At 37.4% G+C, this 72,089-nt stretch overlaps 5 protein-coding genes across 5 annotated transcripts; 2 read left to right on the top strand and 3 right to left on the bottom strand.

Annotated features, from left to right (window-relative positions):
- Positions 1 to 2,216: 2,216 nt before the first annotated feature.
- LOC126699348 (pectinesterase inhibitor 4-like) lies at positions 2,217 to 4,670 on the top strand. The gene is made up of 2 exons (XM_050397099.1): positions 2,217 to 2,701; positions 4,433 to 4,670. Exons 1-2 carry the CDS (start codon positions 2,217 to 2,219, stop codon positions 4,548 to 4,550), a joined length of 603 nt encoding a protein of 200 aa, XP_050253056.1. The 3' UTR covers positions 4,551 to 4,670.
- Positions 4,671 to 7,986: 3,316 nt separating this feature from the next.
- LOC126700818 (zinc finger BED domain-containing protein RICESLEEPER 2-like) lies at positions 7,987 to 8,940 on the bottom strand. The gene is made up of 2 exons (XM_050399002.1): positions 8,579 to 8,940; positions 7,987 to 8,488 (listed from the first exon to the last, which is right to left on the bottom strand). The coding sequence occupies exons 1-2, from the start codon at positions 8,938 to 8,940 to the stop codon at positions 7,987 to 7,989; spliced, it is 864 nt and encodes a 287-aa protein (XP_050254959.1).
- Positions 8,941 to 27,239: 18,299 nt separating this feature from the next.
- LOC126699263 (pectinesterase inhibitor 4) lies at positions 27,240 to 28,119 on the top strand. The gene has a single exon (XM_050396995.1). It carries the CDS (start codon positions 27,250 to 27,252, stop codon positions 27,865 to 27,867), a length of 618 nt encoding a protein of 205 aa, XP_050252952.1. The 5' UTR covers positions 27,240 to 27,249; the 3' UTR covers positions 27,868 to 28,119.
- A 20,755-nt stretch (positions 28,120 to 48,874) lies between these two features.
- On the bottom strand, positions 48,875 to 49,761 carry LOC126699205 (21 kDa protein-like). The gene has a single exon (XM_050396881.1). The coding sequence runs from the start codon at positions 49,671 to 49,673 to the stop codon at positions 49,080 to 49,082; it is 594 nt and encodes a 197-aa protein (XP_050252838.1). The 5' UTR covers positions 49,674 to 49,761; the 3' UTR covers positions 48,875 to 49,079.
- Positions 49,762 to 68,235: 18,474 nt separating this feature from the next.
- LOC126699824 (pentatricopeptide repeat-containing protein At4g25270, chloroplastic) lies at positions 68,236 to 70,481 on the bottom strand. Its single transcript, XM_050397800.1, has one exon. The coding sequence runs from the start codon at positions 70,438 to 70,440 to the stop codon at positions 68,782 to 68,784; it is 1,659 nt and encodes a 552-aa protein (XP_050253757.1). The 5' UTR covers positions 70,441 to 70,481; the 3' UTR covers positions 68,236 to 68,781.
- Positions 70,482 to 72,089: the final 1,608 nt, after the last annotated feature.

The following is a 72,089-nucleotide window of genomic DNA, read 5'->3' as shown; positions in this document are numbered from 1 at the left end:
TTTTTCTTTTTTGTCTTTTTTTTGCACAGAGTTTTTTTATTATATACCAATCACAAATTTCAGGTTAAAAGTTATAAAATGTTGTGTCCTTGAACACTGCCACTTTATAGGCTTAAGAATTGTATGTAGTTAGGAGTGGATTTTTTTTTTTTTTTTTTGCTAGTAGTGAGTTGGTATTTTTTTTTTTTTTTTTTTTAATTTTAGTGAGGTGAAAATAAGTTGGATTTGACTATGAACTGCAACAAAAACTAAGTAGTAAAATTTTATAAAGTTGTACTTAGGAAAATAAATTAACTTAGTATATAAATTATTAAACCAGAACAAACGACACACTAATGTTTTTGAACTAATTTGTATCATTATTTTGTTTATCATAGAAAAATGGGGGCCGCCATTTCAGAGCATAATTCTATGAATTTTATAGTGAGTTTCCAACGAAAAATGTGGAAGACAAAAGCTGTTTTAAATCTTTAAATTTTGTTATATATTCGAGGTTGAAGATCTCATCTAATAATATTAAAACTTATGGATCCTTGAATTATAGTTTTACGCTAAAATTTGTATCCATAGTTTTATATAGGTGAGTGAATCCCCTAATGGCTACAAAAGACGAATAGTAGGTCCAAAAAGTTCAGTCAATGACTCAAATGTATTCAATTCCTTGTATCATGTGGGTTTTAGTTAATTCAGCTGGCAAATTCTCTAATGATTGAATAAGAGATTTAAGGTTCAATCTCTGCCTATATCAAAAACTAATTAGTGTCTTTATTTGATAATAAAAAACTATTATTAAAAACAGAAACCAATTAGTGTCTTTGTTTGATGATAAAAAACTATCATTAAAAACAAACGTCATAGGTTAAAACTCTCACTCTGTCAAAAAAGAAAAAAAATAAATAAATAAATCCTTATCCTAGCTCAGAAATGTGGCAATTGTCATTTTAAGTGATAGATGAACCTGACTCTTTTTTGAGAGAAAAGTGATAAATAAACCTAAACTGACATACCTGCTGTATTTATTTCTCAAGATCTCCCACACGACACTAATAACCTAATGGGCCACGAGATCATTCTCGCAATTAATGTGAGAACTGTTGTTTTCTTATCAAGCAAATTGAGTTTTTTTTTTTTTTTTTTTTTGTTTGTTTTGTTGGGGGGGGGGGGGGATTGAGAGACTATTTTTTTGCATGCTTGGCCTTTAGAACCTCAGTAAAATTTAATAGAAAATTCAAAATTCTATTAGGCACATTTTTTTTTTTTTGGTTAAATTTGATGGAAATCTTAATAACGTGAAGATTAATTAAATTTATGATGAGACTATTTTTTTTTTTAATCTATATAATAAGACCAATTATTCGTGTAAGATAAGTGAATACACATTTATTGAAATTGTTACTAACTTTCTATCCTTTGGCCCATGAAATAAAATAAAAACTCCTAATGGCCCTCTTTATATTGGGTTTGTGCCCATCTTTGCATCAACTAATTGATTGATGGAAAATGAAGCCTCCAACTTGGCACTAAAATTGTGTTTTCTTTTAGTGTTAAACTCGGACGTATCACAAGTGGTTCTTACAACGAGAGAAAAAACAAATGAAATAAGAAGAATCATAGTTAGCTCCGGCTAACTGATATCTCTGACTCTTAGGATATGTAAAAGATTCAATATGCTTTTCTTTACCTTTTTTTATTTTTTTATTTTTTTTATTTTAAGTGATCCAATCTACAATCAAAGAGTCTAAATCAAGATCATGTGCAATCTCTCTCAACTTTGCATGGCGTACAGTTCCTCCTTCCAATTTTTCTGAATTATATATTTATGATTTTTAAAAAATATTTTTTTTTATTATTCTTTACTTCTGTTGACAGGTGCGTGTATATATCCATTAAAAATGAATCTAATGAGTCTCGTTATATTGTAAAGTAATAAAAGCAAATAAATACATATATTTTTATGCGACTCACCTCAAATAAGTGGATCAATTACAATTAAAAAAAAAATTTAACCTTAACTAATTAATGCACTAAAACACTTGTGAATTGGACCCTTTTTATTATTTACTATAATTTTCAATTATTTTTGGGGGTGCTACTGCTACAAGAATCGGGACTTTCAAAAAGAGTTGCAAAGTATAAAAGTAACCCCAGCTAATAACAACAACTTGCCTATATATTAGGATCTTCTCCACACATATCAATGCACTAAAGAGAGAAATATGGAAGACTATACAACTTCATATCATGCTCTCACAATTCTTCTAACTCTTCTATTCCTCTCAAACTTTCATACATCCTTAGCCTCAACTAGTTCCACCACCACCGAAAAATACAAAACCTATATCAAAACCGCTTGCAATTCAACCACATACCCAAAAGAATGCAACAATGCCCTCTTACCCTTCGCTTCCAAAATAAAAGCAAACCCTCAAAAGCTTTGCAACACTGGCCTCTCTATATCCATAAAAGCCGCAAAAAACTGTTCCTCAACGATATCAAAGCTATCCAAGAACAAGGGTTTCACGCATAGTGAAGTGGCAATCATTAAGGATTGCATAGAGAACATCAAGGACTCCATTGACGAGCTCAAACATTCTTTGAACGAAATGGGTCATCTTGGAAGATCTAATGTGAAGGCTCAGATTTATGATATAAAGACTTGGGTCAGTGCTGCTTTAACAAATGAAAATACATGCACGGATGGGTTTTGTTAAATATTAGTTAGTAATATTAGTAACGTGATGTGTTATACCATGTTGTGTATGCTAGAGTGGATGCGGAAGAGAAAGCATAGAGGAGGAACACTGAGAACACAAGGGTTACGTGGTTCAGCCTTACGACTTACATCCACGGAGGAATCCCTTAAGGGCTATATCTTTATTATATGAGAGTGTAGTACAATAACCTCCTATGTTACAATGAACCCTAACATGAGTATATATAGGCAACTAAACCCTAGACTAATAGGCTTCTAGTACAAGTAGGAGACTTGACTTGCACACAAAGTAGAATTAGGCTCGGGCCTATTACATTGGGCTAATATGAACAATATATATCTCTAACACCCTCCCTCAAACTCAAGGCGGAACCTCGATGAAGGCTTGAGGTTGGATAAGCATTAGAAGATCACTTGGAGATGCCATGAATAATGCCTTTGAAGAAACCACAATGAAGAATGTGCCAATTGACCAATTTCGGAGCTTCAAATGAAGAAACGGAGGCCAAAATCGGAATCTATGTGAAAAACTGAGCAAGATAGACCCTTTTGGAAATTTTGACTTTTGATCAAAGGCCAACGCAAAAAGTCAAAGTCAACTGGTCCAGAGTCAAAGTCAACAGTCAAAGTGCTCACGGGTCAGATCCGGGTGGTCCGGGTCAGGTCGGTCCGGTCAACGGTCAGCTAGGTGATGTGGTGCTGACGAGACGACACTGCTGACGTGGCTGATGACGTGTCACTGACGTGGACTAGGGCTGACGTGGACGTGCTTGCGTGGCTGCTGACGTGGATTAATGACGTCATCATATGACGTCAGATAACATCAGCAGCATTGTCGGCGCATGGCAGAAGCATGCACTGTTCACCGGCGCGTGAAGGAGCAACTAGAAACCCTGGTGGCGCGTACAGCTTCGTATGACTGCCAGATTCCCAGGCCAAGTAGATCGGTGGACGAGGAGGCCTTCATGGTGGCGCGTGTACCAAGAAGACGATCTGAAAGTGATGAATCTGAGACGGCGCGTGGGAATTTTCCGGAGGCTTCTGCGGCGCGTGGAGGCGCGTGGCAATGCTTTGGGTGACCGGATTTCTGGGTTTTGGTCGCAAGAGATCTTGGAACACGTCTGTGGTTGGTTTCGTCAGGCGAGGCTTGGATTTGCGCAGATCTGATAAGTTAAGTCACGGTTTGCTTGAGTTTGTGGATCTTGGACACAGCAGTGAGCCGTGGCGGCTGCGAGATGCTGTGGAATCTAGATCCAGCTGACAAGCATGTGTGACTTATGATGGTGGTGTGCACGTGAGAATCTTCTTTGTTGTGTAGAGATATTTGTTTGATGCCAAGAATGAAGTTTGGCTCTGATACCATGTTAAATATTAGTTAGTAATATTAGCAACGTGATGTGTTATACCATGTTGTGTATGCTAGAGTGGATGCGGAAGAGGAAGCATAGAGGAGGAACACTGAGAACACAAGGGTTACGTGGTTCAGCCTTACGACCTATATCCACGGAGGAATCCCTTAAGGGCTACATCTTTATTATATGAGAGTATAGTACAATAACCTCCTATGTTACAATGAACCCTAACATGAGTATATATAGGCGACTAAACCCTAGACTAATAGGCTTCTAATACAAGTAGGAGACTTGACTTGCACACAAAGTAGAATTAGGCTTGGGCCTATTACATTGGGCTAATATGAACAATATATATCTCTAACAGGTTTGATGGTATGAGTGTTAGCAAGACTGTGAAGAACACAATCAGGAAGAGTATTCTTAGTGTTGCTACGCCAACTAGCAATGCTTTGTCTCTTATTAATAGTTTACACTCCTACTAATTAAACTTCAACCGGCCTTATTGGCTTGTCCTTTCCCTCTATTATTTGGCTTTTGTCTTCTTTCATTTCGGCTATTGTGTTCTGTATATGAATATATATCATCGGTTGTGCTTTATTAAATATTTTCATTTGCTATTTTGTTGTTGACCATCTCCCATTTGAGATAAAACTATATATTTACTTTCCTCCTGCCTACATTATTGATCATATTTAGAAACAATGGCGGAGCTACAGCCAAGCTGCAGGCCCCCAAAATTTTAAAAAATTTCTTTTATTTTATGTATAATTATTAAAAACTTTAAAATTTTAACTATAAAAATAAGAGTTGACCCCCCAAATATTTGAGTTAGTGAGTATGCTCTTAAAAAAATTTTAAAAAAAAATCAATTGATTAGTAGTTAAAAAAGACAAGATAGTTTTTGTTTTCTCAATTTCATTTTTTGTATATGTATAATATCTGTGGTGCTTTACCAAATAAAAAAATAAAAAATAATAATATCTGTGGTGGGCCTTTTTGTGATTCTAGGCTGAACTACCTCCTGCTGTACTGAGCCCAAGTGTTTTAGATAAGAGAGTTGAGACCGGTCCAATTACAACTCACCTTGGTTTGACTTGTGCACAAATTATGCCACATTTGCCAAAACTTTGGTCACATGCTCATGGCAGGCGAAACTGTTACAGAAGGGTTATGGTAGATACATACAGTATGACAATAATAATTAAAGGCAATACACTTTCTTTTAGACAAAATGAAACTGTTGCAAGAGAGTTATGGCAGATAAATACATAAAACAATGATAAAAGAAATACGTTTACTATCAGGCAAAGCAAATAAGAGATCCTTAATTAAAATAAGGAAAAGAACATTATAGGTGAAATTGCAAAGACAAGAGAAGAAACAATAGCAATAAGAGATGAAATCAAAGAAGGAAAAGATTAGTCTGCCGTGTTTAGTTGTGTTACGAGACTAAGGCCAAGGAGGGAACCACTTCCTCAACGTGGGTAACCTCGCAAGAGGATCCTACTGTAGAAATTATCCACTTTAAGGGAATGAGCCTGAATGGCTTGTGTCCAAATGAATTTTTTATCCTTACAGAGGGTAGGCTTTTAGAGGGAGAGAAGGAAATAGCCTATTGGTACATGCCTGCTATTCTACACTCTCTCTTTCTCTTCTTGATACTCTGTTTCTTTCACTTGGTTTTTACTACTCTAATTCTTTTCATTTCTTTTCTTTCTTTCTTAGTGCTTACTCGTGTAGTGCAATGGTGGTGCTGTGATTCTCTCTTAGTGGTTACTACTATTGCGATAATGATACTGTGCACGGCAAGGACCCTTTATATAATGCTTGCCGTGATTGGTTTTTACCATTTTAGCCTTTAACTACTTTTGTCTGGATTATGGTGTCCTTTCCGACCGCCTATTGGTTTGTCAACTGCCTAGCCACCACCACTTACTTGTGCTGGCTATGCTACTCCTCATTACTAGACAAAAAAGACTATTTTGTTTACTTGTTCACCGTGGCATTCTTATCCATCACAGTGTGGGTATTCTCTCTTGCTATCCCTCATGGCATGCACCTAGTGATTCCAACTCATCTTTCCTTCTTTTGGGTGGTATGTCATCTCAGCAGAACATCTCCCGTAAAAGAGTCTGGGCGGGAACCCCAGAGTAAACTTTCCCTTCTCCCCACCACCAAACCATACCCTCTCTTACCTCTGACCCATGTAGGAATGGCAATGGGCCAGGTTCGAGTCGGGTTTTTGCATACCCAGACCCGACCCGCAGGCCAAGACCCGCAACTCGGACCCGGCCCGATTATTAATTGGGTTTTTTTTTCCGAGGCCCAGACCCGCCCCGCCGGGCCCCGTTTAGCCACTTGGGCCCAAATCTGGCCCAACCAATTTTATTTATTTATTTTAAGCTCATTAAGATTTTTTTCCAGATTCAAACCCATTCAAGGCATTATTAGACAGCCAATTCAAGCCCATTCAAGCCCATTAAGATTTTTGGCATTTTTTGTATTAAGATTTTTGGCATATGCAGCCAAATCAATCCAGATCATATGCCGCCAAATCAATCCAAATCATAGGTTAATCATAAATCAATAAATCACATGTTAATTATACATCTATAAAGCAATTAATCATAACTAAAATCACCAACTAAACATAAAAATAAAATAAATCCAAAAAGTCCAAGAACTAAGTATCACAAGTCCAACAAGTTCAAGAAATTAAAAAGTTACAAAACAAATCCCACAAGTCTAAGAAATTAAAAAGGCTAAGAAATTACAAAATGTCTTATCCTCCAAAAACCAACAAATTAAAAAGGCTAAGAAATTACAAAAGGCTAAAAAGGCTTAGAATAATTACAAACCAACAAATTAATCCAACAAGTTTAAGAAATTAAAACGGCTACTAAATTAATACAAAATGTCTAATCATCCACAATTGTGACACAACTCCCATCCTCTTCATTAGGCTCCCCATCATTAAGAATTGATTGAAGTGTACAATCTCCAGACATAGTTGAAGAACCTACAACAACAATGAATTAAAGAATGGAATAAACTTCATCAAATTGTAACTAGCAAATATAAAAATACAATTTTGATTTTATAAATAGAAATTAAACAATTGCTAACCGTTGATTTCACTCCATAACCAATTCTGAGCACACATCATTGCCTCTATAGTCTTGGGATGTAGCCTACTACGGTGTGGACTTAAAAGTCTCCCACTAGTGCTAAAGGCAAATTCTGAAGCAACAGTTGTGACAGGAATGACTAAAATATCTCTTGCAATCCTTTGTAAAGTAGGATACTTGAGACCATTATTTTTCCACCATCCCAAAATATCAAAATCTTCACTCCTCTTCAACACTCATCAATGAAATGATCAAATTCCATTCTAGCACTCTCATGTTTCTTTGAACTACTTGAACTATTGTTCACAAACAAATCAAAAGATGACATTGCCCCACTCAACCTAAACTTCATTTGTGCCACAGGGCTTGAAGTACTTGCAGGAATATGAGAACTTCCTTCATTATCTACAGAGGACTCATTTATATCTCCATACTCATCAAGCAAATCATAACAAAGATTCTTAATTTTTTCAATCTCCAAATCAGAATTATCACCATAAATGTTAGGATAATAAAATTCTAACAACTTCATCTTATATCTTGGATCTAAGATAGCAGCAATAGTCATAACAACACTAACATTAGCCCAATAAGAATTAAATTTAGTAAGCATGCTTTTTGCCATCGTACTTATCATCTCATTTGAAGACAAACTTCATTTATTCAATGCAATTTTCAACTCACACACCAAATTAAAATACATATTAGTTGTGGGGTACTTACAACCAGAGAAAAACTCAATCACACTATGAAACAACTCCAACCTCCCACAAATATCTTTGGCTAACTCTCAATCATAATCATATGGTAAACAAGTATAAGATATTTCACGTTTAGCCAAACGTGAGAAAACATCTTTATAAATCAATGCAGTAGAAATCATTAAGTAAGTTGAATTCCAACGAGTTTTACAATTTAAGACTAACTCTTTGGTGCATTGAACACGCAATTGAGGTGCATTTTCTTCAAATTTCTGCCTCCTTTTTGGTGATTCAGTCCAATAAATCACACTATCACGAATCCTTTCAATACCATCATCAATAAGAGACAACCCATCTTGAACAATGAAATTCAAAATATGTGCAGCACGCCTCATATGCAACATAGACCCACCCAACATAAGAGAACTAGTATCAAGCTTATTCAAGAGAAGTCTTATCATGGCATCATTAGTACTACAATTATCAATAGTTATTATGGACAACTTCCTATCAATGTTCCACTCTAAAAAACAATCAACAAGGACTTCAGCAAGGACATCTTTCGTGTGTGGAGAAAGAACATAAACAAACCTGGAAAAATAATATGAATAATTATAACATAACTCAATAAACATTCTAAATGTAAAGTTTTTAACATTCAATTTATAGATAAAAAATTACCTTAAAACCCGACTTTGCAACGTCCAAGTATGATTAATAAAATGAGGGGTAATGACCATAAACCCTCTCTTTTTGTTACTTGAAGTCCACATATCAGTTGTAATTAGCATCCTACTTTCATTCTTGTCCATCATCTTCAAAGCTTTCTCCCTCTCATTATCATAGATTTTAAGAATGTCACTCTTCAAAGTATTTCTTGTGACAAGTTTAAACATAGGTTGAAGATCAGCCACAAATTCTTTAAACCCAATATGGTCAACCATTGAAAGGGGATATTCATGTAGGATGACCATACGAGCAAGCTTATTCCTCACTCTAACTTGATCAAATTGGTAAGTATTCAAACTCATAGTTCCATCCATCTTATTTTGTTGTTTAATTAAGACTTGTTGTTGCATATCCTTTATATCTTTAAACTTAATCCATGGATATCTTGCTAAATGATTACGCAAATGAGTTTTACCTTGGCTAGACTCACCCAAGTAAAGTTTGTTACAATGATGACATTGGGCTTTAATTTTTCCATCAACTTTCTTCCTTGTAGAATGAGACCAAACATCTGAGGTAGTCTTTCTTTTTCTACTTGTATCTAGGTCCTCATTTGTAGGCTCTTGCTCTCCCTCTGTCCCTTCTTGTTCCTCTACCTCTAAGTCTTCTCCCACTAAGTCCACTGTCGGGGATTTCAGATTCCTAATTGGTTTAGAAGTTTGGGAGTTAGAATCAAAACAAATTATCACAAATTTATTATTACACATACTCATTGATTAATAGGCACAAATTCATAATTACACAAATTCTATCAATGCAATCATAATTAAACATGATTAACTACAAATTCAAACACTTACTCGTTGTTTAATGGTGATCCTGAGGGTGAGCTGCCAGGCGACAATAGCGAGGGTGATCGTGAAAATGGCGAAGGAGACCGCATAGTCGGCAAAGGACAACATCCGGTTCTCAAGGGAGAGCCACTTGGCAAGGAAGAACCAGATTTGTTTATGTCTGTGTTTGTGTCTTCCATCTCCGTTTTAGGATCTGCATTCCCAACAAACACAAAAAACAAACAATTTCTTCCATTAAACAAACTATGCAGAAATGAAGAAGACACCAAAGTTATCACATAAAATAAGCGTAATGATCAAAAATAATTTAAGGTTATAGCTTGTTTCCTTGAAGATTATATGCATTAAGAAATAGGTATTATATACTCTGTCCCATGTTTATTAGTTCCATGTTAACAAAATCATTTCTTAAGAAAAGAAATCAATCTATCTATAGGAGTTTAAGATGCATTTACCAACTGTCCCAGTTACTTTTTTTTTTTTTTTTTTTTGATACATGTTATACTAGAAAACAATATATTGAAAAAGAAAACAATCAATAAATGAGAAACTAATAAATCTATAATAAGGATTTACTTTTCACCAAAGCAGTATGATAGACATTAAAGTGTCATATAAGCTTTTTCTCAACCAAAAAAAAAAAAAGTATTATATAAGTTAAAAATTTCCTCGTTATGGAAAAATGTTGTGTGCACAACAACAATTGTTACTTTTATTTGGGGATTACTCTGTGTGTGACGTATGTGTGAGTCAAGACCAACAAGCACACAATAGGTGCAAGAAAAAAAAGATAAAGAACTTTGTGGTATGCCCGTTAGAACTAGTCAATATGAGATTAATATTAAACTAATAAACAAATAAAAAATAACATATTAAGCCTACAAAATTATAAACCAAACTGAAACATCAAAGAAGACCCAAAAAAGAAACTTCAACATAGTCCTTAACTGAACCCCAGGATAACAAGAATCAATCTTAAATTTCAATGACCACAAACAAACTAGAATCTATAGTGAAACAACAAATACACCTCAAAAAAACCCAATCAATCAATCAATCAATCCATGACTCCACTGGTACAAAACAAAGCATCCTATTTTTGTACACTTAACCTATGAATTTACATAAAATAAGAGACCCAGAAAGCAACAACAACAACAAAAAAGGAAAATGAAAGAAGAAGACGATGAGAGCACAAACCAGATGGGTTTTCCAAGGAGATCAGAACATAGCAAAATAAGCTAAGGGAGAGAGAGTGAGGGAGTGTCGGTCAACAACAACAACAACAACAACAAAAAAAAAAAAAAAAGAAGGAAAATGAAAGAAGAAGACGGTGAGAGCACAAACCTGATGGGTCTTCCAAGGAGATCAGAACAGAGCAAAATGAGCAGAGGGAGAGGGAGTAAGGGAGTGTCGATCAACAACAACAACAAACAAACAAACAAAAACGAAGAAGACGGTGAGAGCACAAACCTAATGGAGATCAGAACAGAGCAAAATGAGTTGAGGGAGAGGGAGTGCAGGAGTGTTGGTCAACAACAACAACAAAAAATGAAAGAAGAAGACGGTGAGAGCACAAACCTGATGGAGATGAGTTAAGGGAGAGGGAGTGTCAGTCGGAGTGAAGGAGTGAGGGAGTGTCGGTCAGAGTGAGGGAGTGAGGGAGGCTGAAGAAAATTGAAATGAGGGATTACCAGATTAGAGTTAGATTATAGGTTTATATATAGAGAGAGGGTATTTTTGTAATTTAGGGTACCGGGTTTTTAAATGGGCCGGGTCTCGGGTTTTTTTGATAAAACCCGAACTCGACCCGGACCCGCTTCGGGTTTTTTTTTTAAACCCATAGCCGACCCTATTCCTAATCGGATTGGGTAAAACTCGGCCCATTAGGGTCGGGTCGGGCCAAGTTGGGTACCCGCGGGTCGGGCAAAAATTGCCATCCCTAGACCCATGACCCACCACTCCTGTATTAGCTGGGTATAGGTTAGTAGTGTTTGGGCCTTGCACGTGCTGCACTTCCCTATATGTCAAAAGCTTGTTCGCTGGTCATGCGTTTGCCATGGTCTGGAGGTTCATCTATACATTCTACCGCTCATCTTTAACCTCTTATGGCATGAAATGTTTTTTGATTTTCCACTCTTTATTGGCTTGCTCCTTTTAGAGGGTGGGCCTTGCTTGATTGTGGGTTTTTTCCTCTCTTTAGCCCATTCTTTGCTCCTTTCGTAATCTTGTTGTCATTCCTGCCATACCATTTTTCTATTCTTGCCGTGATGTTATTTAACTCATGCTTGCTAGGCCTCTTTTTGGCCTATTGCATGTTCTTCACTTAATTGGTTAAAATAACCCAGCATGATCATTACATTTATACTCATGCTACTTTGGGCTTTCTTGACCCATTACATTGCTTGTGGGCTCCTTTGGCCCATATCTTTCTCCTTGGGCATCCTTGGCCCATTTGCTTTCCTTGAGCATCCTCGGCCCATTTTCTAATTTTGCATTCCCATGAGCTTTTACTAACTATTTTAGGCTTCTTTGGCCCAATTACTTTATCTTCATCCTTGGGGCTCAAGGGCTTTCCATCAACCCCTTACCTTCTTACTTCATTACTTCGGGCCTGTTGTGGCCCATTCTTACTTTTCTACATCACATAATGCCTATAGGTTTACTACTTCTTTCTCTGGGCTCCTTTAGGCCCATTTGCTTTGCTCAAGGCCCATTTATTTACTTTATGGCCCTATGATCAATTATTCCTGCCATTCCGGTTTAATGGTTTTTCTATCAATCCACTAACTCTTTTTTGCCCATATTGTTGGGCTTCTTCCTGCTATTGGGCTTCCAAAATGAGCATCAACAATATCAAACTAAATAACTTGTATATAACTATTGGAGTTTAAAAGATGATAAATTCTCATAAAAATTCTCTTGAATATACATATATCAAAGTTGATATTTTTGTATACAATATATTTATAAATTATGACATATATGCTCTAGTATTAAAATATTAAAGTTTATGTATGTGTGTTTATGCATGTATGATCGTTTGTTTTGACCCTTGTCTAATATATTAGTATCACAATTTGGCCCCACAAACAAAAAAAAAAACAAAAAAAATTCCCCAACTCCACTCCTATTTAGAAAAACTAATCTCTTAAGTGAACTATTTACTATCCTTCTTAACTAAAAATCTAATAAGAAGTAGGTGAAGAAGAAGGTGAATAGTCTCAAATGCTAATAAGAATGAAACCCATATACTTGTTCTCCCTCATTTTTTATTCCTCGGGAACATAAAGTTCTATTTTATGGGTAATATTAAAGACGTAATATTTTTTACAATTGTAATTAACATGACATGTGATTTGAAGCAAAACACTTACCTAAATTAATCACTGACATCATTTTTATTATGTACTGATAAGGGTGTTCTCGTTGAAAAGAGTCAAAGTATGACACACAAGGAAGCCGACGGCTCCTCTGAGTTCGTCGGCTTCCCATAAGCGGACGGGACCCAAAACGACACCACAAAAAGACGACAGCCTCGTGATACCCGACAGTCGTCTCTATGAAGTCAACGGGAAGTTTCAAATAAAGCAAGAGACCGACGAGGTGAGAAAGCTGACGAGTCTAGCGTGGCTTGTCTTGGTCTCCACGAATATCTATGCAAGGAAATACCTTGCATCATACGATTAACCCTAATCAAGGGAATCTCTACAAGGAAAGGATCCCGCAAAATGTGTGTAATAAAGAGGATCTTCCTTACAAGGAAAGACCTTCTTCGCCAAGAAACGAATGTCAGCTCTACGCTAGTATAAACCCCCCAAAGCCCTCACAAATCAAGGTACGCATAATTCTCCCAGCTCTAGCACTCTAGAATTGTAGAAATTCTCTCTACCTTAACCTTTAGAGGGTATTTGGCCTGTACCACACTAGTACTCTCTGCAAGGTCTTCTTTATTTCTATTTCACAGGTTTTGTCTAGAGCATGTGAGGACTATGCGGTTCACTGACGATTTTTAGCTTCATCAGTTGACGCCATCTATGGGAAGGAAAACGATAACAGCCATATTACAACTTTCCAAACAAAGAGTTGTATGGTACTCACTCGCTCGATGGCAACCAACAACAATAACGGAGATGAACCACACACTACTACCCTTGAAAGATAGGTACAGACCCTAGCCACGGCTGTGGAATGCCTTACTAAGTAAAACCATAACCTGGAGGAACAGCTACGCTAAAGGGATGTTGGGCCCAACAGTCACGAAGAGGAGTAAGAGGGCACCAACGTCGAAAGGAGGGACTGAGAAGGACTAGAAGGTAGCAATGCTCCGAGCAAACAAGAGCAACAAGATACCAACCGCCTATCCATCGCAAATACGACACCACCACATATGGTCGCAGAGATGCAGATGATAAAGGAGATGACGGACTTTATGATGAACGCCCTCAAGAGGTGAGTGTCAAACGACCTTGAGGAGCTGGTCCACCGAGCAGACTCGCCATTTACAGCACCCGTCACTTTGTGCCCCTTTCCTACAAAGTTCCGTATGCCATAGATAGAGGCCTATAACGGGTCAAAGGATCCCTTGGACTACTTAAAGTCGTTCAAAACCCTCATGCACTTACAAGGTGTTCCGGACAAGATTATATGCTGAGCCTTCCTAACTACATTGAAAGGTCTCGCTAGGATATGGTTCAGTAGATTGACACCCAACTCCATCAATACCTTCAAAACAGCTAAGTGCGCAATTTGCATCGCACTTCATAAGGGGCACAAGTACAAGAAATCCACTGCATGCCTGATAAGCATCAAGCAGCGAGAAGACGAGATGCTGAAATCCTACATAACACGTTTCAACAAAGAAGATCTTTCGATAAATGAAGCTAATGACAAGATACTTGTTGCTGCATTCACCAACAGTCTGCGGAAGGGGACGTTTTTGTTCTCCTTATATAAGAACGACCCAAAAACCATGTCAAGTGTGTTTTATCGATGTACTAAGTATATGAATATAGAAGACGTGCTACTAGCCCGAAAAGAGAAACCCAAGAAGAGAGAAAGGCACAAAGATGCACGGCAAGAAAAGGGACTGAAGATGATTAAAATCGAAGACTGACGGGAGGATAGGCGCTCCAAACCCCCCACTGGAAGGTTCACCAACTTCACCCCGTTAACTGCCCCGATTGATCAAGTACTGATGCAAATCAAGGATAATACGACCTTAACGTGGCCTGGCAAGTTAAAGAGAGATCCTAGCAAGAGGTCCAGAGACATGTATTGTCATTTTCATCGAGATCACAATCACGACATGTCCGAATGTTATGAATTGAAGCAACAGATTAAAGCCCTAATCAGACAAGGGAAACTAAAACGGTTCGTCAACAAGGAAAGGGCAGACCCACCACAAAAGCAGACTACAAGAAGGGATAACGAGTGCCCCAGACCACCCCTAGGAGACATAAGGATGATTGTAGGAGGCACCACAGCTTCCTATTCATCCAGAAAGGCATGTAAGACTTACCTAAGGATAGTTCAGAGCGTCCAACTGACGGGTTTCATTCCAAAGATGGCACGGGTTAACAACCCTATAATTAGGTTCTCGGAGGAAGATGCTTGACGTTTCCACCACCCACACGACAATGCACTTGTTGTTAGCATACAAGTAGGGGATTACAACACTCACCGGGTCCTAGTTGATAATGGAAGCTCTACTGATATCCTCTATTACCCAGCATTCCAGTAGATGAGGATCGAGAGAGAACAACTCATACCGACCAATGCACCGCTCGTCGGGTTTGGAGGAACGAGAGTATACCCCGTCGATGCGGTCACATTGCCCGTGACGGATGGTGATTACCCTCAACAAATTACTAAGTATGTACATTCCTTGTCGTCGACTATTCGTCTACTTACAATGCCATACTAGACCGTCCTACCCTCAATTCGTGGAAGGTTGTAGCTTCAACCTATCACCTGATGATCAAGTTCCCCACTAAGTATGGAGTAGGGGAGGTACGCGGAGATCAAGTGGCAGCACGCGAGTGCTATATAGCGATGTTAGAAATGGATGACCACTTGCACGGACAATTGCAGAGCCCGTTGAGGGGTTGGAGGAGATATTTCTCGATAACTCCAGACCTGAACAAACGACTAGGATTAGCACCCTTGCCAATCTGCCAGTCTGTCAAGCACTCATAACATTCTTGAGAGAGAACCAGGATGTCTTGCCTGGAGCCACGAAGACATACCCAAGATTAACCCTTCAATCATGGTTCACAAGTTGAATGTATCACCCTCTTTTCCCCCTATCTCTCAGATTAAGCATGTAACGACCTAATGAAAAGTGTTAGCCACATCTACGCTATACCTTAAAAGGACTAGTCGCAATTGAGGCTCCTTACAGTTGTTAATAAAGCTCAATTCAACCCAGTAAATACCCGATGTGAGACTCATCACACACCTATACACATCACATAATTAATCAAATTGGGGCATCACAATCTCCCCCACTTAAATCCTTAACGTCTTCGTTAGGAACCACATTGTGGGGTAGTGTCACTGAGCCCACACAGGATTACCGGGTCGGCTCTGATACCATATTTAACAACCCAAGGAAAAGCACTAGCCACATCTGCACTATACCTCAAAATGACTAGTCGCAATTGAGGCTCCTTGCAGTTGTTAATAAAGCCCAGTTCAACCTAGTAAATACCTGATGTGGGACTCATCACACATCCACACACATCACACAATCAATCAAATTGGGGCATCACAAAGCAAGTGTTTGCCCAAGAATGAGACAAGGCTATACCAGAAGAAGTCCGCAAATTGTAGAATGCAGAATTCATTAGGGAGGTATACTATCTCGACTGGCTGGCCAATATAGTGATGGTCAAAAAAGCCAACGGAAAGTGGAGAATGTGTGTAGACTTCACAGACTTAAATAAGGCGTGCTCCAAATATAGCTACCTACTCTCGCAGATCGACGTCCTGGTAGACTCGATAGCAAGACACCAGTTGTTGAGTTTCGTAGATGCATTTTCTAGTTACAACCAGATCAAGATGGACGAGGTTGATCAGGAGAAGACTTTGTTTGTCACCAACCAAGGCATCTTCTGCTATAAAGTGATGTCATTCTGCCTCAAGAATGGGGGGTGCAACGTACTAGAGGCTCATGAACAAAATGTTTGCACATCAAATTGGGAAAAATGTCCAAGTTTATGTGGGTGACATGCTAGTGAAAAGCTGAAGGGAAGATAACCTCAAGGAGACCTTTGATACCCTCCATTCTTACAACATGAAGCTCAATTCGAGCAAATGTGCATTCGAGGTGACAGTTGAAAAATTCCTAGGGTTCATGGTGTCTCAGAGAGGTATTGAAGTCAACCTAGACAAGATCTGGGCCATAATGGAGATGGCACTACCAAGGAACATAAAAAAAGTATAAAGCCTCAATGGCAAGGTAGTTGCATTAAACAGGTTCGTGTTAAGGGCAACGGACAAGTGCCTATCTTCTAGTGGACGGCCGAATGTCAGTAAGTTTTCGAGGATCTAAAAGCATACCTTTCTTCCCCACTATTGCTAAGTCCCTCCAAACAGGGTACAGAAGCCCGTATACTACACTAGCCGAGCACTCTGAGGCACAGAGGAGAGGTACCCACCAATGGAGAAGCTCGCCTTCGCTTTAGTTATTGTAGCTTGTAAGCTCAAGCCATACTTTTAGACCCACACTGTGGTCATTCTGATAAACAAACCTCTACGAAGAGCAATGAGTAATCCTAAAGCCACTAGATGGATGGCATTATGGGCAATTGAGTTGAGCGAATTCAACGTGCAATACTGCCCGCGTACTGCCATGAAGGGACAAGCAGTCGTTAACTTTATTACGAAATTCAACAATATGGAAGGCCAAGGGGCAGAAGAGCATCCTCATTGGAGTATCCACACAAACGGATCGTCTAATAGGTAGGCTAACGAAGCAGATATAGTACTCTGCTCACCAGAAGGGGACGAGATCAAGTGCATGGTTCGTCTCGACTTCCCTACGACCAACAATGAAGCTGAGTACAAGGCTCTAGTGGCAAGACTGGATCTCGTCAAAGGAGCAAGGGCCATAAGTGTGGTTATGTATTGTGACTCTCAAGTGGTCACAAGTCAGGTGAACGGTGACTACAAGTGCAAAGGCAAAAAGATGAAGAAATACCTGGAGCAAGTAAGGAAGCAGGTGGGCGACCTTCAGGCCAAGTTTGTTCAAATCCCAAGGGAAGAGAACGAGCAAGCCGACTGCCTTGCCAAAGCTGCATCAGCAGAACACATGCTTATCCCCGATAAGCTACTTTCTTTTATTCAGCTTTCACCTTTGATAGATGGCATCGATGTGTAGGAATTAGACTCGGGAAGCAATTAGACCACACCGATAGTTTCTTACTTAAAAGACGACACATTACTTGACAGTAAGGAGGCTGCAAGGAAGTTGAAGGTTCAGTCAACACGATTCGTCCTAATAAAGGATGTCTTGTATAAAAAAGGCTTCTCCTGCTCGTACCTAAGATGCTTAAGCCTTGAGGAAGCAGATTATGTCATGAGAGAAGTCCATGAAGGGATCTGCAGGAACCATTCAGGGGTTACAATCACTGGTGCACAAGCTGATTCGGGTAGGATATTATTGGCTTACCATGCAGAAGGATGACCAAGCCTATGTCAAAGCATGCAAGAAATGTCAAAGGTTCAACAACGTCATTGGACAGCCAACAAAAGAGCTCACTCCGATGACAGCCTCGTGGCCTTTTGCTCAATGGGGGTTGGACATCATGGACCTACTCCCAATAGCAATAAGACAACTAAAGTTCCTAGTGGTTGGCATAGATTACTTTATCAAATGAGTGGAAGCTGAAACCCTGGCCACCATCACGAAGACAGACGTACGAAGCTTCATTTGGAGAAACATCATCTGCAGGTACGGGATCCCTAGAGTCTTGGTCTCAGATAATGGAAAGCAATTCGACAACAACTCATTCAGGAATTTTTGCTCACAGTTGGGGATCAAGAATCACTACTCCTCACCTACCCACCCTTAGGCCAACGAACAAGTTAAGGTCACGAACCGATCCTTACTCAAAATCATTAACTCGAGAGGGCAAAGGGTATACGACCAGAAAAGTTGCCAAGCGTACTATGGGAGTACAGGACAACGACATAAACAACTACCGGAGAAACGCTGTTTCAACTAGCATACAGGAGTGAAGCCGTTATTCCAGCTGAGGTCGGACTCATAAGCTACAGAGTGGAGAACCATGATGAGAGTAGGAACGGTGAAACCATATGCCTACAGCTTGACCTAGTAGATAAGGTCAGAGTAACAGCTAAAAAAAGGTTAGCACGATACCAGAACCTCATGGCCAAGCACTACAACACTAGAGTCAAACACAGAGATTTCCAAGTTGGAGACCTCATCTTGAGGAAGGTGACGAGCGCCACAAGAGATCCCTTCGAGGGAAAGCAAAGGAAAGGCACCTATCATCTGGAGACACTTGACAAATAGAAGTTGCATCATTTGTGGAACACCAAGCACCTAAAGAAATACTACCAGTAGACGAGAGTATGCGGACCACTCCTTATTTCTAGTTTATTTCATTCTAGTTGTTTTTATTATCTAAAGTACTTTTTAGCCTAAAGGCAACTTTTTACTTTTTTCAAGAACAATTTTTCTTATGCACGTGTTTATCATAATAAGAGGAGTTATTCAAAAATATCATGCGCATATATACATTTCTACAAAACCACATCTACGCCAAATCCTTAAGCGAATGAATGCCCCATAAGGACGCATTAAAATTTATACAAGTTCAAGAATGGACGGGTGCATCTAGCGGATGCGTTGTAACTTGTTTAAGTCCATTAGTGGACGGATACATCCCAAGGGATGCCTTAAAATTTATACAAGTCCTTAAGTGGATAGGTTCATCTCAAAGGATGCTTTGAAATTTTAAAGTCAATTAGTAGATGGATACATCCCAAGGGATGCCTTAAAATTTATACGAGTCCTTAAGTGGACGGGTTCATCTCAAGGGATGTTTTGAAATTTCTAAGTCCATAAGTGGACGGGTTCATCCCAAGGGATGCCTTAAAATTTATACAAGTCCTTAAGTAGACGGGTTCATCTCAAGGGATGCTTTGAAATTTCTAAGTCCATAAGTGGACGGGTTCATCTCAAGGGATGCTTTGAAATTTCTAAGTCCTTAAGTGGACGAGTTCATCCTAAGGGATGCCTTGAAATTACTAGGTCCTTAGGTGGATGGACTCATCCCAAGGATACCTTAAAATTACTAAATCCAAGTGGACGGGTACATCCAAATAGACGGGTTCATCCCAAGGATACCTTCAAAAACCCAAGTGGACAGGTACACCCAAGTGGACGATTTCATCCCGAGGATACCTTGAAATTCACTAAGTCCTCAAGGGGACGGGTACACCTAAATGGATGGGTTCATCTCAAAAATTCACTAAGTCCTCAAGAGGATGGGTGCATCCTAGCATGTATGCTAGTCCCAAGGTGGACAGACAAACATATGTCTCAAAACTAGGAATCAACACATGGCAAAAGCATACTCAAAACAGCAAGACCAAAAGCGACGGATGTAATAACAATATATTAAATAAAGGAAAACGTTTACAATAAAGCCCAAAAACAAGAGGGCATTTTCTATTGTTTGAAAGTAAGACGGGGTACATAAAAAATTAGAAATTGAAAAAAGATAAGTAGGAGTAGCATCCAAGGCAAACAGGTTCTCAACGTTCTGGGTAGAAGGGTCTTCAGCAGATAGGACCAAAGGAGTGATAGGGCCATCAGGAATGGGTTAAGCAAGAGCCACACCGTCGCCTTTCGAATCTTGCTTCTCTACATGAGTGGAATCATCGGACTCTTCGTCGACGGTGTCGCCACCCCTCGAAGTCGTTGGCACAAGATCATCAAGAGTGACCTTAGATAGGTCAAGGTCTGGGTAGACGGATCTAACTTGTTTTAAGTAGTGCTTGAAACTGATACCATAATAGACACCGCATGCATCAATAAAGGGCTGGGAATCCTTGAACTCTGCCACGGCGTCGGCCTTCGCCTTCTCCATCTATTCACAAAGAGAGGCCAATTCTGTTGCCAAATTAGTCTTTGCCTTCTCCACTTCCTCGAACCGATGGGTCTCTTCTGCAAGAGCTTTAGTCTTAGTCGTCAGCTCTTAGTTAAGGGTATGGACGACCTCCGAGTATTGAGCTCACTCCTTATTTTCAATCTCCTCGGGCTTGCGAAACCATCAGATCACCTCCTCACTGGCAACGCACCTGTCTTGAAGTGCCTTCATACACACCAATGCCTAAGATCAAAACAACCGTTAGTAAAAGAATGGACAAATAATGCAGGAACATAGTTTGAGAAAAGAAAACATACCCTAGACTGATCAAAGAGACCCAACGCCCCTAAATCCTTAGTCGTCTGTCCAACACAAGGGTCCAGATCCATCTCCTTGATGATTGATTCAACCATCTTGACAGCATGCTCCTTGTGCGTAAGCAAAAGACAGATGGCTCCTAAAGTGACGGGACCCTTCCCTGTCATCAACCCTTTGCCAACTCCATGGCTGGGTTTAGAAGGCAACGGCAGCTTTGGTTGCTTGTCACCAACAGGGGTGCCTGGCCCTTTCTTATGCGAACAATCATCCTTCCCCTCATTCTTCCACTTCGACGTCCCCTTAACAACAAACTTGGAGGCAGATGTCGAGGCCCCCTCTTTCTGTTGCTACTGCTTGCGAGCTACAGCTGACAGCCTCACCAAAGCTCTCTGCCTCCCTGCTTCCATTTCTGCCAAAGATAAAGGACAAACATTAGAAGAATAGACATTAGTAAAAATAGGCAACAGGAAGTGCGCAAGAAAGTAAAAACTTACGCCGATGGAAGTAAGCATTCAATTTGAGAGCTACCGGGGTTGGTTCAAGACCACCACGGTAGGCGTAGAGTGTATCTAGAGTGACGAGGTCCTTCCATTTCCTTTGGCCGAAAGGAATCTCTAGCACCTGATGGATGAAAGCCTCTTTCTCGTCGGTTATTTGTGGACGAACGCTAGCTAAAAGAAGAGAGAAATAGACGACGATTAATACATAGCAAATAAATAAATAAAGGGTAAAAAGCAGACGGTACCATACCTAAATCCTTTACAATACCCCAAGTATTGTCAAAACTATGGGGCATGCTATCCCACTCCTCCTGTCTGCACATCCAATCCGTCCCTTGGATAAAGAAATACTTATTCTTCCAATTCCTATTTGAATCAGGCATGTCCGACACTAGCTTGAGCAACACCTTCCTCGCTAGAAAGTGGTAGATCCCCTAGGACGAAGAGATGTGCTGAGGTCTATAGCAATATAAGAACTCGTCAAGAGTAAGCTGACGGTTCCCATCGCTGAGACAACCCCAAAGTACTTCAGCTTTTATAAATATTCTCCAAGCATTAGGAGATATTTGGATGACAGATAAGCCTAGATAGTTGACCAACTGACGATGTAATTCCATCAGTGGCAATCTAAATCCCACTGCGAACATGGTGTAGTACATGCCGACGTCCACGGTCTTCCCATAATAGCATTGTTCAAACTTTCTGGGCAGACGAATTGGGATGTTCTCAAGGATTTGGTAACAGTCACAAAGCTTATTGAATACCTTGGAGGACATCGTCGGATAAAAATCAATGACGGTCCATATCATAGGAAGGATGAAGGGACAGCCGCCACCGTCCTCTTGACTCCCTGGATCTCCTCCTTCAAAAGGTGTTCCCTCATCATCCTCATCATCCTCGCCATCCTCCTTATCCTCTCAATCCTCTTCATCCCTTTCTCCCTCGTCATATTCATCCCCCTCAACATCTCCCTTGTCCTCTTCCTTATTTTCATCACTCAAAGACTAGGTGGACGGCTCCCTATCTACGAACGGAGCAAAATCTTCCCCAGGCTCACGCCCTAACGGAAAGACCTCATTGTAGCCCGCACCCTCACGGACTGACAATGATAGTTCACTCATCGCTTCCCTATCTGACATCTATCCACCTACAAGCGACAGAGGTATTTTTCTAAGAACCTATCTTGATGGGTCTCAAAACATAAAAAGGGGGACAGATTGCAAATATATAAATAAAAGCAAAGAGGGGAGAACTTCCACAAGAAAAGAAAAAAAAAAAAAAAAAAAAAAAAAAAAAAAAAAAAAAAACAGACGAACTGAAAGCAACAGTCGCTTTGAAGATTGACAGTGGCAAAGTGACGGGTAGTTTGGACAACAGAATGACAGCTATTTCTCTCAAGGCTCCCAAAGATGAAATAAGGAGAAATGGGAGGAGGTAAAGGACTATTTATAGGACGAAGAAGCACAAGAAACTAAGCGACACTTTTGATAAAAAAAAGGCCAACCGACTAGCGCCACATGTCTTCTAGCATTTAATGAAGGCTGCTCAAAGGCAATTAATGACACCCTTTTTTCAAAAAAAATAATAATATAAGGAAATTACAGTTAATAATTGCATTCTATGACCTGTCAATTGAAACCGATGGAGTCATAGAGTAGGGGGCAACTGATAAGGGTGTTCTCATTGAAGAGAGTCAAAGTATGACACACAAGGAAGCCGACGGCTCCTCTGAGTTCGTCGACTTCCCATAAGCGGACGAGACCCAAAATGACACCATAGAAAGACAACGGCCCCGTAATACCCGACGGTCGTCTCTATGAAGCCGACCGGAAGTTTCAGACGAAGCAAGAAACTGACGAGGTGAGAAGGTCGACAGGTCCAGCGTGGCTTGTCTTGGTCTCCACGAATATCTATGCAAGGAAATACCTTGCATCACACGATTAACCCTAATCAAAGGAATCTCTTCAAGGAAAGGATCCCACAAAATGCGTGCATTACTGAGGATCTTCCCTACAAGGAAAGACCTTCTCTGCCAAGAAATGAATGTTAGCTCTACACTACTATAAAATCCCAAAACCCTCACAAATCAAGGTACATGTAATTCTCCCAGTTCTAGCACCCTAGAGTTGTAGAAATTCTCTCTACCTAAACCTTCGAAGGGTATTTGGTTGGTACCACACCAGTGCTCTCTGCAAGGTTTTCTTTATTTCTGTTTCACAGGTTTTGTCTAGAGCACGTGAGGACTATGCGGCTCACTGATGATTTTTGGCTTCATCATGTACTAGCCACAAAATTCCAAGTCAATAGTTATGAGAAATTTTGTGTCTTTTGTCACTTTATAGTATTGTCACTTTATAGGCTTTTTAGTTTTATACGAAGTATGTTGTATGCGATTAGGAGTGGGGTTTTTTTGCTTTGTGAGTTTGGCATATTTTATTTTAGGGGGCGCAAATAAGTTAAATTTGAATATAAACTGTAACAAAAACTAAGCAGTAAAATTTTATAAAGCTGTACTTGGGAAAATAGATTAACTTAGCCTTCTTAAAAAAAAAAATTTAACTTAGTTATAAATTACTAAACCGTAACAAACGACACCCTAATTTTTGAACTAATTTGTGTGATTTTTTTTTACCATATAAAAATGGGGGCCGCCATTTCAGAGTATAATTCTATGAATTTTATAATGAGTTTCCAATCAAAGAGTGGAAGACAAAAGCTGTTTAAATCTAAAAATTTTGTTATAGGTTCGAGGTTGAAGATCTAATCTAATACTATTAAAACTTAGGGAACCTTGAATTATAGTTTTATACCAAAAATTGTATTCATAGTTTTTGATATAGGTAAATCCCCTAGTGGTAATGGCTACAAAAGACAAATAATAGCTCCAAAAAAATCAGTCAATGTATTCAACCTTGCATCCTCCCTCGGAATGTGGCAATTGTCATTTTTAAGTGATAAATAAACCCAACTGACATACCTTCTGTATTTATTTCTCAAGATCTCCCACACGATACTAATAACCTAATGATTTTTTATTAAAATTTGATGGAATCCTAATGGCATGGGAAAGTGTTTGCCAATAGTTAAAGGGAGAAATGATTTTTATTTTTTATTTTAGGGGTATATTATGAAGAGTCTTGTAACTCAACTAGTTGGCTCTCGCTAGTATTTTCAATTGAGATATTTAAAGTTCAAATGTCCCCTTACTCAATTATCAAATTATCAAAAAAAAAAAAAAAGAAAAAAAAAAGGGAAATTGTAACTGCACCATAATTATGGAAAGAAGGATATCTATGCTTTAAAATATTAGCATCTTGATTCTTAAGTGTATCATCTTGAGCTAATTCTTAAGTTTAAAAGTATGCCGGGCAAGCCATCAATTCCAATTGAAAAAAAAAGGGTTATATTGCATACTTATTTTAATGTATAAGAATGATTTTAAAACAAATGTTAAAGGTTAAGAATTAAATATGCAATTTAACCCAAAAAAAAATAACACTAACAATATCATCACTTAGAAGATTTTAAGATCATCTTTACTTGCTATCCTACCGCTACATTTCACAGCTTTTGACATGACCTGTTGTGCTTAATGCATGATAAAAGTAGCATTAATGATTGATCCAAATGAAGTGATATTACTCTAATCATAATAGATCATGTCAACAAATAAAAAGAATGGGAAATTACACTCTACTACCCTAAACTATATCCCTAATTATATTTTGCACCCTAAACTTCTCGAATGCATGTTTTGCACCATAAACTATAACTCATGTTACACTTTACATCCTGATGTTGAGTTTTCTGTTAACTTTGATGGAAAAATATGGTACCATGAGGAAAGACCTAATTGCCCCTTTTCTCAATGCTTTTTTTTTTTTAAAAGGTAAATTATATTTTACCACCCTAAACTATATTTCTGATTACACTTTGCAACCTAAATTTTGAATTTCCATCTTAGTTAACAAAAAACTTAACGTCGGGGTGCAAAATGTAAAAAAATTCATAGTTTAGGGTGCAAAACATGTATTCAAAAAGCTTAGGGTGCAAAATGTAATATAAGGTATAGTTTATGGTGGTAAAGTGTAATTTTTCCTTAAAAAATGGTAAATTGCAAATTACACCCCTAAAGTTTAAGGTTGTTTGAATTTTACACTTTGAAGTTTCAGAATTAGAATTTTACCCCCTGAAGTTTAGGGGTGTTTGGATTTTACACCGTAATGTTTTAGAATTTGGATTTTACCCCCTAAATTTTAGGAGTGTTTGGATTTTACTCCCTAAACATTGCGGTTGTTTGAATTTTACACCCTAAAGTTTCAGAATTTAGGGGTGTAAAATCTAAACACTCTCAAACTTTAAGAGTTAAAATCCAAATTCTGAAACGTCAAAGTGTAAAATTCAAATACCCCCAAACTTTATGGGGTAAATTCCAAATTTTAAAATTTTAGGGTGTAAAATCCAAATACTCCCAAACTTTAGAGATGTAATTTACAATTTACCCTAAAAAAATAATGTTCATAACATTACTATGTACACATAAATGATGGAAAGGATACTATAAAATTTTACTACACAAGAATCTAACTACACAAGCATGCAGACTAATGTGTTACTCATCACAAAATAATAATTAAGACATTTGTTTATTATTTGTTGAAGTACACCAATTACATTTATTGCAATTTCAATTTGCAAATATTTTACAGTAAAATTTGTGTCTCTAACACTTTCTTTACCACACTAAAAAAAAATCTTTATTACAAATGTTAATTGCCACAAAAGTTTATAAACGTATGTAAAATTATTGAATACTCCGGGAGTACCATAAATGCGTACTCTCTCCTCTCACATGAATTGTGGGTCTCACTTTAAATTTAATTAGTGGGACCCACAATTATATGAGAGGGAGAGTATGCATTTATGGTAATCCGGAAATGGTAATTCTTACATGCTCCGGGAACAATACTCCCTCCTCTCACATAAGGGGTTGGCCCATGGTAGGGCCCACGTGTGAGGCCCACCCCTCATGTAAGAGAAGGGAGCATTGCTACCGAAGCACCTTAGTTTTTTCTGTAAATACTTCGACAAGATAATAAATAAGTATTTAAATTATTAATTTTTAATTGAGATCATATCACTGATAAGAATTTGTAATATATTTGCACTACCCTAATGGTTAACTATTAACCATTAAACAATGATTTTTACCAGAAGAGAAAAAACAAAGGAAATTAAATAAATAAATAAATAAAAATCATAGGCAGCTCTTGCCAACCTATATCTGTTAGGCTTTGTACAAGATGTAGTATGCTTTTTTAAAATTTTATTTTAAGTAACCCAATTACAATCAAATAGTCCAAATCAAGAACATGTGCAATCTCTCTCAACTTTGCATGACGTACAGTTCATTCCTCCTTCTTCCAATTAATTTTTTTTTGAATTATTTATTTATGGGTTTTGTTTAATTGGCCTTTTTTTTTTTTTATTCCTTACTAATTTACTCTTTATTCCTTACTTTTTAAAAATTTTATTTTAAGTAACCCAATTACAATCAAATAGTCCAAATCAAGAACATGTGCAATCTCTCTCAACTTTGCATGACGTACAGTTCCTTCCTCCTTCTTCCAATTAATTTTTTTTTTGAATTATTTATTTATGGGTTTTGTTTAATTGGCCATTTTTATTTTTTTTATTCCTTACTATTTTTTATTTTTTTTATTCCTTACTAATTGGCCATTTTTATTTATTTATTTTTTGGTGCTACCTGACTTGGGACTTTTTTTAGAGGTTCAAAGTACAAAATACAACCCCAGCTGACAACTTGGCTATAAATGGGATCTTCTCCGCACGTATCAATACACGAAAGAGAGAAAGATATATCAAATATGGAAGCCTATAGGTCCTATACAATTTCATATGCATATCATGCTCTCACAATTCTTCTAAGTCTTCTATTCCTCTCAAACTTTCATACAACCTTAGCCTCAACTCCTTCCACCACCACCGAAAACTACATAACCTATATCAAAACCACTTGCAATTCAACCACATACCCAACAGAATGCAACAATGACCTCTTACCCTTCGCCTCCAAAATCGAAGCAAACCCTCAAAAGCTTTGCAACACTGCCCTCTCTGTATCTTTAAAAGCCGCAAAAAACTGTTCCTCAACGATATCAAAGCTATCCAAGAACCAGGGATTGACGAAGAGTGAAGTGGCAATCATTAAAGATTGCATAGTGAACGTCAAGGACTCCATTGACCAGCTCAATCAATCTTTATCCGCAATGGAACAGCTTGGAAGCTCTAATGTAAAGGCTCAGATTGATAATATAAAGACTTGGGTCAGTGCTGCTTTAACAGATGAAACTACATGCACAGATGGGTTTGCTGGCATGACTGTTAGCAACACTGTGAAGAACACAATCAGTAATAGTATTCTTAGTGTTTCTAAGCGAATTAGCAATGCTTTGGCTCTTATTAGTCGTTTTTACCCCAACTAATTAAATTCATCCTGCCTTGTTGGCTTTTTCCTTTCCCTCTATTGTTTGGCTATTGTCTTTTCCCATATTTGCTATTGTGTTATATTTGGGGTAGTGTTAATTGCACACATTGTTTTACACACTTTCGTACATGCAAATTATTTTAAATTGAAATAGTATGTACACACATTCGTAAATATGATTTCAGTTTGAAATAACTTAAGTGTAGGAACATGTATGCAAAATAGTATATGTAATAGGTTTTACCTTTTTTATGGTTGTGTTTTATTTTGTTATCAAATATGATCATTTGCTATTTTGTTGTTGACAATCTCCCATTTGAAATAAAACTATTTACTTTCCTTCATTTTATATTATTGGTCATATTTAGAAAATCTAACTTCTTGAGTGAACTATTTAGGGCGTGTTTGTTTAGGCATTTGTGCAGCCTAATTAAACCCGCATTTTAAAATCAATTTACATTTTGTTGAAAATAAAGGAGAGATATTATGTAAAGTATATATATATGTAATAAAACCAAATATGCTGGCAATTATGGTATTAATGTTACATTAATGTTCTTTTCAAAAAAAAAAATATTACATTAATGTTCATAAATTTCTTGATTAAAACCATTGACAAAAGTTATTCAAATTTTGAATTATATTTAAATTTCAAAATTTAGCAATCAATGTATTAGACATTAAGGAATAATTGATATACATAAATGAGTATTAAAATAAATATAATATTTTTTATAAAATATCCAACACGTTTTAGAGACACGTAAAATGCCATTTCAAATGCGCAGGAGAGTAGCATTTTTACAAACACTCCTTTTTAAAGGTTTCATAACACCTCAAACGAATGGGCCCTTACAACCCTTCCTAATTTGAATTCTAATAGGAAACTGTATTATAGTTTTTCAATCCATCATAGGTAACAAAATCTCACAAAAAGCTAAGGTATCAATCCATCATAAATCAAAATGAAATAAAATAAAATATTATTACATTTAGACCCACTACAACTCAAAATATGAGTGTTGTAAAAATGTTATGATATATTGTTATGCCCCCAAAATTTCTCAATGTATTAACTTTAATAAAGTTAATGATAAATTAGGAAATTCACCAATATTCTATTTGTTGACGGGAAATTATTGTATACTCCTGGAGTACCATAAATGTGTACTCCCTCCTCTCACATGAATAGTGGGTTTCACTAATTAAATTCATGGTGAGACTCACCATTCATGTGAGAGGGGGAAGTACGCATTTATAGTACTCCGGGAGTACGAAATAATTTTCCTTTGTTGACTTTCTAAAGTTGACTATATTTTGAAATATCTCAAAATAGAATAAAGAACTAATAATGTAATTAATTAATTATAGTATAATACACCATTATATATATGAAAGGAAGAAATGATCCTTGAGTATTGGTTTCTTGTAAGACTATGGGTCTGTTTGGATAGAACTTATTTTGCTGAAACTGAAAACTGAAAACACTGTAGCAAAATAATTTTTAAATGTGTGAATAGTACCGTGGGACCCATTTTTTATGAAAAAATTGATAAAAAATGAAATTTGTGGGTCCGTGAACAGTGCACGGATGCACTGTTCACGGAAAACTAGTCAAATGTTGCAGCTACTGTTCATGTACAGTACATGAACAGTAGCCGCTTGTGAGGGGGAAAACGCTTGGAAAAAGGAAAAAAAAAAAGAGGAGAAAACGCAGAAACGGAACGCAGCAAACGCAACGCTCTATCCAAACGAGCACTATATATAAACGAGCTAAACCGAGTCAAGTATTAAAGATTTACGATAGTTCATTTAATTTTATATCTAACACTAGTCGAACTCAATTTGTCACCAAATTAGATTATATGTTTAAACTTGGTTCATTTTCTTTTTGAGCAAACTCAAGTCTGTTCACAAGTTACTTAATTAATTAACATTTTTTTTTTCATGTATAAAAAATATGTACTATAACTTAAATTTTTACCCTACACAAATCTATGATAACAATTAATAACTAAATCAGTTCAAATCAAATTGTTTGAGTAAATTAGATATAATGTTTTTTGTTTGTATGTAAGTGAACAAGATATATATATATATATATATATATATATATATAGACTACAAAACTGACTATTTATTTAATTAATAAATTACAAATAATAATATCATATCTTATAAACTTACAAAATTTCACGACTTAATCTCAAGTATATATAAATATGTTTTTATACATGTATACATATAATCATATAATATCATATTCATATTCATATTTAATTTGAGTCTCATACGAGTTTATTCACAAACATATTGTTATGTTTAAACTTTGTTTGTTTAATTGTCAAGCCTAATTTTAGACTTGAGCTTGACTCTATTGCTAAATAAACGAAAAACTCGAGTCCAAATTATTCATAAATGATTTGGTTTATCTGTGACCTTAGTTTCTTAGATGCATTATTTATAAAGAAAATGGAAGAAAAAAAAGACCTAATAACTCCAATTAATATTATATTGTCATCTGTACCAATTAACTAGCTTAACACCCATGCGATGTATGGGAGAAAAGTTGCAACTAAAATATAAAATAAGAACTAAAAGGATAAAATGTAATTTAATATAATCTAATAAATGCTAAAATTTGGTGAATTTGGAAGTAAACTAGGACAAAATGGGCTTCTGTCCTTTTTGGGCAAAGTAATTAGCCTTTTATCCTTCTTCCCAAACTAAATAGGAAAATGCCCCTCTTTTGAAAATCGAGTTTCTTAAAATCGATTTATTGCCTATAACTCGATTTCATGGATATTAAGTTACAAAACGTCACTATAGGTCTTTATAAACGTCACTATAGGTCCTTGAAAACGTCACTATAGGGCTTCATAATTTTTTTTTTTTAACTCGATTTTGAGAAACTCGATTTTCAAAAGAGGGGCATTTTTCTATTTAGTTTGGGAAGAAGGGTAAAAGGCTAATTACTTTGCCCAAAAAGGACAGAAGCCCATTTTGTCCAGTAAACTAAGAGGAAACTATTTTAAGTCTCACAAATACTCACAACTCAAGCTGTACAGCCATTTTAAAGCGCAAAGTGATTTATCATTTTTTTTTTAGAGGATGAACATTTTTTTAATATAAAATAATTTGATAGTTAGTGGTAGAAAATTTAAACCATAAACATCTTTATTGAAAATATTAGAAAATGTCAGTTGAACTACACAACTTTTTGCTTTGAGATTTTTAACTTATAGAATTTTATATACCCAAACTAGAACCAATCACTCCTCAAAAATAAATTTACAAGTACCACCGCAGTCTAATAAATAGGAATCATATATGCACATGTCAAAAATTTATAATAAAATGTGTTTCTTGGATACCAATTCCTTTCTCTTTTTCTATGTACAGATATGCGATATAGCTTAACTTGCGTATCGAAGAAAACAGATTTGCCAGCTTATATATGATGCTATTTTATTTTTATTTTGATATAATAAATCGTGTTGCACTATAAATTTTAAATTATTCATACATGTGACTAACGAGATTTATTTGTTTATAATAAAATGGTTAAAGAATATGGTTTGATTTCTAACCTCTAGGTAATTTAATATTACTTTAAATCTTTGATTACTCTATAAAAATTGCCTTTTTTAATAATTATCTTTTTTTAATCGCTAATGATTTGTGATGACTTGTAGATAGTCTGTTTCATATTAAGGGTCTGTTTGAATAATGCTTATTACTGAAAACTGAAAACACTGTAACAAAATAATTTTTAAATGTATGAATACTACTGTGGGACCCAGTTTTAAAGTTAAATTTGCATTTTTCCCAAGTTGCGGGTCCCATGAATAGTGTCCATCGACCCACAAAAATGAAATGCAGACGCACTGGATAGCACGTTTTTGCGCTATCCAAACTCACACTAAGGCGATTTCATTATGATTATTTATGAGTAAAGAATTAGAAAGCAAAGGTTACTAGCTCAAAAATACTCTTTTCACTCTCACTTTTAACTAAAAACTCACTTGTCTTAGATAGAGGGAGTTGATGTTAATTTTACCATATTACTCTTTTCTTTTCTATTCTTTTCTTTTTTTAATAGTTTTCATAAAATTTGAATTTATGAGGTGCTCTTAATGATGATTGTTCTTATTATCAAGTCAAAAAATTAGTTAGTTTTACCAAAAACCTTATAACTCAATAAGTTGGCACCTCCTATTGTTTCTAACCAAAATATTCAAAGTTTAAATCCTCTCACCTTCGTTGTAATTATCGAAATATCCAAAAAAAAAAAAAAAAATCGATTGGTTTTTGGTATATGTGGAATTTAAACCCAAGTCCTTTATTTGAGAATAATAGATTTTACCACCTGTATAGTTAACTATAACCCACATGCTCTTATACTCTTATCTTAACAACACCAAAGATGATCATTTTAAATTGAGATGTTAGCTAGAGATTTGATATCACACTACAAAAAAATAGGTCTACAACCGTGTTTTTAAAACTCAGTTGTAGCTCCTAAAAACGTGGGTATAGGTCCATTTGAATCATACTTGCATTTTCTATAGCCGTGTTTTGTATCATCGCCCATTCACCATGGTAATAGACCGACTAGTCTATAGCCACGTTTTTAAAAGTGTCGGTAAAGGTCTTTAACGTATAGGGGCTATTTACAAATGCAACTATAGGTCGATAGTTTAAGTTGCATTTCTTAAAAACACGGCAATAGGTCAGCTGTAGCTGTGTTTTTTAAAAATATTGCCAAAAAAAGTGGCTATAGAACACGTTTGACACTACTAAAAACGTGGCTATAGAACGCGTTTTTAGTAGTGTCAATTACATTTCAAATTATGGGTATACATCTCTTTATAATGGCTGCTGCTTTTGGAACTTGGCTATTGTATCTTTTTAGACTCTATCGTTAAAAAATATCAATGAAAAATGATGAAAAAATCACATAGATACTCAAATTTGGTGAATTGGGGAAAAACTAAGAGGAAACTATATATTATAAGTCTCGTAATTCAAGCTCTACTGCCATTTACAAGCACAAAGGGACTTTTAATAAGTCCTAAGAAAATAATAATAATAAGGTCCACGCAATCTTATTTATACCAACCATGCATACACATGATTAAAATTTTTAATATAATATTTTTTTGAGTGAATTTTAATATAATATGTGGTTTACCTGTTCCTCCTCTTTTTCTATTTGCAGTTAAGAGCCACAGCTTAACCACTTATAAAGGAAGAAATATTATTTACCAGCTTATATGTTGCTATCCTCTATATTTTAATGATGTAATCAAATGTGATGTATCATAAATTATTCATACATGTGACTAATTCTTTGATTTATTTATTGTGAAATAAGGGTTGAAGAATATGGTTTGCTTTCTAAGTCACTTTTAATATCATTTTGGTTCTTTGATGACTATACTAATGCTTTTGATTGCAATAATAATCCTTTTCTTAATTTCCCATGGTTTGTCATGACTTGTTGGCATTGCATAAATTATTAGACATATCCAATCTAAGTGATTATACATGGTTCGTCTCATACTAAGGCGCTTTAATTGTTATTTTTTTTTTCATTGCGATTATTTATTAGTAAAAGAAACAGTTGTTACTCTCCTAAATTAGATTGTGCCAATTCAACAATGAGATCATAGATGATTCTTTTAGCTTGAAATGATCTAGATGAGTAATGTACCATGTGCTTCAGCATTATAAGAAGTAGAATATGCTAGCTAGGGAGCCCAACATCAATGCTAAAAAAAAAAAAAAAATGGGTGGGTCAAAACTTGTGACATGACAAACGAAAGATTCTTGAGACTGCAGGTCTAACTACTAGGATTTTTTTTTTTTTTTTTTTTTTTTAGAATACTGAGTATTTTAACATATACACAGAAAAATGTGAGAAAATCTTAAAGAAATTGGCAATGATGTATATTCAAAATGGCCTAACTACTAAGATAAATAAGTGATTGTGTTTGGTTATACATTACAAATATATATTTTGTAGTTTGAAGTTTTTGTTTTTTATTTTTTATTTTTTTTTAAATATAGACCATTGCCTTCTAGACATTGGTCATTTATAATTTTTTTCTCGGTTAACAAAATTATAAGAATTCCTTTTATATATATGTAGGGTCCCGATTTATGGCCCAAACCCACAGTGTATGGGATCTCGGCCCAATGAACCCAATACAATAAATTTGTAAATAGTGGGTCAAAGAACTAGGCCCTAATGAGTTGAACAACGACTAGAATTGAATTAAATGACAATCAAGCACGAATAAGAGGTATTGATATCAATAGACTTCCAGTCCAAGGAGACCACGATTGTATATATTGATCACAGTTGGATACAAAGACAATTTAGATTGCTACAGTGTTCTCTCCCTATTTTTCCCAATCCCCTTTTTTACGAAGAATCCTTCACACTATATATCCTCCTCCGAACCATCCTCATCCTACACTTGTTGATCATCCGAGTCTTTATTTGAGTACCTGTCCCATCAGACACCCTCTCTGGTTCTCTGTGAGTTGCGGTAATTAAGGTACGTAGCACTGTTCCACATAAATGCGGCCAGAAAAGTAGTTGCAATGCATTTAACGCAGTGATGGCAGCTTTCCCTTAGATATTTTTAGGTCTCCTTCCTTCTCGTATGTTCATGAGGCACGTCCCTATCATTAAAGTTTCTTGGAAGGTTACTTTAATTGCTGGATTACATACTTTGAACCATATTCATCAAGTCCGAGGAGGAGCTACTCCTCAGACAACCTTTCATTTAGTCCCTACTTATGGGACCTAGTCTAGGAATATCTAATAATTATTTGCTCCTCCTCGGACCCAACTATATTCTCGGATAAAGCCCAAGGCCCAATATACGATCTTGGGCCCTTATCCCTACAATATATACACACACATATACACCCTTCCATTTCTCTCTTTTTTTTTCAACAAAAATCTCTGAAACTCAAACTCAATTCCCAAGTTCTCTAAACTACTCTCATCTCTTATTATTTTTCTCTCTCTCATATATTTATATACGTATAGAGTTATGGTCTTATCTTTTTAATTATTTTTATTTATACAAATACAAATATCAAATTCTTCAAGATGGAGGCTTGGGTCGTTCAATGGGAAATATGAATATGAATAATGAACATTTTAATATACTATTCTCAGCTTAATATTAATAATGAATATATCAATATACTTATTTATTCCAATCAGTAAAAGTTAATAACTGGTTATATAATTTTCTTAATAGTTCAATAGGACAATTTGTGTTTTGTGACATATAATATAATTATAAATTTTATTAAAATTTATAAGCTCATTAAAGGCCCAATAAAGCCCCATTAAAATCCCATAAGTAACCTCATTAAAATCTCATTAACCCGGACCCAATGGACATTATCCATAAATAGAGGTTTTCTTTTTCAGCCAAACCCAATCTATTGATAAGTTAACGGCATGTTGGCATGCAAGCTGGGCCCGCCCTGCCCATGGGCCAAGTAAAATGGACCAGGTCTATACGATTCCAATCACTCGGTCACAATGAGTCGTACATGAGTCCTACAAAGGTCCTCTTTGTCTGCCCCAATCTCTATTTTCATGCACCGTCCAAATGACTTTCATCAGGTCCTAGTTATCTTTTAATATATAAAATTTACCACTATCATTTGTTGCTACACAAAATTCTCCTATAGTCTTAAGTCCTCCGAGAATCAAGTCAAGATCAAGCATAGTTTCAATCACTTTTCAAACTTTGCGTCTTAGGAAGCAAACTCCTCACTTGAATTGGCGTGAAACGATTATGTAATTGATAAACTCATAAAAGCAACTTGTATAGAAAATGAAGTTTATTCCTTCAATCACTGCATAGCCATTTTAAAAGTCATTAGAGAAGCAATAAAGCAAAAGAACTTTTAGACCAATTCAAGAGGCCACGAAAAAAAAAAAAAAGCATAAGGCACATAATTATAGAACTTCCAAACTAACTTTGATTGTTAATGTGCTAAACAATTTACACTAAGTAGTTCTGTATATTATTTTCTTTTTTCTTATTTAACAAGTTTTGTATATTCTAACCATACAAAAACACTCACTCAAATAATATATTGGTGTGGGTTTGTGTTCCAAACACTTTTATTCTTATTTATTTTTTAGCCGTTGGAAATTTATGAGAAAAATAACCGTTGGGCAATTATGAGAAAAATAGCCGTTAGGTAATAATTGATAATATAGCCGTTAGGCTTTTAAGGGTTATTAGTAACTAATAATTATAGACTATTATCTGGAAAAAATTGGCCTTTGCCCTTTTTAAAAAAACAATCCAGTATTTTGCCCCCTTTCCCAAACTAATTAGGGAAATAGTGGCGTTTTTAAAGAGCCTGTAGTGACGTTTTAATGACCTATAATGGCGTTTTGTAACTCGAGCTCCTTGAACTCAAGTTATAGGTAAAAAAAAAAAAAAAAAAAAAAAAAAAAAAAAAAATTTGCATGTAACTCGACTTCATGGAGCTCGAGTTACAAAACACCACTATAGGTCCTTAAAACGTTACTATAAACTCCTTAAAATGCCACTATAGGGCTCTAGAATTTTTTTTTTTTTTTTTTTTTTTTTTTATAACTCGATTTTGAGAAAATCGAGTTTTAAAAGAGGAACATTTCCTTAATTAGTTTGGAAAATTGGGCAAAATGCTGGATTTTTTTTTTTTTTTTTGAAATGGGCATTTGCCCATTTTCCTCCCTATTATCTTCATAAATAACCTATATAATACTTATCATAACACCCTTTCTAAAGGGTCTCTTTACTACTCTATATTTTAGATATACACAAGTCTACGATCTTTCTCTCCCACATATTTTTCTACAAGATTTTTTTTTTTAAGGAAAGGCAATAGACAGTTGTTCTTAAACCTTTTGTGAGTGGAAGTGCGTACATCACAAAGGTCGACGCTATAGTTTAATCCTGGGGGGTTATTTGGCCAAGAGAACCAATCGCACTAAGTTTTACTTTGGTTGGCATGAATCAACCCTTAAGGACAACGCTTTTAGCGTGATTCTATAGCACTATGAGATTGTTCCTAAATTTACTTAAATTTATATTATTATTGCTTATTTACATTCTTGCTAATTATTTGGGATATTGTTTGTTGTATCAAAATTGTTTATTCATTATTATTTTTCCAACAATCTTAAAGGTTGATTTAGTTTCTCAAAATGGATAAACAAGTTATTGATTCTCTTAAAGTCATTTCAGAAATTACCAAGCTTGAACCTTTTGATAGAAATAATTTTAAACGTTGGAAAGAAAGGGTTTTGCCCATCTTGGAATTTACTGAAATTGATAGCGTTCTTCATGAACCCAAACCCGATGATCCTAAAAAATTATCAAAGTGGTTAAAAATAAATAAATTATGTACACATACTATTAAGTGTGGTTTAGCTAATAAGTTATTTGATAATTATTGTCATTTTACTTGTGCTAAAGATTTATGGATGAACTCAATGGTCGTTATGGGTTTGAGGATGAGGATGCTAAAAAATTTGCTATGGCTAAATATGTCTTTTCAAATGTGTAAAGAAAAAACCGCTTCTAGCCAAATTGAAGATTTTCAAAAATTAGTTTCTAACTTAGCCAAAGAGGGTGATAATTTACCCAAAGGGTTTGTGGCTCATGGCCTTGTTTATAAGTTGCCGGACTCTTGGAAAGAGTATAAGCACCAGTATAACCATCATAGAACCTATTTAAATCTTCAACAAACTATTATCGATATTCAAATAGAAGAGACTAATAAAGTGTCTGAAATTTCTTCTAAAGTGAAGGAATTTACTTCCAAGGTTAATATTGTAGAGGGAGAACCCTTTAGACCTCCACAAAACAATAAGAAATATGATCCTAGAGGCAAAGGAAAGTTTTATAACAAAAATAACCCAAATCCTCAAATCCAAAAGAAAAAGGGTAACTGTTTCAATTGTGGTAAAATAGGTCATTATGCGGCAACTTGTAGATTGAGAGGCAACTTCAAAAACAATAACAACAACAAAGGCTCAACATCAAACAAAGCAAATGTGGTGGAAACTGAAGAGGCCATTGTGGCATTGGTGTTTGAGGCACATTTGGTCTCAAGTGTGAAAAAATGGATAGTAGATTCGGCTTGCACAAAACATATTGGTGCATTCAAAGAGGAGTTTATTTCCTACACTCTAATAGTGGAAGTCACCGAGTTTGTTTATGTTGGGGACAATAGGCCTGTACCAATGAGTGGCAAAGGGAAGGTACTCTTGAAGCTAACTTCTTGTAAAACTCTTTCACTCACCAATGTCCTCCATATGCCTCATTTTCAACTCAATCTAATCTCGGTACGTTTGCTTGGTAAAGCTGGTATTAAAGTCCTATTTGATGGAAGTATAGTTACTTTATCTAAAAATGAAATCTTAGTTGGTAAGGGTTATGATAATGATGGTCTTTTTGTACTTAATGTTGATCAAGTCAATAATGAAAATGGTTCATCTTCTTATGCTTACTTGGTTGATTCTATTGATGTGTGGCATGGTAGACTTGGACATATAAATCTTGGTTACATAAAGAAAATGAAAGAATGTGGAATCATAAACTCACTAAGTGAAGCAAACATGGAAAAATGTGAAATTTGTGCCGAAACTAAAATCACCAAGAAACCTTGTAAATCTATAACAAGAGAATCTGAACTCCTTATTTTGGTACATAGTGACTTGGGTGATTTAAAACACACAATAACTAGAAGTGGTAAAAAAATTTATGTAATCTTTATTGATGACTATAAGGACGCGATTCGTAACGACCCGTAACAGTGTTGGGTTCGTACGTAAAAAGGCCCAAACAATATCATTTGTAGAACGTGGGTTTGAAAGGCTAGGCCTTAGTCACCAGACGGTGGGTTTTTAGTGGTGTTCATACATGGTTAAGTCGTTTTCGCCCTAGAAGTCTTTCTCCTGGAGGCGGGCTGGGAGGCTCTGGTTTTTGGCCATTTTTCCCAGCCAGTCCTCTGGATTCCTTTCTTTTCCTTTTATACTCGCATGTGTTCCTTATCCTTCGTCCACGTGTAGGACCGACTTTTCCCAGACTGATACTTGTCCCATCAATCCATACCCAGAGTGGTTGGGGGTGATTGTAAAAGCTGAAGAGTATGGCTCTGTCAGGTGCAGAGTATTGAATGACAGTAAGGGCAGCTTTCCCTGGTCGTTATACTTTCCAGCGTATCCTTCTCTATTGACCCAGATATTTTAGATTTTCTTCCAAGCTGGTCCTATACCGTTTTTGCCCTTCCTTCCGATGAGACCTCGGACATGCCGAGGACTGAATCGTCATCGGCTGTATCCCAAGGCTATTTTGTACTTGTATTACCGAGCCTGGGCCATAACCTTCCTCGGCTTGGGCCTTTGGGCCCCAGCGAATAAATGGGTCTGGCCCACAAATTATTGGGCCCCACAATGACCATTCTAGATTCACTAAACTTTATTTACTAAGAACCAAAGATGAAGCTTTAGAAATGTTTATAAAGTATAAAAATGAAGTTGAGAACCAAAAGAATAAAAGGATTAAAAGACTTAGAACTAATAGAGGAAGTGAACAAAATGGCATAATTCATGTGGTAACTCCTCCTTATTCACCTAAATCTAATAGAATAGCCAAATGGAAAAATAGTACTCTTAAAGAGAAGATGAATGTTATGCTTGTTAGTTCTAGACTATCTTCCAATATGTGGGGGGGAAGCCATTCTTTCAGCTTGCCATATACAGAATAAGGTACCTCACAAGAAAACTGATAAAACTCCTTATGAACTTTGGGAAAGACTTAAGTCTAACTTGGAATACCTTAAAGTGTGAGGGTGTTTGACTAAGGTTATGCTACCTGAGCCTAAAAAAAGAAAACTTAGTTCTCGAACATGTGATTGTGTGTTTATTGGATATGCTAGTAATAGTTCATGTTATAGATTTCTAGTTATTAAGAGTGATATTTTTAGAATCTTACACTATTATTGAATTTGAAAAATGTTATATTCTTTGAACATTTGTTTCCTTTAAAAAATAAGGAAAAAGTATTGCATGAATCTGTTGATACTTCTAATGATCTTGTTGATGACATGCAAGAATTAAGAAGGGGCAAGCAAGCTAGGAAGGAAAAGAGTTACGGTAACGATTTCTTTGCCTATATTGTTGAAGATGAACTTGTAAGTTATTATGATGCAATTAAATCTATTGATGTACCATTTTGGTTGGAAGTTATTAATAGTGAATTAGATTCTATTATGTCTAATCATACTTGGCAATTAGTTGAGCTTCCTCCTAAGGTTAAGCCAATTGGTTGCAAATGGATATTTAAAAGGAAATTAAAACCGGATGGTACAATAGATAAGTATAAAGCATGCTTAGTAGCTAAGGGCTATAAGCAAAAACATAATGCTGATTTTTTGATACTTATTCTCTGATTACTAGAATTACATCTATAAGAATTTTGTTTGCCTTTGCATCTATTCACAAACTTGTTATACATCAAATGAATGGTAAAACTGCTTTTTTAAATGGTGATTTAGAAGAAGAAATTTATATGGAGCAATTTGAGGGTTATGTTGTCCATGGACAAGAACACAAAATTTGTAAATTGGTTAAATCCATGTATGGATTAAAACAAGCACCTAAACAATGGCATGAGAAATTTGATAATATGATGCTTACACATGGATATGTGATTAATGGTGCGGATAAATGCATATATAGTAAGTTTAATAATAATGAAGGTGTTATTATTTGTTTATATGTTGATGACTTGCTAATATTTGGAACTAACCATAATGTTGTGCATGATACTAAAAGTTACTTGCCTCTAAATTTGATATGAAAGATTTAGGCAAGGCAAATGTTATTTTAGGCATCAAGATCCTTAGGGACAATGATTGCATTATAATATCACAATCTCATTATGTGGAGAAAATTCTTAAAAATTTTGAACTTTTTGATATGTCACCTATGTCTACTCCATATGACTCAAAGGTGCGCTTGGTTAAAAATCATGGTGATAGTGTTTCACAAGATAAATATGCACAAATTATTGGTAGTTTAATGTTTTTGACAAATTGTACTCGTCTTGATATTGCATATATTGTTAGTAGATTGAGTAGATACACTCATAATCCTAGTATTGAGCATTGAGATGCAATATCTAAATTATTGAGATATTTAAAGGGGACTTTTGATTTTGGTTTGTCATATTGTGGCTATCCTACTGTTTTAGAAGAATATTGTGATGCTAACTGGATTTCTGATACAGATGAGGTGAAACCCACTAGTAGATATGTGTTTACACTTGCTGGAGGGGCTGTCTCTTGGAAGTCATCTAAGCAGACTTGCATGGCGAGATCCACCATGGAAGTAGAGTTAATGGCCTTAGAGAAAGCTGGGTCTGAAGCCGAGTGGCTTAGGAGTTTATTAATTGAAATACCTCTTTTTACTAACTCTATTGCTTCTGTTTGCATTCATTGTGATTGCCAGACTACCATAACACATGCTAAGAGCAAAATTTATAATGGGAAAAGTTGACATATCTGATTAAGGCACAATATTGTGAGGCAACTTATTGGTAATGGTGTTATGTCCTTGGACTTTGTAAGGTTAGAAAGGAACTTCACGTTTCCTTTGACCAAACCACAAGCAAAAAGGCTGGTGAGTGAGACAACTAGGGGGATTAAACTGATACCCAAGTTGTGACACTATGACTAATGCCCAACCTCTATAATGGATGGTTCCATGTAAGGGGTTAAATGGGTAGAGGTCATTAGTGGTCCATGTGGGCACTGTCATTTATTATGTGTTTTTCACTATCTTGTTAAGGAGATTAGTGATGAGTCCATCCCTATAGTGTGAGACAATGCTAAGTTGCAGAATTTGGTGAGGATGAGTTTAGGCTCTTAATGAATCCATATCCCTACCTATTGGGATGGGGTTTATCTACACGCATTCCTCATAGATGCCACCAATTAAGTTACAGATTGTTGGAGGTTGAGCTTTAGGCTCTTAATGGATCCATACTCCCTACTTGTTGGGATGGGCTGTTCTACACGCACTCCTGATGGATGCCATCTATGTGTGAGTGGAAGTTGTGCCGCTTCCTATAAGACTTTTTGGATAGGTCTCTAGAGCTCTCATGAAACCCAGTGGCGCATGGTCTGGATAAGGTGCCAACCCGCTTAAGAACAACCTTGATAAAGAAAGTTATGTGGGTGGTAAGTTTGATTTACTAATAGCTTGGTTAAAAGAGTTTTAACTTTACCATTGTCTTTTAGTTCCTACTTATTTATCGTATGTATGGTTAAAACCTTATGGTACCATATTGATACATGCTTTCTTTAGTTGCATGTCTTTCCTATTTTGTGTTCGTAACATGTGGGGGATTGTTGGTGTGGGTGTGTTCCAAATACTTTTATTCTTCTTCTTTTTTCTAGCGGTTGGAAATTTATAAGTAAAATAGTCATTGGGCAATTATGAGAAAAATAGTCATTAGGCAATAATTAATAATATAGCCATTGGACTTTTAAGGGTTATTAGTAACCAATAACTATAGACTATTATCTTCATAAGTAGCCTATATAATACTCATCATAACACTTTTTTTAAAGGGTCTTTTTACTACTCTATATTTTAGATATACACAACTCAACTATCTTTCTCTCCCACATTTTTCTACAATAATTTTTTTTTTTTTTTTTTTTTTTTTTTTTTGGTAAGGAAAGGCAATAAAAGGTTGTTCTTAAACCTTTTGTGAGTGAAAGTGCGTATATCACAAAAGTCGACGCTATAATCTAATCTTGAGGGGTTGTTTGGCCAAGAGAACCAATTGCATCAAGTTTTACTTTAGGTGGCACAAATTAACCTTTAAGGGCAACGCTCTTTGCGTGATTCTATAGCACTATGAGATTGTTCCTAAATTTACTTATATTTATATTATTATTTCATATTTACATTCTTGCTAATTATTTATTATTTCTTATTTACATTCTTGCTAATTATTTGGGATATTGTTTGTTGTATCAAACTTGTTTATTCATTATTATTTTTCCAACATAATATACATCTTAACCAAATCAAATCACAACATCTTTAATAGATTCATACTCCCTAGTCTTCAAGCCCTCACTGACAAGGCAATTTGGGCCAATTGGTGTGGAAAGATTGGAGACGCACACAGTGCAGGATAGCTCGTGGCACTACATGAGGCCTTAATGAAATCTGTGATACGACCATGCTCAGTAGCGGAAGACAGACTTGGCTGTGGTAGGAATGTATAATAAGGTCGAGAATAGTGTAGCAAAAGATGGGAAACTTTAGCCTTAATGTTTCTTAGGAAATTAAAGGAAACAATGGCTTCTATATTATAGAAGTGAGCTTGTGGATGACTGGTTGAGTACAAGATTGGGACTATATTTACATTTAGGGTTGATCATTTTCGTTGCAACAGCAGCATCTCATCCCGGTTTGAGCTGCAACAACTGTGGCTCTCTAACCATCCCTTAACCTATTGGAATAAGGAAGGAAGGGATGCTACCTTAATGACTCCTTCCTCATCAAATGTACCTACTCTCACAAAAGAGTTGTACAAAGTGGTGAGAAAAGACCTATGAAGTAGCAGCCCTCAGGCCCCTCTCACTTGTTCCAAATGGGTAGGGGATGCTAAGAGATCCACAGCTATTTATGCAGCTCAAACCGGGTTGAGATACTGCTGTTGCTGCGAAAAATGATCAACCCAAGTAGCATTCCAAGCAATCCTCTATATTTATTCTAGGAAGCTATAGCGTACAAAACATACTCCTACATGGTGCCCTTAATGTTGTCATGGCAGAGAGCTCAATGTTTGATAGTGATCTAAGAGCATTCAACTCGTGCAAAAATTCATGTCTATTTTAGTATAAAAACTTATTTTTTTTTATTTTACAAACTCACTTTTCAAAACACCCCATATCAGATTTCGTTAAAATCTATTTTACATCCTCACATTTCATTAAAATCTCATTTTTTTTCTTAATTTTTTTAATTATTTTTCTTTCTTTACAGAGAAGAACTATCACCTACTCTCTTCCTTTATTCTTGAGATGTAAAGAAAAAAAAAAAAAAAACAGCTAACATTTTGTTTGTTTGGCCGATAATGTTTTGTAGAAAATGAGTTATTTTTCTGTAAAACTAGCTCATTTTCCTATGTTTGGTAGCAACCTTAAATTAGTTGAAAAAATCTTCTAACTTCTCTTATTTAGCTTACTGTGAAATAGAGTTGTTTTATAATAATAATAAAAAATTAGTGGAAAACAATCTCTAAAAATAAGTCATACTTTTTGTGTTGACCAAAGATAGTTTTCTTTTAACTTATTTTTTCAGATACTACCAAACACTGGAAAATACAAAAATAAAAATAAAAATAAACTATCTTTATACAAGGTTTTTCATAAAAACAAATGGAGCGTAAATGCAAAATGAATAGTGTTATGTTACTGTAACAAACTTGTAAATTTATACAATTGTATACAGGTGATGTCGGCTATTTTTAGATAATAGCAAAACTATGTAAATTCTACACCTCTCGCTATTATAATCGAACCAAGGAATGCTCTAGGCTTCACAGTCACGGGTATAAAAGACTCTTTTTGACAAATGAGTTTTTCTAGTTTACAAAGATATCTATCAATTTGCAGCATAGTTATGCTAAATATTCCTTTCCTGGATTTTCAAGTGGGGTTTTGTAGTTACTTCAATCACCACAATATATGGTCATCTCTCACTAATAATTGAGCCTATTCTTTTTACTTTTATGTTGGATGTTAGGTTCTAAAAATTTAGATTTATATATTTAGAATCATATTTTTATTGTGTTGGCAAATCAAAAACAAAGCATGTCTAGTCTAGGTTTTAAGACAATGCTTAAAAGTGGTTGTTTCAAGGTTCAAGTCCAGCTGATTACAAAAAAAGGAAGTGAGATTCTGCCTCGCTTGACTGATCAAGAATTAGGCTCGATCGATTGAAAATCGCAGGAACAATTTTTCTGCAAAATTTTTGAATAGGCCCAAACCCACGAAAACGTTTAAGGTTTCATTTAAACTTCTCCACATATAAAAGGAAAACCCTAGTCACATTTTGAAGACTCTTAGAAGACTTGTGTGTTACTCTTTGTGAGATCTGAGAAATTTTGTACTTTCTAACTACACAAGAATCTACCGGGTCCAAAACTATAATCAGGCGTTAGTAGAATATAGTTGTTGCATCAAGATCATTACTGATGGTGATCTGAAACCTTTAAGTGGGATCTCAAAGTCAAAAGTAAGGCGGCTTGTGTTGGTGTAAATCCAAGAAGAGAAGGAGTCCGTGGATTCGGAGCTTGCACATGATTGTGTCAATAAGTTACTACTGGAGGTAGCAATAAATTTAGAGTTAAATTTGATTGTAAAAACTTTAATTCTCTTATAGTGGATTTGTTTTACCTTGAGGATAGTTAGGTCAAATCTTTTCCAAGTTTTTACCTTAAAACAATTCGTTTCATTAGTTTTCTTGGGTCATCATATCATGGTGTTATTTACTTTTCTGCATCTTTGCATGATATGATTTATTTGTATTTAACCTATATTTGAATAATTAATCGAAGTAATCACTTGGTTAATATAATAGGTTAAACAATCTGGTTTTAGGGGTCTAAACGAACAAACATTGGAAAATTTAATACTTCCTAATATTTGATAAGCATGAGAAGAACATATGACTAACAGTGGCTTTGATGAAATGTTTAGCCAATGAAAATTAATTTAGTGGGATAATGTTGATTATAAGTTACATCAGTATGAACTTAACCCTTTCTTTTGCCTAATAATGCATTTGAACATGTAAAGTAGCTATTAGAGATATCTCTCTGAATGTCTATTCAATATTTGTGGTTAAACCCTGACAACTAAGTTTTCTAACGTATAGTGCAAGGCAAATTAAGTTTTCTAACGTATAGTGCAAGGCAAATTATTCACTCGTTTTGTTTTTGCTGAAAGTGATGAAATTATATTGACATTTGATAACTACATTTTTTTTTGGCAGGATCCACACAAAAAGAATCTCATGGGATTGTACTAAAGATGAGGCTGTCCAACCAGTGTACAAGAAATTCTGAAACTTTTAGCTATACAATTACACTAATTAATAATTTTATGTTAGCTATACTGTTACATTTTAGGTATTAAATTCCTTATTTATAAGCTTTGTATGGCATAGGGGAGTCTTGGGAGATCCTATAACATCAAAAAGGGCAACCACTTCCAACTTTTAAGGCTATACCTCCTCAGCTTAAATTGGGCTATATATTTTAGGTTCATTGATCACAAGGTCTGGATAAAAAGCCCACCTGTTGTTTAAAATAAGATACAATTGCTGATTAATAAAATAAATAAATAAACAGAAGATAGAATTGCTACATCATATGAATCCACCGGTTGTAAAAAAGTGTGAAAATGCCCATCTATTGTTTAAAAAGTTGCAGTGGCTCGTTACCAATTGCAACGTCATGAACCATTACAACAAGGTAAATGTCTCTTACTGTTGAATAAGAGTTTTGGAGTTCAATTTTTACTTACACAAAAAATTAATTGATATCTTAATCTAATGATAAAAAATAATCATAAAGAACGGACAATATATTTTGAAACTATCTTAAAAAAAATAAATAAATAAAAAAGGCAAATTGTTTGGTCACCGGTTTTAAAAATATTTTTCACTTTATTTATTTTAAAAATTGATGGGTCCCACACAAATTATTTGTTTGGAAATTTATTAAATTGTTCTCAATCTTATTGCTCTAAACAGTTTTTAGAAAACACCTAGAAGGCCAGAACTTGTTTTCTTCTTTCCTCAGTTTTTATTATGAAAATACTGTAACAATATAATAATTTCTTCTTCTTGTTCAGGCATTCATCTCTCTCTCTCTCTCTCTTTACCAACCATGACCGGATCACCATGCGATTAGGGATTTTTTTTAAAATTATTGTTCATTTGTAATTGTTGGTCAATTATTGTTTTTTTTTTCTTTTTTTTTTTTCAATTGTGTTGTGCAAACATATATATTATGGCATTGGTAACATTGTCACTAGACATGGCAAAACGGGCGAGTTAGGTCGGGTCAATCGAGTTTGTCGGTCAATCGGGTTGCGAGTCAAAACAAGTCATTTTTAAACGAGTCAATCGGGTTGCAAGTCAATCAAGTTGCAAGTCGAGTCGGGTCGAGTTGACCCATATTTTTCAAACAAGTTTTTTTTTTTTTGAAATAGATGCAATCTGTCAATTGTTTATGAGTTTCTTAACTGTGATTAGATTCTCACTGGTGATACTGTTACCATTTACCAATTACCACTAAACACTTAATACCCAAATTTTGTGCAACTCTTGTTCCATTTTTCTAGAAGCTAATCTTGGTATAATCTTCAATTTGTTTAAAGTAAGAAGAGAAAATGAAGGTGGCAAGTAAAGAATGACAAACTATAATGGAGTACATAACATATTAAGTAAAGAAGAATAAGTAAATATTTTATAAGAATTACATCTCAATCTCAATCTACTTAACATTGGTAGACGTGGCAAAATAGGCAGATCGGATCGAGTTCGGGTCAGACCAATCTGGTTTGCAGGTCAAATGAGTCACGGGTCAAAACGAGTCATTTTTAAACGGGCCAATCAAGTTGCGGGTTTTGCAATGTCTAATTGTCACAACTAACCAATGATGGCTACCCATGATCTTGGACTTAATAGGACACATAGACAAGAAATCTGGATTGATAATATATCTCAACCTAAAGTAATCTGAATAGTCTGTCGCTTTGAATGAATGTTTGCAAGTAAAAGAGAAGAGAATATCTCATAAGACGTACAATGAGATCACAATTTCACAATAAGTGAGATTCACACATGTCTGTAACAGTAGTGGCAAAACTACTTAGAGAAGTGGGGGGTTATGGCCCCTCAAAATTTTCAACTATTAGATTTTTACCCTTAGATTTATCTAAACTTTACAAAAGAAATATGGTTTGCCCTCCAAACTCTCTTTATATATCTTGTATGACTTAATTAAATTAGTTCAATTTTGTATTTGTTATAATTTTGGCCCTTATTCATAAAATCCTAATTCCACCCCTGAGTAGAGGGTACTTCGTTTCTCTCCGTTTCTATTTTACTGTTAAAATTTTATTTTTCAATATATGTATAAATAATTATATTATTTTAAATTTTAAATAAAATAAAATATATAAAGCTCATTTGTAAAAAATATAATCTGAACCCACAGTCCTGCTCTGCTTAATTTTGTCTGCCAAATGCATGTGATACTGCACTCAGATCCAATCACTCACGTGGTCACAGATTCACAATTCACATTCAGTGTGTCGTACATGTCAGCCCCCACGAAGGTACTCTTTGTCTAACCTGGCCAATCTTATCTTTACTTCCTTTTTTTATATTTTTTTAAAATAATTGATCTTATCTCTACTTTTTTTTGTTTTTTATTTTTTGAGAAATATCTTGTCTCTGCTTTAAGCCTCCTTTAACACACCGTCCAAATTACTTTCATCTCAGTGTCAGTGGAAATGAAAAGATATTCGATTTCTTTAATCATCTTTTAAATTTTAATAAATAAAAAAAAGTTTGCCACTACCGTTTATTGCAGCACCAAATTATCGTATAGTCTATGTTGCAAATATGACTGATTTGATTTATTAGTTCCAAGTTCACTAAAGTCAAGATCAAGCATAGTCTCCAATGTCCACTAGTTTTTTCAATGTTTGCGTCTAGGAAAACAATTTCTCGCTTGAGAATTGGCGTGAAAGGAGGATGTAATTGATAAAAGCAACTTGTATATAAAAAATGCATTTATTCCTTCAATCAAGGGATAGCCATTTTAAAAATCATTGAAGAAGCAGAGAACTTTAAGACCAATTCAAGAGGCATAAAAGGCACATAATTTTTTAGAACTTCCATACCAACTTTGATTGTTGGTATGCTTAACATTTTACAAGAAGTAATTCTGTATATTATAAACATACAAAAACACTCACTCAAATAATATACATCAAATCAAACCAAACCAAACCAAACCAAAATGAAATATCAAGACTTCTACAAAAACTTTAACCTTTGGAAGTGGCTTAGTGCTTTGAGGCATAGCTATTAACTAGTGCTAGTGCATTACTAGTGACTTGTGCAACATTTACAACTTGTGCCTTAATTGAAGCCTTGACTTTACCATCCAAGGCCTTGCCAGAAAACCCATCAAGGCAAGTGTTCTCATCGGTTAGTGCTGCACTAACCCAAGTCTCAACATTGCTCATGTGCCACAGAAAGTCCTGACCCTTGGCTTGACCAATGTGCTTGAGCTCATGGATGGACTTGCTAAGACGGTCCACAGTATCACCCATCTCTTCCAAGCAATCTTTAACAGCTTCATATTCCCTAGACTTCAAGCCCTTCATTTTTGTCATTTTTGACACAAATGTTTTTGTAGATTGACACTTGGATAGGCTCACAGACAAGGCAGTATGGGCCAATTGGCGTGGGCTTTGTTGAATTGCTGAGGCATAGGCTGAGAGAGTTTTGACACACACCGCTGGATAGGTAGTAGAACTACATGAGGACTTGATGAAACTAGTATCATAACCACGGGCAGAGGATGCAGACTTGGCTGTGGCAGCAAGGTATAATGAGATAGAGAATAGCAGCAAAAGATAGGAAACTTTAGCCATAGTGTTTGGTAGGAAACAATGGCTTTGATATTGTAATGTAAGAGTGAGTGTGGTCCTGTGTGGATGAGTGGTTGAGTATGAGATGGCTCTTTATTTATAGGGGGCTAAAGCTAAAGAAACACTGTGCTTAATGCAACTTTTGTGAAATGAAAAATAGACTAGCACAAAATCAAGTGCAAAAGTAAAATAAGGCCAGCCTGAAAGTTTGAGACTTTGAATAATGCTAGTCACGTGATAGTTTTCATTAACAGTTGGGCTAACAGGTATTTATTCTACGTACAGGATTGTATTTATTATTGCCAACATCACTTTATAAAGTTTCATTAGTGGGGTATATCTCAAATTTTCAGAAATTTTAGGCAGGTTATATGGGGCCATTTAGGTGGAGTAGAGGATAAGTATAACCTTTCATACCGACATGACTCATACCCATACACAATTTTGAAGTTATTTGTTTTTGTTGTTAAATTTTTGGGTCTGAATGATTCTAGAATCACAACGTTGTGTCCGAAGATTTTATTATTTTAAAACCTTTTCTTTTTTTGCTTTCATTATTTGGACTTTTAGAGGTAATCAAGGGTAATTGGTGGGGGTTGTTAGTTGTTTTGGGGCCACCAAGGAGACCCTTTGTCAGATATGAATTTCCATAAATAAAATTAGTCAAACTCAAGGAAAAAAAATTTTAAATGAGTGGCCCACCATGTGAAAGAATAATAATCAAATAAATATATTATATAAAAATATAAGAACATCTGAGCATCTCAAAAAAATATACAGTTTTTTTTCTTTTCTTTTTTTTGATAGATAAAAAATATACAGCTATGAAGTGAAAGTGATAGAATATTAGTGAAAAATTGCCAGCTCGAACATAGCCAAACTTCTATTTTTCCTACTTGGACCTACATGAGATTTTTTTTTTCCCCTGTAATTTTACCTAAAAAGCAGTAGTTATCCTGTTGTGGCACATGCATATATATTGTTTGTCCAGGTTTGGCCCAAAGCCAATTTCGGTTGTTCCAGCAGAATTACTTTTTTCAATGTAATTGTTCATCATTAATATTTCTGTAATCATTGCTTACTCGTACGAGATCATTAGTAGTTGATATGGCTTGATTTTTTTTTAATGATAATTTGATATTGTTTGATTTTGTAATTAAAATTGAAGTCGATGTGAGCAATGGAATGGATGTGAAAACTGAAAAGGATTAAAAATGAGACCATATGAGTATTATGATTAGGATAATACATGTTTTGAATTAAAATCATGAATTGAAGATGTGATTAGACTGAAATTGAGTCTTCAACTCACGATTTCAATAAAATAAATAAAAAAAGTGTGCTTGATAGTGTGTATGTATTATCTAACAAATACTGCCCTTGCTATCAAGGAAGCCATGAAAAAAAGTAGTAACTGGTATGGACCGTGGACACCGATAAAATCGTTAAAAATAAACCAAATGACTAATGAGTAATACGACATCAAAAGAGGTGTGAAACCGCAAGCACAAAGTAAAAGTAATGTGAAATGATTCATACGCGGTGTAAAAGCAAGCAAAGCAAATTGAATATTTTGACTAGCTTTGCAAAGCAAATTATGTCTCCATGTGCGGCCGACCAAACAAGCAAATCCTTGTCATTAATTACTAGAAACAAAGCTTTATGCTTAGTATCAAACATGACATTATATCTTCCTTTTGCAGTCATACCCAATACCCAATCTATATCATCGTTTTGAAACCGGACCATTCAAAAAACTGTAAAAATGAGGTGTTTAAAGTTTTTGAGGTCAGACCGAGATCGAACCGGAATGAAGTAATAATTAATTAATATGAAATAAATAAAAATTAATGCATAAAAATTAATAATCTTGACTAAACATTTAAAGAAATTCAAGTATTTGGAGACCACTAAAAATAAAATGATATTTTTCATAGTTTATTATAGATTTTAAATAAATATTTTCTTATCATTTACAATATTTCAATAAATTTGTACAATAGTCAACATAATAGTACCTTTAAAAGCCATGATTTATGCCATTAAAATATTTTAACTATTTATTAACCATTTAACAAATTAGGAACGGTACAATTTTAAAGGGGTTATAAATGATAATTCCAAATCTCAAGGTTTAAAGTTTCCAGGTGGCTAACTGTTAGGCATTTGAGCATCTGACCATGGCTTTTGAAAAATGAAGTATCAACACTTCCTTTGAAAAACCAAAAAAGTTCATCTCTCGCCCAAACTCTGTTTTGCAGAACCCCTCTCTCTCTCTCTCTCTCTCTCTCTCTCTCTCTCTCTCTCTCTCTCCTTTAAATCTCTTGTTCCTCTTTCCTCTTAGACCAAAATCACAAAGTAAAGATGTCATCTAGTCCATTGTGGAGCTACGCTGTGAAGAACGAAGTCCATAGTGAGCTGTGACTTCAGATCTAGTTCTTTTGGGACCACCATTTTTAGGGGAAAAAATGGCAGGTCCAACCGGTTTACCTGCTCACGGGTCTAAAAACCGTCCGGTTGGACCACGGGTCAAAAGGTTCATGGAGAAAATGCATTTTACAGGTTTCTGAGTTTAAAAAAACCAGATTTATGACCGGTTTTCGATTAACCCGATTCGACCGTCCGGTCTAATCTGGTTTTCAAAAAAATGATATATATATATATATATATATATATGTGGTTACACGATTTTCCTGGCCCAACTTATGTTGATTAGGCCCTGGCCCAAAGCGCAACCCACAATAATTATTTGTAGAGGATGGGTCAAAGAACTTGGCCTCAGTGAGCCTGCTCGGTCTAATGCATGGACAGTATGGTTTGCAAAAGGAAAATAGAAAACACCAGAATGGATCTTTCTCAAGTCTGATTTTATTACTTTTTTGTTCCTGATACAGTTCCACCGTCCCCTTCTTTGAGGGACTCCACTACATTATATATTCTTCTTCTTTTCATCTTAGCCTTACACCTGTTAATCATCCAAGCATCCACTTGAGCACCTGTCCCATCAGACGCCCTCATCAGACCCTTTGTGAGTTGCAGAGGCCAAGGCGGTACTGTTCAGGAGTCTTTTCCTCATTAATGCGGCCAAGAGGGTAGTTGGGGCGCAATTAATGTGGTGGTAGCCTTCCGTAAGATATTTTGGATTTAATTCATTTTATATGTTGGGAAGACGAGCTGAAATGGCTGGGGCAAGTTCCTCATCTGGGCTTCGTGATGTCCGAGGAGGAGTTACTCCTCGGACAGGTTTCCTTGGCGCTATTGGGGTTGAATAGCGCTTCATATGAGGCTTTTCTTTGGACAGGGCGCTCCTCGGACGGGCCTGAGTTTGGAATAGCCCATCATTTTTGGGCCGGGCCCCACAATAGCCTCTCAAAACTCCGGTTTTTACCTCCCTCCGAGGGGAAAAGCGGGGTTTTGATGTTTGTGAGTGGAGGGAAATAAGGAGATCGTGGGGCGCGCGTGCGGACCGTTACTTTTGACGCGCTACAATTTACGAGGCGTGGCCATTAACTTCTGGAGGCGTTATGTTCCCTTCATCCAACGGCTTGGCGTGGATCGAACGGCCATCGTTTTTTCCCGTATTTTTAGGCAGGGATGATCTTTTCTCTCTCCTCCTGGCTATATAAGACGTCAGAGGGGTTCAGTTCCTTCTTTCATCTGCATTTCACAAACCTCAAAAGACTCCAGAGAACTCCATCGAATCCTAGAGATATACGAACACTCGCGTCTGTTACGCCGCCGTAGCCGTTTTTGTGAAGCGTTTCGTCCAAGAGAGATTTCCAGGCGTCCCCTTGAGCGTTTTGTGAAGGTACCTGTACATTTCGCTTTTCTCTCCGTTTCAATTTCCTCCTCGGACATTACTTTTCTTCGTGGTCTCTACTTTCATTTCCCCCTTTCAGTTCAGATGGGTAGATTCGAAAAATTAGTTAAAACTCCAGCCGCTATGGAGGCCTTTAGGGCCAAATATCACATTCCCCCTAGGGTTAGGCTGCGGTACTGTCCTCTGGAAGGAGTATTGACAGATAGAGTTGTGGGAGAAGTCGTTATCCCCATGATTGCTTTCATAGAGGGAGGGATGACACTTCCCATGCGTAGGATCACAAGGGAATACCTGTTCAACCATAGGTTGACGCCGTATCAGTGTGCCCCGAATATGTTCAAGATACTAGGCTGTGTAGATGTCCTAAACGAGCGGATGAATCTAGGCCTTACTTGGCACGATGTGGCTTATCTGTACGAATGTCACCGCCTCGGGGATGATGGGTATTATCTTAAATCCCGGAACGAGGACGTTAGGTTGATCTCTTGTCTTCCAGTTTCCAATAAAACCGTGAAGAATGACTTCCTCATTCCTTCTGGGGAGTGGTTCGACGGTATTCATTGTCCGACTCGGGCAGGAAACCCAGGTGCGGCGCTTTTAGGATTGATCCTTTTTGGGGAAAGGATTTAGTGTTGAGGGGTTATTTTTCTTGCTTTCTTTGTAATTGGAAAATTTCATAGTCTGACCTCACTTTTCTTGGTTTGTTTGCAGACAAAAGTCACGTTGCTCCTCGGATAAGCCTTGTGAACGTGCCAGCGCTGAACTATCTTCTCAGGTCGGAGATTTACGCTACCGAGGACGGACAGTTGCGTGCGGCCCATCTGGTTTTGGGCTATCAACCTCTGAGCAGCGCTTTCCAGGCAATCGGTCACGCTATAAGGGCTGGCAGTCCGAGGCTGGCCAGAATTGACGTGTCCCAGGACGGATTCCTAGCTGACCACGATTTGCCACCAGTTGTGTTGCCAGGTGTCAGAAATCCCTACTTAGCAGAGCAGCTACCTCCGGTAAACGAGCCTGGTGCTGCTGTTTTGGTTGAGGAAGAGGCTGAATCATCTCGTCTTTCCCTTGAGGAAGAGATAGATAAGTTTTATTTCGAGGAGGAAATTCAGCAAAACCCCTTGGTGGAGTTTTCTAATCCCGAAGTAGAGCAGGACCAACATTCTGCGGTTGGTGTTCCCTTAATCGTTATCTGCTCGGACGATACTTCAGACGAAGAGGTAGAGCCCATGGCAGGAAAAGGAAAGACTCTAAAGGAGCTGATGTCCTCCCGAGGGAAAGGTCAGTCATCAAAAGTTCAGCCATCGAAGGGACCAAGTCCATCAAAGGTCAAATCCCTTCCCCCTGTGGTCCCCCAGGGCGTCTCGGACCCTGGTCTTAAGGTTAATCCGGACCTGAAGAAGAAGAGGCCGGTTAACACTACTGAGGAAGGTGAGGTGATTGCCCAGCCGACCAAGCAGCAACAGACCACGCGGGCGCCAAGGAGCAGAAGGGGTAACTCCTCGGAGAGCCGGGATGAGGAGAACCTTGCTGACGTTCGCGCCTCCCCTCGTGTATGGAACCCCAAGCTGGAGCTGGATGGGGTTGCCATCCCCTACAATGCTTCGGTCCGAGAGTATAACCGAGGCCGGGCAGGGTACGTGGCGGATGCCTTAGAGCAACCCTTACTCCTTCCTCAGGACATGGAGGCCTATAGGCGATTCTCTCAGCCCGAGCTCTTCCTATCCCTAAAAAGGGATCTCGCATTGGTAAGTAATCCTTTTACTGTTCTATTGATTTTCCTATCTTGTTAGATTTCTGTAGCACTCTTGTTTCGTTCGCAGATTACCCAACAGGTGTTCGTGGCTGATGAGTTTTGCCGCGATAGCCGAAGTCGGGTTGAGGCTGAGACCCAGGCTCGGGCAGAGATGGAGAAAGCCTTGGGGTCTCTCAAGCACGAGCACCTTAAACTCGCGGACGACTTTAAGGTGTCGGAGAACCGGCGCAAAAGTGCAGAGGCTGGTTTAAAGAGTGCTGAGACCCAGGCGGAGGACCAGCGCAAAGAGCTGTACACAACGCAGCTTGACCTCACCACCGAGAGGCAGGTAGTGCAGGATCTCAGGACTGCCCTGCAAAAGGTAGAGGATGAGCTGAGGCTGGTAAAGGAGGAGGCCCAGCTGATCCGAGAGGCCACAGAGGCTGAGAAGAATGCTGCTCGCCAGCTCGGGGCCGAAGAGACGGAGGCCAGGCTGTCTGAGGAGATTCCTGAGGTATGCAGAGAGTACTGCGACATTTCATGGGCTCATGCTCTCGACGCTGCAGGAGTTCCTGCGGATTTGACACTAAGACTGCCCGAGAGCATCTTCTATCCTCGGGAGATTCGTGCGAATCCCGAAGACGCCCAAGTGGCTCCAGAGCAGGACCTGGCGGTGCCTGATGCCGTCCTTGTGCCTGATGTGGCGAAGGATCCTGCCGCAGACTCTACCATCGAGGTTCCTCCTCCTCAGCCCGAGCAGAAAGAAGATCCTCCTACTCAAGCCTAGCCTTTTAGGCTTTCAATCTCTGTAAATAGTTTTTATTTTTTATTTTTTATTTTTTTATTTTATATATATATATATTTTTTTAAACGAGAGTTATCCTACTTTTCCCTTTTTTGTAAGGACCTCTCTTTCTAATGTACTCGGAATATTAATATAAAATGTTCGTTTTGCTTACTATGGCTGTGCGCTAGTATTGCTCTTTTTTTATTCAAGCATTTGCAACAATGTAGACACAGGTTATTAGTCAAAACGGAAATGGGTTCTTGGCGCTGCGCGTTTGATGATTGCGATGGTACTAAACTGCGCACACGCATTAAAAATGATTTCCTTTATGTAATAATCTCCCAATCTATCACAAGTAATAATTTCCCCAAAAGTCTGTGGTCCGAGGAGCCAGGCAGGACTTAGGTTCTACTTAAAACTATGAATTGTCATGAGTAATAATTTCCCCAAAGTCTGTGGTCCGAGGAGCCATGCAGGACTTAGGTTCTGTTTAAAACTATGAACTGTCATGAGTAATAATTTCCCCAAAAGTCTGTGGTCCGAGGAGCCATGCAGGACTTAGGTTCTGTTTAAAACTTATAAATAGTTGGCTTAAGTATTAATTTCCCCTGAGTCTGTGGTCCGAGGAGCCATGCAGGCTTAGGTTTTGTTTAAAACTTATAAATAGTTGTAATGTAGACTGGCAAACAGCGAATAGTCATAAAAGAAAACGTATGCTAAGCCATTCTCATTAATAATAATACCTCCTGAGGTTATTTACATTCCAAGGTCGAGGTACAGCTTTTTCATCCAAATCTTCTAAGTAGTAGGCGCCTATTCCGGCCACGGATGTGACACGGTATGGTCCCTCCCAATTGGGCCCCAACTTGCCCCAAGAGGGGTTCTTTGCGCTGCCAAGAATCTTCCTCATCACGAGATCACCTGGACCCAGGGGCCGCAGTTTGACGTTAGCATCATACCCTTGTCTTAGCTTCTGGTGATAATAGGCCATGTGAATCGTGGCCTTTTCCCTTCTTTCCTCGGCTAGGTCTAGACTTCTTCCTAGCAACTCATCGTTATCGCTTGGGGTAAACGAGCTAGACCTCAACGTGGGGAAGTTGTTCTCGATCGGAAGCACAACCTCAGCCCCGTAAGTCATTGAGAAGGGGGTTTCACCGGTCGAACGCCGCGGCGTTGTCCGATAGGTCCACAAGACGTGCGGTAGCTCTTCTACCCATCTCCCCTTTGACTCATCCAGTCTTTTCTTCAATCCGTTCACTATGACCTTGTTTACGGCCTCGACTTGCCCATTTCCTTGGGGGTATGCGGGGGTGGAATATCGATTAATGATCCCAAACTCATGGCAATACTCCCTAAAATTCTTGCTGTCAAACTGAAGACCATTGTCGGAAATGAGTGTTCTCGGAGTTCCGAAGCGGGTGATAATGTTCTTCCAGATGAATTTCTGGGCGTCCACATCCCTGATGTTGGCCAAAGGTTCAGCCTCCACCCATTTAGTGAAGTAATCGGTTCCGACTATTATGTATCGCTTGTTCCCCGTAGCCTTGGGGAAAGGCCCGACAATATCAAGACCCCATTGCGCAAACGGCCATGGACTGGAGAGTGGGTTGAGAACCCCTCCGGGTTGGTGGATATTCGGGGCAAATCTTTGGCACTGATCGCACTTCTTAGCGTATTCCTGGGCCTGTCTCTGCATGTTCGGCCACCAGTATCCTTGGGTGAGTGCCCTGTGCGCCAGTGATCTTCCTCCGGTGTGACTTCCACATACTCCCTCATGCAACTCCTCAAGAAGAGCCTCGGACTCTTCTGGATGTACGCAGAGTAAGTACGGTCCAGAGTAGGAGCACCGATAAAGTTTGCGGTCCTCTGACATCCAAAAACGAGGAGCATTTCTACGTATCTTTTCGGCTTCTAGTTTTTCTTCCGGAAGGATATCGTCTTGGAGGAAATTCCTTATGGGGTCCATCCAACTGGGGCTCTATCTAATCTGATGGACTTGGGTCGGGTTTCCGCTGACGGGACTGGCCTTGACTAGATCTTCGACTAGGATCATTCGTGGCAAATTACGTGCCGAGGACGTGGCAAGAGTGGCCAGCGAGTCTGCGTGAGTGTTTACGCTCCTGGAGATGTGCGCCAGACTGAAGGATTCAAAACTCGTCTGTAGCCGTTTGACTTGTGCCAGATACTCTTGCATCCTAATATCTCGAGCTTCTAGCTCTCCCATCACTTGTCCGACCACTAATCTGGAGTCCGAGAAGGCTTCTATTGCTCTTCCACCCAACCTTTGAACCATTGCCATTCCTTGAAGTAAGGCTTCGTATTCGGCTTCATTATTCGTAGCCGAGAATCCGAGTCTTAATGATTTTTCAATGACAGCGCCGTCTGGCGATATTAACACTATCCCAACTCCTGATCCTCTCTGGTTGGCTGCGCCATCCACGTAGACCTTCCAATGCATGGTCTCCCCGACTGATACTGCGCCATCCAGCTTTCCGCCCAGGTCTTTCTTCTCGGTCATCGTTTCTATAGAGGGCTCAGCAAACTCCGCTACCAAGTCTGCGAGGACCTGTCCTTTGACAGAGGGTCTGGGCATATATTTAATATCAAAAGCCCCCAAAAGAGCACTCCACATGGCGATCCTTCCTGTGTAGTCAGCGCTTCGAAGCACGGCTCGAAGGGGAAGCTGAGTCAGAACGATGACCGTATGCGCCTGAAAGTAATGAGGAAGCTTCCGGGTTGCATGCACTATCGCCAGAATTGCCTTTTCTAAAGGTAGGTATCGCACCTCGGCCTCATGTAGTGACTTGCTCACATAGTACACCGGTCGCTGCACCCCATTATCATCCCGTATCAGTACCAGGCTTACGGCGTGGGGAGCTACGGCGATGTAGGCAAACAGCACCTCGTCTGCCTCCGGACTGGACATGATGGGTGGTCGGGACAGGTAGTCTTTAAGCTGTTGGAAAACCTGAACGCAATCCTCCGACCATTTAAACTCTTTCCACTTGTTTATCAGGAGGTAAAAAGGCCGACACCGATCCGCCGATCGCGATATGAACCGGTTTAATGCCGCAATCATGCCAGTGAGCTTCTACACCTCCTTCGGGTTCCGAGGAGTCTGTAGACTGTTAATGGCTTTGATTTGGTCGGGACTTACTTCTATTCCCCTATGGGTGACCATGTACCCTAGGAATTTCCCAGACCCGACCCCGAATGAACATTTGGAGGCATTCAGCCGCAACCGGTGCTCCCTTAAGATGGCGAAGACTGTTCCAAGGTCTTTTACGTGCTCGGACTCCCTTTTACTCTTCACAACCATATCGTCTATATACACCTCAATGATCTTGCCCAGTTGTGGCTCGAACATCCGAGTCATCATCCTTTGGTAGGTTGAGCCCGCGTTCTTTAGCCCGAATGGCATCACCTTATAATGGTAATTTCCGATGGGCGTCATGAAAGCCGTTTTCTCTTGGTCCTCTAGCGCAAGGGGTATCTGATGATAGCCCTGGAAGGCGTCCAGGAAGCTCATTCGGGGGTGCCCCACGGTTGCATCCACCAATCGATCGATTTTGGGTAGAGGGAATGGGTCCTTGGGGCACGCCTTGTTCAGGTCCGTGAAGTCCACGCAGACCCTCCACTTCCCCGTCTTCTTCCTTACCACCACTGTGTTTGCCAACCATTCGGGATAAAAGACCTCTTTGATAGCCCCTGCTCTTTTCAATTTTGCCACCTCGTCTCTTACGGCACTAGCGTGTTCCTTTGAAGGGCGGCGGGGTGGTTGCTTCCTCGGAGTGGAAGAGGGGTTGACGTTCAGGTGGTGACAGATGAGGCTGGGATCAACCCCAGGGGCATCATAGGCGTCCCAAGCGAATACGTCGACATTTTCTCTGAGAAACCTGACCAGTTCCTCCTTTTCTTGAGAGGGCAATTTAGAGCCGACCTGAAAGAACTTCTCCGGGTCATTGCTGACAGCAACCTTATCTAAACCTTCACACCTTATCTCCTCGGCTAGCCCCTCGTCTTGCTTTGCCGAGGAGGCTGGTTGCTATAAGCTCTTTGGGGCCGAGGACTCGACCAATGGCCGATGTAAAACGGCGGCCACCACACACTTCCTGGCCACGGCCTGATCTCCTCGGATCTCTTCCACTCGTCCTCTGGATGGGTATTTCACTTTCTGGTGAAGTGTGGAGGTCACGGCCTCTAGGCTGTGGATCCATGGCCTTGCAACTATCGCGGTGTAGGGTGAATAAGCGTCGACCACGATGAAATTCACCTCCACCACTTCCGCCCCAGTTTGTACGGGCAGTCGGATTTGCCCCTTTGGCGTAACAAGCTTCCCCTCAAAGCTGAGGAGGGGGGAGTCATAAGCTGTCAAATCTTCCGGCTTCAAATTCAGCCCCTTGTATAGGTCGGGGTACATTATCTCCACCGCACTTCCGGAGTCTACTAATACCCTTTTCACATCGAAACCCCCAATCCGCAAGGTGACCACCAAGGCGTCATCGTGAGGTTGAATTGTTCCTCTCTTATCCTCATCCGAGAACCCCAGTATCAAAGAGCTTCCCTTTTTTAACTTTTTGGGCTCCCTTTGCCTGCCTTCGAAGGGAAGGCGATCCACGGCTAATACCCTGGGGATGGGTGGCCCAGTTCTTCCCGGTGCAGCGAGGATGACATGTATCGTCCCGGTGGGGGGTCTTAAAGACACGTCCCTTCGAGGTTCTTGCGTTGCTTGGCCGGGATGGCCGCTCGATGGGTGCAGCAGGTGACGTAGCTTTCCTTCTCGGACCAATTGATCCAGGTGATTCCACAGATTCCTGCAGTCCTCAATAGTATGCCCGTGGTCCTGATGGTAGTGGCAATACAAGTTCTGATTACGTCTGGCAGGGTCTCCAGCCATCTTTCCCGGCCATCTGAAATAGGGTTCATCCCTTACTTTCTCCAGTACTTGTTGTACCGGCTCTCTGAATACGGCATTCACTGTTTGCGGGTTGCTCTGCCCAGCCTGTCGCGGAAAATCTCTCCTCGGCTGACCAGGATTGTGACGTTCCGTTCTGAAATCATTTGCTTTAAGGGGGACAACCTTCTCCTTTCCCCTCCCTTGCAGCTGATCCTCCTCCACTCTTTTGTACTTGTCGATCCTATCCATTAGCTGTGGGACGTCAGTAACTGGTTTTCCGGTGAGGGATTTCCTCAAGCCATGCCAGGTAGGGAGGCCGCTTTTGAACGTGCTGATAGCAATATTATCATGGTTGTCATCTAAATCGTTATACACCTCCCAATACCTATCCGAGTATGCTTTCAGAGTTTCTCCTTCATGCATGGACAAGGACAGTAGCGAACTGAGAGGTCGAGGGACTCTGGTGTTCGTAATAAAACGGGAGCAAAAAGCTTGAGTGAGCTGCTTGTAGGAGCCTACGGAGTTTGTCTTCAGGCTGTTGAACCACCTCATTGACATCGATCCCAAGCTGGATGGGAAGATCTTGCACATTAGGGCTTCGTTTTGCGAATAGATCACCATTTTTTGGTTGAACTGACTCACGTGCTCTACCGGGTCTGTTCTGCCGGTATAGATGGCGAATACCAGTTGGTTGAAGCGTCTTGGCAGCTTAGCCCCTTCGATTCTACTCGTGAAGGGTGACCTCGAGACCTGATCCAACGCCTTCTTCATGGCGTCGCTCCCCGAACCTTTGCTGGATGGGCTCTCATACTTCCGTACTGGGCGTGGTTCCTTTTCGTAAGAAAAGGTCTCGCTTGGGGGGGTCCTTGACCTTCGTCTGTAACTCATGTCCTTCGCATTAGAAGACTCGCCTGAGTCAGAGGGAGATCGTCTTCGCTGTACACGTCGTAACTTCCTTTTTAAGTCATCTATCTCTCGCTGCATGGCCTGGTGACTATTTCGCCTCTGAGACACAGGACTTCCTGTCTGAGTGTGACTCTGGCTCGTCCGGATAGTATGCACACTTCCCTCACGATTCCCCCTGCCACCTGGGTTGGTTGGGTTATTTTGCCTCTGGGACTCGGCAGGTCGTGTCCGTTGGGAGTTAGCTTGGTGAGGATCCTCCTGGTGTGGATCTAGTTCTTCCATGCTCGACCGTTGCACTAGCTGATGCCCTAGCTCTTCCCACAGACGGCGCCAATTGTGGTTACACGATTTTCCTGGCCCAACTTATGTTGATTAGGCCCTGGCCCAAAGCGCAACCCACAATAATTATTTGTAGAGGATGGGTCAAAGAACTTGGCCTCAGTGAGCCTGCTCGGTCTAATGCATGGACAGTATGGTTTGCAAAAGGAAAATAGAAAACACCAGAATGGATCTTTCTCAAGTCTGATTTTATTTCTTTTTTGTTCCTGATACAGTTCCACCGTCCCCTTCTTTGAAGGACTCCACTACATTATATATTCTTCTTCTTTTCATCTTAGCCTTACACCTGTTTAATCATCCAAGCATCCACTTGAGCACCTGTCCCATCAGACGCCCTCATCAGACCCTTTGTGAGTTGCAGAGGCCAAGGCGGTACTGTTCAGGAGTCTTTTCCTCATTAATGCGGCCAAGAGGGTGGTTGGGGCGCAATTAATGTGGTGGTAGCCTTCCGTGAGATATTTTGGATTTAATTCATTTTATATGTTGGGAAGACGAGCTGAAATGACTGGGGCAAGTTCCTCGTCTGGGCTTCGTGATGTCTGAGGAGGAGTTACTCCTCGGACAAGTTTCCTTGGCGCTATTGGGGTTGAATAGCGCTTCATATGAGGCTTTTCTTTGGACAGGGCGCTCCTCGGACGGGCCTGAGTTTGGAATAGCCCATCATTTTTGGGCCGGGCCCCACAATATATATAATAGGTGAAATTGAGAAAACTCAAATTATAATTTTAAATTAAAGTTTCAATTTTGCGCCATGTGTATTAAATTATTTATTATTAAAGAATTTTATTTCTTAATTTTCGAATCAAATGTGGGACCACATTATAAATATTCATCCAAGTGAGTTATTAAGAACAAAAATCAAAGAGTTTAAAATAAATGAATCATAAAAAAAAAAAATTTAAAAAAATCTTCACAATAATTAAAAAATGGACAATTTATATTTTATACTTAATAATATCCTTACAAAATTTTTTAAAGAGTTAATAAAATATAAAAATGACTATCAATAGTATTTAAATTATATATTTAAGAATTATATTATGTATCTTATTATATATCTTTAAGTATAAATCTATAGCAACCGTTCTTGATGAGACTCAAATCTCTTATTCAACCGTAAGAGATTTTACCAATTAAGTTAACTAGAAATTTTGACATTGTATCAAAGCAGAAAATTTTAAATTTTAATACAATTGGTAAATTAACGGTAATCTAACTTCATAATCATTGGTTCAACTCACATCTCATCAGCCTCAATAATTATGCTTCCGATCCGTTGTATGCATTATCTCAATGTGTAGTCCTACAACTATTTGGCAATTCAAAATCAATGCGAGACAATAATGTGTCACACTGATTTTCACACTAGCTGCTTGCCTTGGGACTTAGGACTATAGGAACTAGGACCATGTGAGAGGTCGGCCGAGTACAACACGGTGAAATATCAAATATTGATGTAACCATGTGGCTAACAAAGATCACAGTTGTACGCATTTAAATGTAGGGCCCTTCTTTTTCTTGAGAAAATGTAGGGCCAATTCATTTAAGACTTAAAAGCTCACCTACATTAATTTTGTTTGGTACAGACTCATAGAGTTCATTTTAACCAATGCCATACGGCACTCGTTAATATGACCATTTATTTAAAGCACAAAGGAAGTTGTCGAATAAGTTTTTAATTCCAACACAGTGAAATATCAAATATTGATGTAACCAAGTGGCTAACAAAGATCACAGTTGTACGCATTTAAATGTAGGGCCCTTCTTTTTCTTGAGAAAATGTAGGGCCAATTCATTTAAGACTTAAAAGCTCACCTACATTAATTTTGTTTGGTACAGACTCATAGAGTTTATTTTAACCAATACCGTACGGCACTCGTTAATATGACCATTTATTTAAAGCACAAAGAAAGTTGTCGAATAAGTTTTTAATTCCAAATTTATTTTTGTCAGATTTTTGTTATCTAATATGCAATTTAAATGTTGGGGTCAAGAAAATTAATTGTCCAAAAGTTCACGGAATTGAAAACCATTATTCTGTTTTTGCAAACTTCGAATGAACTACGAAATGTATGCAATGTATAATCATGGCACCAATCGACTATGATCCAAAATCAAAAGACAATTTGAAGGTAATTTGTTTGGATTGGATTGAGACGTGAACAAGGTTATTTTGGCTGTAAATATGTTAATATTGTGTCAAACCTCAAACTTAGAGAAGTTCTCAGCCCTACACCCCTAGTTCCTAAGGATTGGGTTACCCAAAATACCATGAAGAGAGAAGATAAACTCACATTAACTAATCTGGGATGAGGGGTTTTACGATTAACTTTCGTCCTCTCATGACCATAAACGCTTGAGTTTGAGTCACTATAACTCTATAAATACTTGGGGCTGCTAGACTATACATATAGAAGGTTTATCTTACCAGATAAAAAGTGACTAATTCTAATATTATACTCCCTCCGTCCCACTTTGTTTGTCTTCTATTCTATTTTGAGATGTCCCAAAATATTGTCCTATTTCTAAAAATAAAAGTTATTAGTTTACTAATGTTCCTTTATACCCCTAAGCCTCATTAAGAATAACTCCTTTTAAAAAAAGCTAATAAATTTATTTAAGGGTAGTTTTGTAAACTTATATATTTTTATAAGGCAGACAAGACAATAAATGATGTTTCCTTAAAATGTTTGACTTTTCAAACAGGACAAACAAAGTGGGACGGAGGGAGTACTTTTTTTCTAACTTTCTTTTTTTTTTTTTTTTTTTTTTTTTTTTTTTTTTTTGAGAATCAATACGAAGAAACTTTATTAAATCAACCAAAGTCTGTTACAAGAGCATGATGAAGTTGTGGTGGAACATCTTCCATCCACACTGTAAGAGCATCAATATGTCTAGCGTATTGAGCTAAATTATGGGCTAGAGAATTACTCGATCTGCGGGTGTGCGAAAAGGAAATACAAGAAAAACTTTCAAGACTCTGTTTAATAGAGGAAATCAAATGGCCAAAGGAAGTAAAGGCCTCCTCCTCACTTCGTAAGGCTGAAATAATTAACTCCGAATCTCCCTCGACAATAATAGAGGGTAGATGGAGTTCAAGAGCAAAAGAGATGGCTCGCACCGCTGCCAACACTTCCACTTCGTCTGAGGAAGATAGTAACCTGGTTTTTTTCTAACTTTCTAGTAAATCTAGAAGTTTTATGGTACAAGAAACAAAGAATTTCATAACTGTTTCATTCAAGCTTATCTTATGCATTTTTCTCAAAAAAAAAAAAAAAAAAAAAAAAAAAAGCTTATCTTAAGCATAGCATTCAACTCCCATGAAAAGTTATGACTGATTAACACTAATAATTTTTTTGACTGATAAGTCCCAGTTAGCTCTCCGGTCGTAAGCTTTCTTTGTTTTGGAATATGAAATTTTTGATAGAAGGTTATGTTCCTAATTAGGAGTTAATATCATATAGTCAAATTAACAAAAAGGCCCAATGTTGTGGCTATAGTTGTAATGAATAGTGGTTCAAGTAACGCTAGTGACATTTTCAAGAAGACAATATGTTTCATTAGCTTGACCACGCAAATATTGTAGCTAGGGCAATATTATAAGCAAGGTGTGAAGCACATTTACAGACATATATATTAATTAATATAATTGTATAGCTATGTTTCTGAATTGCTTGTACTCCCATGAGATTCTCTTGTGCGATTCTTATAAAAGAAATGTAGTTGTCAAAAATGTCAATATAAAAAAATTTGAGCTGCAAGGTTAGTAACATATTATAATTATCTCAACAAATAAAAAATTGTCTTGCACTAAATTTTAGAAACTTAGCTGGTGGAACCTATTATAAAAAAATATTGAAGAGACATTAATAGTAAGTTTGGATTGAGGGAAAGGGAATGAGAGTAAAGTAAATTAGAATTGGCCCAAAATTAGTTTATTTTCAGCCAACTCTACTCTGTTCCCCTCCACTCTCCTTCTCTCCCCCCTCAATCCAAACAGACCATAAGAGATGCATTTCTAATAGCTAATTTACTTGAGCAAATGCATTATTAGATCATCATACTATTAGATTAATTGTGTGGCCAAATAGCCCACAATATGGATGTTGAACTGTGTGGTTAAATAATCTACAATGTGTACGTATGTAATTCTCAAAAGAAATTACCTTACACAATATTGTATATGAGATGATTATTATTAATAAAATTGTTTGAACAATGGAATTGCATGTTTTGGTCATGATTGGCTGTGTGGGTTTTGACATGGTCAAATATGCAATTGAGATTTCTCAAGGATAATGAGTTGTGAATAGGGGCAATGATGTGGATAAGAGATCTGATTTTAATGTTTAAATAAACATTGAGAAATTATATGTCTACAATATTTTTATAACAAATCCTAAGTGGCAGGTTGTTACTGATTGTTATTGTTAGGGCAAAAAAATAATTTTAGTGTTAGTTTCAAATTTGAACCAATAACAACTAACCACCTGTGATTTGTTGTAGAAATACTGTAAACGTAGCATCTCTCATAAACATTAGAGACTTTAAAGTTCATGTCCTAATTTGTAGGAACTGAAATGAATGTTGACAACTTTTGTAGGTCTTTAAATATCCCACTTGAGATCTCTAGATAAGATAACCACACAAAAATCATGTAGTGCAAAACTCCCTACAACCCAAACACTATTTCACTCTTATCTCTCCATTTAAATATACGTTTCAGATATTTTCTCTTTTAGTGTTTTAGTTGAATAAGAGTTCTATTTCAATTTGAGTTCTATTTTAATTTTTTGCTTCACATACCACTTAATTAGTTAATTAGTTGTTATTGAATTAATATTTTTTTCATATACCCACGGTTAGTTTTATGATTTTCTCATACTTATCATGCTCATCAAATATTATAAATCATATAATGGACATTGCCAACATAAAAATAAGAAGAGTAAGCTCATAATGAATGAGCAATGACAATAATTGTTTACATCATTGAATAAGGACAGTGATTGTTGGTTGATGGCCCTACCTCTATCTCCCGAAGTTAGAGATGGGCTATGGCAATCTCCTGTTTATTATTAATATATCATAATGATTTATTTAAAAAAAAAAAAAGTAATACAGAAATTGATGATTATCATCAATTTGCTTGACAAGCAGTCTTGTCTGATTGTTTGGAGATTATCATCAATTTGCTAGTTTGGCTTTGTTATAGCCAAAGTTACAGTTCCATCAATTATCCTTCAAATCATTGAATTTATGTCCTCCTTGCTAACTTATTCATGTGGTTACATTGTTATCATCTCAAATAATGATTCTACAGCTTACCATAGTTGTCAAATCTCACTTGTCCAAAACGATCTAGATCTTTTAAGGATCTTTCGATCATTCAAGATTGGTAAGATCGTACGTACGATTCTGACGATCCTAAACGATTCTGGTTTCTTGTAATCTTTATTAACTTGACAAAAGATTCAGTTGGACCTAAATGAAAAATAACATCTCAATAGACCAAGTTTTGTTATTCTAAGTGTCAATTGGACCCAACTGAAAAATACATACCAATAGAGTGTCACATTTTAAGATTTTTGGTCTTTTTAAATGATGCTTACAAATAGATGTAGTAATGTATGGTAATTAAATCAAATGGATGCAAATTTTTAGTTTTTTCTTCTTTTCTTTTTTTTATAAATGAATGTATAATTTATATGATTATTTAATATATCAATGTGTCATTTTTTTTTTTCAAATAATATAGGATCGTACGATTCACAATCCGATCCTACGATTCACGATCCCATCTACCTCCCATGATCTTACGTAGGATCCTGATTTTGACAACCTTGCATCTTACAGTATTTAAAAATAATTTTAAAAAAAGTTTAATAAATCCGTCATGCACTTACATAATTACTGTTTTACTGTAAGTTCCAGACCTATAATCTCAAATAAACAAATAAAGAGAACCACCTCACCTAGTTTGGTGCTTTTTTTTTTTTTTTTTTTTAACTTCACAATTATGAATTCAGATTTTGTGAGGCTAGTACTAGTTTAGGGGTAAAAGCAATAAGGGAGAAGAAAGAGGGCAAACAAATACTTCCCTGGAATACTAGTCTATCCACTATTCTTTGGAAGCTGTGACAGTCTTGACACTGCAAACAAATACTTCCCTGGAAATGCACAATACACAATACTTTTGATACAAGAAGTTCCAATGTCATTATAGTAAACCTATTAATTTTCTTGTCTTTGTATATAGGATTGGGTCAGAAATGTTTCATAACACGTACAAAGTTTTTTTTTTGTCTTCCATCCTTTAATGGGCTTGAGGAGTAGAACATAAATATGAATGAATTATAATAGCCTTGGATGTCAAAATTAAACCTGTACTTCACTCACAATGAAGACCCGAAGTAGATGAACAGTTTAGCTTTGTGCACTGCCAGCCCCTTCTCTGCAATCCAAATGGTCAGTTGAAGGTGATGCAGATCCATTTAAATGTATCCAAAGAACCTAAAATCATTAGGCTTGCATCAAAGGAAAGACTCAAATGGCATCTTGCACTTGTAGTGAACCAAAATGGAGAATCTGATGCGTGGCATCTATGTTATAAGCTGTATGAGGATGGGTCTAAGAATCCAATCCTCTTTCTACCATCATCATTCTCACTCTTTCTACATCCTCCAATTTACTTACATTGCGATAAATATTCATCAAAAGCTCAAAATTATGTTCATTATCCGGTTCCAACTCAAAAAGTTTTTCAGCAGCAATCTCCCCAATATCTACATTTCCATGAAGTAAGCAAGCATATAGCAATGCCCCCCACACGGTTGGACCAGCCTCAAACTCCATTGTCTCCACTATGGTAGCATAAGCCTCATTGATCAGTCCTGCCCTCCCATAAAGATTAACCATACAAGCATAATGTTCCATGATTGGGCTTATTCTATATTTTCCTCTCATCATAGAATACAATCTCTCCCCATCCTTCACCAAGCCCAAATGGGCACAAGCTGATAGTATTGAAACAAATGTTATACTATCTGGCACTGTACCAGAATCCTCCATCTGTTCAAAGTACCTTAGGATTTCTGGGTCTCTCGAGTGAGCAGTAATTATAGAGTTCCACGACACAACATCCCTCTCAGGCATGTGCTTAAACAACCAACATGCTCGATCCAACTTGCCATGCTTGGAGTAAACAACAATCAAGGAATTAGCAATAGACAAATTCCACTCAAATCCTCGACGAAGAACCCAAGCATGAAGTTGAAGTGCAGGCTTCAATGATGACAAACTAGTAAGCATTGTGGATATAGCAACTGAGTCTGGTTCATATCCTTCTTGAAGCATTTGGCCAAAGATGTCTAATGCCTCCACCAAAAGCCCATGACGAACATAACCCGTGAGCATAGCATTCCACGAAACTAAATCCCGGGAAGTGATCTTGTCAAAGACCTTCCGAGCCTTCACAATGTCACCACACTTGGCATACATATCAACAAGAGCATTGAGCACAAACCCATCATTTGCAAACCCCGAACGAACCACATGTCGATGCACCTCCTCACCAATTCTAACCAACCCAATTCCCCCACAAGCTTTCAGCACACGAGGGAACGTAAATGCATCCGGTTCAACACCCTCTTCCTCCATTTGAAAGTAAAGCGCCATGGCATCTTCACATTGACCCAATTCAGTGTACCCGGAGATAAGTGAATTCCACGCAAAAGCCGATATGTCTCGTTTAGACATTTCATCAAACACATCGTGAGCCTTATCGATATGCCCACACAACGCATATAAACGAAGCAACTTCGACGATAAGCCTACGTTTTTACGTAAAAGGTTTACGGGAATAAGGCGGTGAATTCGGATACCATGATCAATAGCTTGCAAATGGTAGCATGTTTCTAAGAGAGAAGAAAATATTTCAATGTCAATTTTTATACCTCTCTCAACAGAGGCTTCAAGGTCATTAACAACAGAGTCAAGGGCTTGGGTTTTTGTTTGGGTGTAAGGTTTTTGGTTAATGAGGAGTGGGGTTGGAGTTGGTTTTCGAAAGGAGATTTTGTTGTTGTTTTGGTGAATTTGTTTTTGTTTTTGTTGTTGTTGGGTTAATTGTTTTTGTTTCTTGATTTTCTTGCTCTTGGAAGAGCAGTAAAGGACAGTGAGTTGTTGCACTTGTAGAGAGGTTGTTGCCATTTTGGGTAAAGAAATTAAAAAAGAAGAATGAAAAATTGGAGGGAACTGATTTGAACTCATTTGCATGGGCTTCATGTTCATGAGGTATCCTTCTTGCAAAGGGCTTACCGTGACAATCAGCCCCTATGGTATTGCATATAAAGTAATAATAATATGTCAATTTGTGACATAATATCTCTTTTAGGCCCTTTACAATTTCTCTTTAATTTGTGGGTTTGAGTTAATTCAATTGGTAAAGACTCCTATCGTCGAATAAAAGCACTAACAATAGTAGAGTTAAATAGCTATATAGCTATTTTTAGCACCACTAAAACTCAAAATGTACCTTGCAATAGTGAAGCCAAAAAATATAGTAATATTTTTTGGCTTCATAGGTACAAGCTAAAAATAGCTGTGCACTGTAGCTGAAAGGTAAAAAAAAAATTTATTTTGCGTTCACACTACTTTCCTTATTTTTTATTTTTTCTTCTATCTTTCATTTTGCGTTCACACTACTTTTCCTCTCTCCTCTCTCCTCTCTCCGTCTGTGTTGTGATTGTGTTTTGGTGGTTGAATGAAATATTATTTTATTGTGTTAAAAGCTAAAATAAAATCACTGTTATTGGATGTAAGAAAGTAAAATAGATAAAGTAACTTTTTGTGGTGCTAAAAAACTAAAAAATTGGCTCCACTGCTGTGGTTGTTCTAAGAAATAAAATCAATTGGTGTTTTTGTATGATAAAAATCTATGAGATCTTAGGATTTCTAGTGATAACTCGGTATGTTTACTACACGACATTAAAATATGCCTATGGTTAATTAAGTTAACTAGCTTTAAGAAGAATAATGCATCTGACTTGACCACTAGGTTAACCAATCTTTGTTAGGAAAAATGCTAGTATAAGGATTAAGTTAACAAAAATTATGTGCATTTAACTCATACACATAACCATGAAGTGAACATGCTATGTTCTGCTCTGTCCGTGTACTTTAATAATCAAAATTTCCTTATCTACCCGAGCTATGTTAAACAACGGTTTTCCAATCAAAATAAAATTCAACCAAAAACAAAACATAGAAGTTAGGACTTGCATGAATCAAGCAGTTTGGCACCTATGTGAGGAAGAAAATGCAAGGGAACAGTTTCTCTATAACGCTATTCTCTAAACTTATAATTTATGTAAGGAAGAAAATGCAAGACTTATTTCCACAGGTGTAAATGTGACATACCAAGTTGCTCAAAAAAAATGCAGGTCTAATTTCTCAATTTTTTTGAGCATTTGACATGCCTCATTTTCACATCTGTTAATGCAGAAATTAAACTTGTTAATGCAGCTGCTGCTTTTATAGGCATAGAGAAGGGAAGGAGGACCATGTTAGTGTGCCCATTCCATTGGTTGAAATGTTAATGTAATGTGGACAATTACTTCAGGAACCCATTGGTAACAAGGCTTTTCACATTGGCATACTTTTTTCTTTTCTTTTTTTTGTTTAAACCATTTGTTGAAGCTTTCCACATTGGCATACTTTTTTCAATTAAAAGGAAATTTGTACATGAAAAAAAGAAAAGAATAATATCTAACATGAGGTGTGGCAATAACGAGTTGTTACAACATCAAAACATTGGCATACTTTTTGCTCCATTGAAATCGTATTCACAAACCATGCCTAGATATTAAGAAACTTTCAAGCTTGATCTAGTTCGAAGTGTGCTCAACCAATTAAAGCCTATAGGGAATTCCCAAAAAAAA

The sequence above is a fragment of the Quercus robur genome, chromosome 9, assembly GCF_932294415.1.
Source record: "Quercus robur chromosome 9, dhQueRobu3.1, whole genome shotgun sequence".
In the NCBI taxonomy this organism is placed as follows: Eukaryota; Viridiplantae; Streptophyta; class Magnoliopsida; order Fagales; family Fagaceae; genus Quercus; species Quercus robur.
The sequence above is the reverse complement of the archived record's forward strand: the minus strand, read 5'-3'. Positions and strand labels throughout refer to the sequence as shown.

What these genes read in the sequence shown, in the direction of transcription:
- LOC126699348 (XM_050397099.1), top strand. Translation starts at nt 2,217, where the DNA reads ATGGAAGACTATACAACTTCATATCATGCTCTCACAATTCTTCTAACT. An exon ending in GAAAATACATGCACGGATGG is followed by an intron (nt 2,702 to 4,432) that starts GTTTTGTTAAAT and finishes TATCTCTAACAG; the next exon opens with GTTTGATGGTATGAGTGTTA.
- LOC126700818 (XM_050399002.1), bottom strand. Translation starts at nt 8,940, where the DNA reads ATGGATGGAACTATGAGTTTGAATACTTACCAATTTGATCAAGTTAGA. An exon ending in TTGCAAAGTCGGGTTTTAAG is followed by an intron (nt 8,489 to 8,578) that starts GTAATTTTTTAT and finishes TTATTTTTCCAG; the next exon opens with GTTTGTTTATGTTCTTTCTC.
- LOC126699263 (XM_050396995.1), top strand. Translation starts at nt 27,250, where the DNA reads ATGGAAGCCTATAGGTCCTATACAATTTCATATGCATATCATGCTCTC.
- LOC126699205 (XM_050396881.1), bottom strand. Translation starts at nt 49,673, where the DNA reads ATGGCTAAAGTTTCCTATCTTTTGCTGCTATTCTCTATCTCATTATAC.
- LOC126699824 (XM_050397800.1), bottom strand. Translation starts at nt 70,440, where the DNA reads ATGAACATGAAGCCCATGCAAATGAGTTCAAATCAGTTCCCTCCAATT.